Raw genomic sequence first — 72,089 nt, 5'->3', positions numbered from 1 at the left:
GGAAGGCCACTTGATCCAGGGCATAAGAGAGAACACATGAAGCTGTGTACAGCATGGCAGTGTCTGGCATCTTCATTCCTACCAGATCGCCAGCTTGTCTAGATATTAAGCAGGTTATAATCTTCTGAATCCTCCAAATGCTTCTGATGTTTTTAACTCTAGCTAATTTTCTGTTATTTGAGTATGTTCTGTGTTTACATTAATTAAAAATATATTTAGATTTCTGCTTACATGCTGTTTTATAAGCACTTTCCCCCTATTTTTTCCCTTAAGCTAGCATGAAACTGAATTTTAGTAGGAGAAGGTAGTAATTGAAAGTAGGGATAGAGGAACAAATGTAGCGGAAAAATGGGCCCAGATGTATGACAGGTGGCAGGGAAAACCAGACTGATATGGAAAAGAGGATACAGATAATCCACAGAGATAAGTAAGTTTCAGAATAAGATAAAAGTTGTGTTTGAAAACACTTCCAGGAAAAAGCATACTAGTATCTTCCTAATGTGTAATTTCCAAAATGTTTTGTAAGATTATCTCATTTGACATTCAGGGTAATACTGTAAGACAACCATCGCTCTTACTTTGAAAAAAAAAATGAAGAAATCCAAGGTGAGAGACTAAATGATTTGCCAAAATTCACAGAACAAAAATTAAAGGACAGTAATTCAAATCATCTGACTTCAAGGACATATTTCCACTGCTACATCCCAATGATGAAATCAGTTATATTTGTAGTGGGATGGAGAGATGCATGCAGCTTCCTAATGATTTGCAATAGTGACTTAAGTGTTCAGAGCTGCATACCAACTACTCCTTGACCCTGAATACTTAACATGTCAGTTGTTTAAACATTGCTACCTGGTTAACAAACCTTAAGTACCATAAAGAAATGTCCTCCATATATAGGTGTTTTAAATATTCTGTCCTATACTTGAGTAAACGGATGGTGTTTTAATATTTAATATTTAATATTCTCATAGAAGACTCAGTCATGTTTATGATGAAAAGATATGGCAGAGAATAGTTGGATAGTATTGAAACCATAGAAGTCATGAAAGGAGGTGGATTAAAAGTCTCCCCCATTTAATTTGAAAAGTCAAATGGTTGGTAATAGTGTTGCTATACTGTATTTTTCTAGCTTGGCCTTAGAGAACCATATATTCTTGTGATAACTCTTCACATATTTGAAGACTCAAGGTTGCTCATAAGCCTTGAGTTCTTCAAGGAAAAGAAAATACATCTGTAGTTCTTTCAGTCATTCTGTACGTGAAATAATTGTCCTTATATTTATGTGGTCTTTCTTGCTGAAGTTACCCTTTGAGGCTGGCATGTTTCCCAGTGGTAAGGAGGCAGATGTACTCATTTGATGCAACACTCAGTGCAATAACAAACTTTCTTCTTTTGAATGAATTCAACTCTAAGGATGGCTAATTGTGTACGTGAATATATTTTGAAGGAAACTTTATATCCTTAGTATGTCAAGTGTGAAGTCATTCTATCATCATAGGACTCTCTTTCTACTTAAGTCATTTTTCGGGTAATAGTTATTAATTCCCATCTTCTTAATTTCAGCTCATTAGTTTAGCTTTCCAAGATTTTATGAAATTCAAATTTTATAAAAGAATGAGCTTCTCTGAAAATTTTTATGTCCTCTTCAGCTTTTTGTGGTACCTAGAGTATTAACCAACTAAAATGCTTCTTTGGATTTACCGAGTAACTATATGAAGTCACAAACTATCAGCAAGATTAGTGTTTAGGCACTAACTCCACCTGATGGTGCTCTCTTAGACTGACCCCAAATCCCTATTCATTTTTTATGTAAATAGTATGTCAGTACCTGTATTGATTTAACACTAACTACTTTGACAATGTCACATTCATTAAAACATGGCAGTTTTGTCATGGAATAAATCTTCTTATCTACAGAGTATATTTCTCAGTCTCCTTTGCAATTTGTGTAGCTATGTGACTGTGTCCTGGTCCATCAAATGCCAGCAAAATTTATCTGAATCTTTCTCTTCTCTCCTACTTCATGGGAAATGGATACTGATGGAGCAGTTGCTGGAGTTGAAGAAAGCCACGTGTCAATAGTGGCAATGTGTGCAGGGCAACAGTGGATTGTAGATACTTCTAGGATCCTTTGGTGCAACTGCTTAAACAAGAAGATAGCCACAGTGGAAAACATATCAAATATCTTATAGACATACTATTTCTTCATCCTCTAACTTACCCCACACATGAGAATAATTTATACTAAAAGGTACCCCTTTTATGGAAGGATGCTTCACAAAATGTTGCCTGTAAGTCATTCACAGATGAATGTCATAAATACAATTATAGAGTCAAACAAATGCATTATCACATTTGTAGAGAAAGATAATTTCTTTCAGGGCTGAGTTGGATGACACCACAGATTTACCTTTGGAATTTAGATTGGCTTTAGGGAAGAGTTGGTGGCTATCAATAGACAACCATCATGTGATTGATGGGTGGAAAAGCAAGAGTTCATAAAAATGAAAGTCTATCCAATTGACCACAAACCAGGCCACATTAAAGCTACCAGCACGGCCATGTTCATTGCAGCAGTGTTTACCATAGCTAAGATATGGAATCAACCCAGATGCCCCTCAGTGGACAAATGGATCAAGAAAATATGGTATATATACACAATGTAATTCTATGCTTCCATCAGAAAGAATGACATTGCTCCATTCATAAGGAAGTGGAAAGACTTGTGGTGGGGGAGTAGTACTTAGTGAATAAGCCAGACCCAAACAAACATAGGCTGCATGGTTTCTCTCATATGTAATTACTAGAATGTTCCTATAAATCTACAAGTAAAAGACAAATAATTATAAAGAAATAAAATGAAAAGACATAGTACCAACACTAGCTTTTATTACCTTACAGTTTTGATCAGAGACATGATTTAATGTCACCTCATGTAAGAAAATATAGGTTTTTAGAAATAGTTTTTGCTTCCCATGGTCACAGAGTGGTGCCTGATAGAAACTATAGGAAAATCTTGAAGGCTAGGAAGCATAATGTACTCCAGTCCACCCAAGGACCTTGATATACTACACATCTAGTTCTGTCCATCTCAACCCACATCTAAACATAGAACTCAGAGATGAGAGAAGGAAAATGCAAGCAATGACAGAATAATGAGCAGAGCAAAGTAATATCCACTGACAGGTGCCTGGTATGGTAGGGGAATTCATAGTCTCTTATGCCATTCTTCACCATGATTCTAAGCCTATCTCCTCTTCACTGTACTGACTAAGATGAGTATCTCAGATTTCCCTTGTTAGTGACCTAAGAAAGTTATCCCAGTGAATAGCAAGGAAGTAACTTATTGCCTGAAGTGCTCAGTTATTTCAGTGCACTTCCGACAATAAATTCAATTTCTCACTGGAACTAGAGTTCACAATTTTTTCAAGTAGAATAAGCAAACAGGCAATACCATTCCATCATAATGATAGCATGTAATTCATTACCATGCTAAAAGTCTACACATCAACACATCTTTCTGAAAGAGCGAGAATGTAGGGTTGAACAAAGAGCAAAATAAATTTTACCTGAAATATAGGCCGCTCCTGCCCTCCATCCCCACTTGTTCTTATTCCTGAAAGCATCTGTTGTTGAAAGAGCTTGCCAAAAATGTCACTGGCAGATTTTGCTGGACAGGGGCTCCGATCATTTCCAAATGACAGAAAATCAGTCATGGGATTTAGGCTTTAAGTAATCATTAACCATGGTTCCTGCATAGACTGGGTGGAAAATAGAATGTTCTTAATCTGCTTGATCTGAGAGGTCAAGCTGTGCCACATGCTGCCTGCTCCCAAGGATTCAAACCTTGTCACAGTGACTTCAATAAGACAATTTTGTCCTTAAAGATATCGCACTCCTTCAGTGGTGAAAAGTAGAAATACTGGTAAGGATTTTCTCCATGTTAGAACTAAGGCATCTCTCATCCTTTCATATAGATGAAAATCACTGGCAAAGTTTTATGGAGGAGGGCTGGGAAGGTAGTAAAGTGCTTGCCTTGAATGCATGAGGCCCTGAGTTCAATTCCTCAGCACCACATAAGCAGAAAAAGCCAGAAGTGGCACTGTGGCTTAAGCTGAAGAGCTGAGGGACAGCTTCCAGGCCCAGAATTCTGGCACCACAACAGACCAAAAAAAAGTTTTATGGAGGAAAAGGAAATAGCTATATCAGCACCACATGGCATAGGAGTCATAATTTTATTTTTCTTTTAATTGAATGTCTCTCCTTAGGATAGATGCAAATATTGCCATAAACTGAAAGTATTTTCCAGTTATCCCTCAGTATATTCTTCCAACATATATAAAACAAACATTATCCAAAGACCAGTGTTTACTTAAATTCCTATTTCAATGGATACTGTCAGAGTCTTAAGTGCCCAGGTTTCTGTTGGAAGTAAGATATTTATCATTAAAGATGTATTGAATTAGATTTTCTGGTTCACAGCTTGAGCTGAAGGGAACTTTAAACTCATCATAAATAACAACAAGTAACAACTGAAATATCAACAACTGGAATAACAACAATTCTTGTTGGACAGATCAGAGAAATGAAGTCAAAGTGCCCTCTCCCAAATTGGAGAGACAGATAGATGGATACTAGGAAGCATAGATGATCAATGCAGAAACCAGTGAATGGAAATTCCTATAGGAACTACCGCATCATATTATTTGATATATATCCCCAATGAGTTGTAAATTTATGTCTACACAAGAACATGTGTATTGATTTAATCACAATTGCTGAGACTTGGAAACAAACCAAATACCCTTGACTATTTGAATGGCTAACTAACCCTGAGTATATGCAGACAATGGAATATTAATCAGTTCTAAAAAGAAAGGAGATATAAGCCTTGAAAAGAGACTGGACTAGCAATCCAGCCTAGTTGGAAAGACTACCTGTAGCATAACATGAAATTCTGGGAAAACAATTATAGGCCAATAGTTGCCAGGAAGTGGAAGAAGAGATCAGGAATTTTAGGGCAGTCAAAGAATTCTGCATCCTACTATACTGATGGAATCATATTATTATGCTTTTCTTAAAACCCATAAAATGGGTTTTAAGAGTGAACCTAACATACACAACGCAAGTGACAATGACACATCAGAATAGGCCACTACTTTTAACCTCTTTGATGCTGAATCTTCACTGGGATCATGAACATGTTTACAACCAGATTTTTGTGAATCTCTTGTTCTTTTATTATTGTTTTTCTATAAATCTAAAACTGTTTTAAAAATAAAGTTTATTAGCCAGGTTCAGTGCCTGCAATCTTAGTCACTTGGGGGGGTAGAGATTGGAAGGTTACAATTAAAGGCCAGATGAGGCCAAAAAGAATAAAGAAAAAAAAGATTCCATGTTGAACAAATGGCTGTGACACTCACCTGTCATCCCAAGCTAAGGAGGAAGCACACGGGTAGGGTACAGTGGTGAGTGCCTTTCATCTTAGTGATGTGATGAAGCATAAATAGAAGCATCTTAGTATGGGCCTAGTCACACACAAAGTGAAAATTGAAAATAACCAGCCCCCAAAGAGGCTGGAGTTATAGCTCAGGTGGTACAGTCCCTAACTCACAAGCACAAAGACCTGAGTTCAAACTCTAGTGCATAGATCAATTATAAAATAGACCAACTATCACTTTCCATCTATTTGTTTTCATCAGCTTGAGAAAGCAACAAGGAACTCAAAGGGAGAAGATCAAACACCTAGGGGCTTGGCAGAGATGCCTAACCAACAGGAAACAAAAAAAGGGGGAGGAATATTTTCTTGAATTATCTACAAGAACTTCTTGTGTAATTGTTGAAAACAGAAGGGAAAGATAAAAATAGTACTTTTTTTGACTATTCACCACCTAACCTAAATATATGATACTAATCGCTGTGATAAGCTGTATTATTATAACTTAAAACACAATGTCTTTATGAGAAGAAGACAGGGAAAAACTATTAGGATCAAACATTTTTTGTTATTTACTCTACCCTAAGTACAATAGATATAAGGAAGTATTCAGGTGCCTACTCTGAAATGACTTTAAAATGTAATAGAAACCAAGCAACAACCTAAATTCCAAAATCTTACAAAACGTGCCAAGTATTAAGGGAAAAATAACGCAACTCCTGCAAGGCCATAGCGATTCAAGAAACCTTTATGAAGAGCTTTATGTTAGGCCAAGGTAACAGAGCCAAACATTCATTTGGTGACATTAATCCATCAGGACTCTGTAAGGTATCCCCTCTTCAGTATTGTTTGCTAAAACAAAGCTCGGAGAAGCTAGCTCTGTAGATGCAGCCAGCACCAAGGAGAGAGACAGCCAGACTGCCAGCCAAATGAGTACTCTTCTATCCCACAGCATGTTGGCATTGTCCCACTAGCAACACTTCACCATCACTAGTAAAAAGCTCAGGAAATCCCAGCAGACCTCTGGGAATGACTGATGTGTGGCTTTTGTCCAGGACAGCTCAGGATGTAGGACTTATTTCACTCCAACCTAAGAATCATGAATTCTCTTAGACAGTAATGGTCTCCTTATGATTTGAAATCATAATGTTTGCAAGTTAAAACTGATAACAAAGGAGGAGGCAACAACGCTTGATAAAAAATGTACTCATTACCTTACTCATGTAACTGTAACCACTCTGTACAAAGTATCTTTACAATAAAAAAAAGTATAAAAAACTGATAATGAAAAAGGTGTCTGAAACCTTTCTGCAAATGTAAAGGAACAGAAACATTACGTTCATCTGGCATTCTGTTCATTATAGTCAATCCATGAGAAGAAGAATGTGGTGCTCATATCTCTTTTTTTTTGTTTCTTTGTTTTTCTGATCTGTCTAGCTTTATCTTTTTAGATCCTGTTTTTGGCTGGGCACTGGTAGCTCACATCTGTAATCTTAGCTACTTAGGAAGCTGGGATCTGAGGATCACAGTTCAAAGCCAGCCCACACAGGAAAGTCCTCATAAGACTCTTACCTTTAATTAACCACTCAAACAAACAGGCAGACAAAAAAATGGAAGTGGAACTGTGGCTCAAAGTGGTACAACACTAGCCTTAAACAAAAGAGCTCAAGGACAGTGCCCAGGCCCTGAGTTCAAACCCCACAACTAACAAATAAAATAAAATAAAGTAAGATAACATTTACATAAAGGAAGTATAAAGAAACAAAGATCAAGTGGAAAATACAAAAATAGATTTATAAGATTACGAAGAAATAAGGCATTTTTCAAAAGAATGAACTGAAGAAGAAAAGGATCTGAATAAAAATCACACACACACACACACACACACACACACACACACACACACACTGGCATCATGATCATCACATTGCTAGATTTGTGGATTTTTCTCATCAAATATATACTGGATAAAAAGTCAGAAAACTTATAAGGAACCTATAGTGCTTGGTGAGATTTCAGAGATTATCTAAGAAGGACAATAGCAAGGACAAGGGAAAATTAGGTGAGGGAAGGAGAGGAATGTTTGCCCTAAGATTCTCTGACTCAGTTCTCAGACTCCCTTATCTCCCCCCAGCTTTGTCAGCCCAACTTTACAATCCCTGCTTATAAATATGATTTGATTTTTACTGATGGAAGAGGAGGTATGTGCAGAAGTGGTATATTATTTCCTTCCACTAGTTCACAAATGGGAGATTTTTAAAAGTTCTCATAATGTTTGGTTTCTTTATTTGTCGAAATCGAGACATAACTTGCCAGAAAACACTGGTGCTATTGTTAACAACAAAGCTGTAGTCTTTTAACATCTATTTGGACATCCAGCTACTGATTTTTTTCCATTGCTGATGGAAGCAAGTGTGCATACCAAACCAGGCTCTGAAAAATACATTGCAAGCCAAGCATTAGATTTGAATACATAAAGTGCTCTTTACAACTCACACATTTTTGAATACTTGTATGACTATTCAACTATGTGATTGGATTACAGCAAGCAGGTAAGAAGTTTCAGCAACGATTAAGGACTTTTGCTTGTATATACCACACTACACAAACAACTGCTCTTGCAGAATGGGGAGGCCGTGTCTGAGTGTTCAAAATTGAGAAAATCTTGGCAGGAAGTAGAAAGTACATGCCTATAATGGATTGTAGATTAAATATGTTTAAAATTAGCTCATCAAATTATAATTTTTCTTAGTACTTATCCATTTTATGAAATGATCCAAGTGAATTGCATTCTCTTAGTCTAATCAGTCTTTTGGTCCTGGCTAGGGATTGTATAACCTATACTTACCAATAGTTGTATGTTCAGTCTACTCTATAACTATTGTAGCTCATATTCTAATCTCTAAAACCTCCTTTGATCAGAGAAACTTGGTGGTATTCTGGAGATAGACATATGACATTTATTTATAGATGTGCAATTTCTAATATCTTGAAACTTTAAACAACAGTGACTTTGTTTTCATCTTTGTATCTTTCACCGAAAACATTCAATACTAATATATAAATGATAAATGCACAACTAGCTATTAAGCTTGGAGATAGAAGACCTAGGTTTATATTTAGGCTCTACATCTTGACTGACCAACAACCTTATATATTCAGGGTCATTTTAGGAAAATCATTTAATCTACATCCATTTGTTTTTATTTCTGTGAAACTACTTATATAATGTTGGCTCACTAATCTCATAAGGATCCTTTTCTTATGAGTGCCTCTAAATTTCAGATACTTCTCTTGAAAATTTGACAGTTATTGTTGATATCACTGCTGCCAAACTGATGTGTATTGGTTAATGATTACATAATAGGTCTAGAAAGAGATAATTTTGGTTTTTGAAATGTAATATATTCATGAGGTAAAATAAGATTTTATTAAGATATGATGTACACATAAAACACATAATATTACATAATTTGACAGAGTAGGATTAAACAACATAAAATAAATACTATAAAACCATTATCTGTTTTGATGGCATTCTGGAAAACCTTTATATAAGGAGGTAAATTTGGCCTTGCAATGTGGATAGGAATTGAAAAAAATGAAGAAAGCATAGGAAATGTTTTGCCAAGCGAAGTGTTAGGGATTAAAATGAGAAATTTCAAGATTTCACATCATGTGAAACTATGAAAACTCCAACTTGGATGGTTTTTATGTGGTATTAGTCGGAAAGAAGATAGTAAGTAGAATCAAGAATAGAGAGAGGGCTTTAGATACCTGGTTACATACTTTCCAAACAGTCATAATAGAAATCCCAAGCTTTTCTAAAGTGCTGAACATGAATAAGTTGACATTGATGTTGTATGTCAATAAGGAGAAAATGTAGCTGCAGTGTTGGTTGGGAGAGACCCGGAGTGGAATGATACTACAAGGAACACAGAACATGGAAATTAATACAATCAGCACATTTAGACCAAGAGACAGTCTCTTTTTTGTAGAGATGCATTTCAGTAATCCAAAATGTCATGTTAAAGAAAATTGATGGAGTTGTTGGTTATACAATAATGACAGTTGCCCTATTTTGCCTTTTCTCTGCACATTCCCAGGACTCTTTTGTTTTAGAAAAAACACTCCAATTTCCATCTGCAGACTATTGTGTATTTCAGTGTATACAGTGCAGGAAAGCCACATTTGATCCCTGGCTAAATAGTCTTGAATTAGCCATCTTTTACCCTCACCTCTACAGGAATGAAAAGAAACCAGTGAAACATACTTGGGATTTTGACTGAAACTGTGGAGGTGAACTTAGTTAACCAAGAGTACAGGGAGTCATCAGGAAGCTGTGAGAAGAAATGTCACTGTTTGTTGGGACAGACTCTCCTGAGAATAGAGTCGTCACAGAAGTAAATCATCTTCAAGGTGGGGAGAAGACCACTTTGAGTCCCCTGAAAAGTCAAAATTCGTTAGTTTCTGTCACTGTGAACTGACAAAAATAACACAAAAGTGTTGACATACAATTTTATACCCAAACCAGCTAGGTGCCGGTGGCTCAAGCCTATAATACTAGCTACTCAGGAGGCAGAGATCTCAAGATCACGGTTCAAAGCCAGCCCGGGCAGGAAAGTCCGTGAGACTCTTATCTCCAATAAACCACTAGAAGACTGGAAGTGGCACTGTGGCTCAAGCAGTAGAGCACTCCCCTTAAGCTGAAGAGCACAGGGACAGTGCCTAAGCCCAGAGTTCAAGCCCCACAACCTACAACAACAACAAACAACCACAACAAACATCAACAACAACACAATTTTATATCCAAATTCATTCATTTGGTCCTTTGCTAAGGACCAAAATTTAGGTGGCTTCAACCACAGACAAGCACTGTCTGACAGTTTTGGAAATTACAAATCCACCGTGAAGGTGTGGCTAGGATCAATTCCTTTTGAGTTTTTTGTTTGTTTGTTTTGTTAATGGGAGAGCCATTCTTTATCTCTTACATTGTGGTTGTTGGCATTCTTTGGTATTCATTGCCTTCCAGATTCACTAGCCCAAGCTAGATGCATGTCAGTCTCTGTGTCTCAATCTTTTGTTTCAATAATGTCATAATCACAGTGGACTATCTAGAATTAACCTCACATTAGCTTGATCATCTAGAATGCTATTTTTCAAATAAGGAACTTCACAGGTACTAGAGATTAGGCCTCACTATCTCTCTGGAGGACACAATTCAACACATTGCAACCAGACATCTTCCACATGACAGACACAGCTGGAACAATTCTGATGTTTCCAACATTAAGCTTTTCTAACGTCAACAAATTATCCCTTCACTCAACTTAATTAATATCATTCTCAATTTGAGGCTCCTCACTCAAGTGATTGCAAAGATAAAACACATTGAAAAGCCCAAGGTTAGGGCACCAAGTGTGAAACTAGTTCATGCATGAAAAGTATTTGCTTCTACAGGGTTAAAGGAAGAGCTCAGAGGATGTGAAGATGGTATTTTCATTTTGTAAAGCCAGACAGCCACAATGCTATTCACTTGAGTTATACTGCTTTCAGTGTCAAAGATTGCTATGAATTATATGTTGTTGTGTCTGACCACAAAGAGCAAAAATGGCTCCTGCTTCTTAGGTACCCTTGTGTGAACATTCTTGATTTCCCTTACTGTTGTTACAGATGAAAGATACAACATTACAACTGAATGTGATTCTTGACTGTGGAAATCTAAGTTGGTTAGCCTGCAGGAGCTAAAAATGACCACCCCAGAAAAATAGTTTGTCAGTGTTATTATCTAAACAATCTAAGTAGTTATATATGAATCACAGAGTGTTGAGCATAATGGCCTGTCTAGACTCAGTGCTTGCATAATGGTTTATTGTTGTCTTTTTTGCACCAGCTTGTCAACAAAGTTGTTGATGGTCTCCTTAATGGGTACCTCCATGGCTTTTTCTGAAACAGACAAATCTTGGGATTCTTAAAACACAAGACTTGAAAAACACTTACCTTAAACTTTCGAAGTATTTAAAATAATATGGTTTGTATTTGTAAAGAGTAAGTCCTTTAGTGAGAGTAGTTGTATTAAAATTTCTTAGTCATTTCCAGACAAAGGAAATTCACTAGTAAGTGAATGAACACAGATATCCACTGTATTAGAGAATACTTTTGTAGAATGATGGTATAGAGAGATTACAAGCTTTAATGCCTGATTTGACTTTGGTTTGGAACCTGGTTCAGCTATTTGTAGAGTTACAGTTAGGTTTTTTCCAAGTGTCTTAGACTGGTTTACTTACAATTAGGATCTGAGGAAAAAAAAATAACGCATAAAATGCTTCATGATTATTAGGTGCTCCAAGAAAGTATCAAGACAACATGAAACTCAGGACAGATAATGAGAAGAAACTAAGAAGAGCACCATGCCAGGCAAAATCCTATGTACTGTCACCACAGGTAGATCATCTAGATCATCTAGATCTCTGAAATACCTGTTGTGTTTCAGAGAAGTCCTCATGTAAGGAAAGGGAACTGAGTTTTCCTACTTGTAAGAAATGCAAAGGGTTTTGAGTATGCCCCTAAGTCAGTGCAATCAGATCCTGTAAAATTCATCAGCAACTAGTTTTGATATGTGCTCAGACTATGTGTAAAGTTAATGAATGCCAATAGTGTATACATAAATGCCTATACCAATGAAGACATCAAAATTTTAATCTCTACAACTTCTGCAACTCTTACAGTTGCTTCAGCTTCTTTTTCTCCATCCAGTAAAAATTAAGCCTATGTTGTAGCATTGGATCTGGGAAAAGGAACCCAAATAATTTCCCCAAATAGTCTTAACTCTTTCTTTTTTTATATATTCACCAGAAATCATATTTTCTAACACTGGTCATGGAAAAAATAATGTAGATAATGTCTGAAACCAAAAGAAAACTCAGGCAGCTTACTAACTGCAAAACAATACTAAACTTCTGTCATCATAATACCATTTATGTATATAAATGACTTGCTGAGATATCTAGTATTTATATCATATAATTAGTAGGCAATATGCTATTAAACCATTGTTAATTCAATAGCTCAGTCAAAAAAAGATTATTTGCATTTGAAAAATCCTTGCAACCTAATTACTTTATTTTTGGAAAAATTTAAATTACTAAGGCTTTTGTTCATCTTGTGAAAGGTTTATCTCTTTGTAATGTAGGATCTTAGTGAAACTAACTGATTCTGGTTTGTCTTACTATTTTCTTCCAAAAATAGAGCAACTTTTTCAATAATTCAGAAAAGCCAACCACTCATATTTGTCAAAGCTGATGTTTTATAATCTTGTAAAACTTCTGCTGCCTCTGAAAGAGAAAAAGAGAAAAACAATAAAAACTACATGCTGAGACACTGTCATTCCAGACTAGATGCATAAGACTTCATTGTCTCTATAATTCTATAGCCTATGTTTCCTCTCTCCTATCTATTACTTGCCCTTTAATTCAGGGTTTATATTCATTTCTTTTCCCCTAGATTACTCTAATAAACTATTAAATGTTTTAAATTCCCATCATTCTCTTCTCCAGTTTTCACCAATATCTTCAGGTTACTCTTTCTTTCTTTCTTTCTTTCTTTTTTTTGGATGGTCATGGGTCTTGAACTCCAGGCCTGGGCTCTGCCCCTCAGCTCTTCAGCTCAAGGCAAGGGCTCTACCACTTACGCCACAGCACCACTTCTGGTTTTCTGGTGGTTAATTGGAAATAAGAGTCTCACAGACTTTCCTTCCCAGGCTGGTTTTGAACCACAGTCCTCAGATCTCAGCCTCCTGAGTAGCTAGGATGACAAGCATGAGCCACGGGCAGCAGGCTAGGTTAATATTTCTGAAACATGAATTGAAAGACAGTCTTCCCTTGTACTAAAACTTCCAATGACTCCCTTTTCACACTCATGACATTCTATGTTGATAGCTTTTAGTTCATTCTTTTAGAATTCTGTTCTATTTCCCTTTGTTCCAACTAATATACATAACTTACAAGAGTATGATTCTGTCTTTCTCACTCCTTTTTCTTTCCTGAAATTACCTCCGTTCCGATCAATGCCTACCGAAATAGTATCTCTATAATAATACAGCAAAAATGTAATTATTGCTGTACAGTAATTTTTGTTGTTATTTGGATAATTTCCTCTATTTTGTAAAGTTTCTAGAAAGCATTTTATTGATGCAGAATAAATAATAAAATATCTAAGTAAAACCAGTCCTTTAGGAACTGTATCATACCAGTTTCTGAGACCTTATTAATCTTTTCAGACAGACTTTCTCTATTCTTTCTTCTCCTTACCTCCACATGCTTCACGTCTCCTGTCCTTACAGACGCCTTCCTCCACATTGGGTTTCAATGAAGACACATTTTGTGCTTCCCTGGAAGGTGGCCTCCATGGCTTTTCTCCTATTGTAGGGCTTGATTTATTCCAAATGCACAACATTTAACTCTCAAGCTGATTTTTTATTTTTATTTTTTTAGCTAAATGATAATACAGAGAAGATTCTCAGAAGCCTCTTGATTTATATCATTTCCAGAAAATAGCTTTACAAATGTAACCCTTTTCCTCAAGTGAAAGTATAAATCAAGCAAAGGATTACAAGTCTTCCAGAGTGAAATACGCTAATGTTGGACTCAGGTAGCAAAGGACTTACTAGAATCTGCTTACTACTTATTGGCTCTGCAATACTGAACCCATTATTTAAACCTCTGATACTTGATTCTGCATCTGCAAAATAAAGGCAGTACTAATACACATTATTGAGAGATATAGTAAGAAGAAAATGGGTTGATACACTCATAGCTTTTAGACTAGAATCTGACAAATAGTAAATTTCCATAAACACTAGTGGTTAACTTTTTAAAAAACAAATTTACTTTATGCCATGGAACATATATAATAGATTGTCAACTGAAGAAGGAACATTAACTTGTGTTAATTATCCTTATATAAAAAAGAAAAACCTCCGAGTTTTATGGAACATAAGTATATGAATTTCTACTACCCAATTTAAGAAGTTAACAGTTATGCCCACAACATTTCCTTCCTCTAAAATTAGAATACCTTCATTATTTTTGCTGATTAAAACTACAGTAAAATCTCATGGTAAAATAATTTTACAACCCCAAAATGTATAAAGTCACACATAAAAATATGACAAACATAGTAAACGTATAGTGTATCTACAACTGAATGTCTATAGTCATATATATCATACACATATTTATATATATGTAATATATAATGCATCTTGACCACTTGTCCTGTTTATAATTCCCTTCCCTTTTCTCACTTCCCTAACCAATTTCATCAAGTCTCCTCATTCCATTTTCACACAAATGCAGAAGATATTTTGAGTATATTCACCCTCAATGCCCTCTCTGTCCATCCTCCCTTTGCAGAGTACCTATGCCCAGACAAGACATGTTTGAACCTCCTAATATTCATTTATCACATTAATGATGCTTTTAACAATGACAAAAGAAATCCAAAGAATAGGGCATTTGTGTCTTAGCTATAAATGTTAATATAAAAGAGCTGTCTCCTCTCATTAACTGTCATAGTCAAGCAAGGCTTGATTTGCCAAGGAAAATCTCATTGGGTCTAATATTTAGAGAATATTCTCGTTTTTATTTGTACTGAGTCACACAAATACAACTTATGTTAGGATACAAGCTTAACGGGTTAGCAATGTTTTAAAAACAGCTGTCACACTCATTTGAAACACCTGGTGAGATGTGAATTCTTGTGCTTGAATAGTCCTAACATTAGCAGAACAAATATTAGGAAGTTTAATGTTGATGCTATACATATGCACTATGTTGAAGCAAAATAATCACGGGTGATTGGCTATTACATTGAAGTCATACATTTTTCATTAATTTCTCTATGCTTGTGTTTTGAATTTGAGGCTGAGGTATTCATTAAAATGGGAATGCAGGAGTTAGAAATGCCATGGGTGGGCTCTGCTGGTCATTGCACTGGGACCCAGCCCAATTTCCCTGGACTCAGGGATTGTTTTTCATTGTGTTATGAAGAGAATTAAGCTAGATGCTGGTGGCTCACGCCTGTAAACCTAGGTACTCAGGAAATCTGAGGATCGTGGTTCAAAGCAGGAAAGTCCATGAGACTCTCAGCTCCAATTAATCACCAGAAAACCAGAAGTGGTGGTATAGCTCAAAGTGGTAGAGTGTTAGTCTTGAGTAAAAAAGCTCAGGGACAGTGCACAGGCCCTAAATTCAAGACCCAAGATGGAAAAAACAAAACAAAACAACCAAACAACAGCAACAACAAATCTAATCAATTAGTTGTACAAAGGGGCTTCATTATCAACCCTTCCATTCCTGTGGTGATGGTCTTTAGAGGTTCACATCTCTGTGAGAAGTATTGGAGAACGCCCAGATTAAACCACCATGTACAATTCAGCAATGGCTTTTCTCTAAATCCTTTTCTCTAGGTGATGCTACTCAAACTTTTGTGTGCAGCCCAATGGGTGAAAATGTTTTGCTTATTGGATTCTTAATAATAGTGAGATTAAACATCTCTCATTTTTCACATTTTTCCTCCCTTCCTTCCTTCTTTTCTTCCTCCCTTCCTCCCTCTCTTCCTTCCTTTCCTTTTTTCTTTTGCTAGTAGTACTGCTGTTAGAACTCTGGGCTGCAAAGTTTCTCAGCATGCTTGTTCTGCTGACACTCCATACCAGCTTTTTGCTGGTTACTTTGGAGACTGAATCACATAGACATTTTGGGAGGGTGGGCCCAAATTGGCTTTGAACAATAATCACCTGGATTTCAGCCTCCTGGGTAGTTAGAATGAGAAGCATGAGCCATCAGTGCTGGGGTGAATTGTTTCCTTAGGTTACTAATTATTTGTCATTTTCGTGTATGTCATTTCATGATTCTTATGACTGCACCTTTTCTCCTTAATGATAGCACAGAAAAGCTAACACTTCCCAGACCTCTTCCAAGTTCAGTGACTTGTAGGTTGAGAAGACATGATGGTCTGCAGAGAAAGTGAGAACAGTTATACTTTATATATGCTAAACTCTTGGTTCAAAGTCCACAATTCTATATTCTGCTTTTGGAAGCTGTGATTACAACTCCGAAAATGATATTTTTCTGTTGCTAGCTCACTGGCTCACAGTTTGGTTGACCAATAGGGAAAAGGAGAGAAAAGGAGCCATGATTTGACTTTTTCTGTTTGTCCCAGGAAATACCTTCACTTTGTCAACAGCAACTGGTTCCAGTCGCTAGCTCTTTTGCTTGTTCTTTGTTCTAGGAATGAACCTTTCAGAGATATGCACAGCATTATGAGAGATCCGAGTCCCAACTTTGCTTCTACACTCCCATAATCAACATTCCTCCTCCCTATCCCAGATTAACGCTACTTGAGCAGGAGCTCCCCTCTTAAATGGGAGATGTGTCACACTCCCAGTAAAGTGCTAGGCAGGGTGAGTTCCTGCTTTCCCTTGTTTCTTCTCATGTACTTATTTATTTTATCTTTATCTTTGGCTAAAAGATACCCTCAAACTAACTAAACCCATTATATATCAAGTCCTATGAAATACAAGTGTGATTTTGGCTCACCTTCTTGGACCATGTCTGAGTGGAGATTAAACTTTTGTGGGGAAAGAAGACCTTTAGCTGTATCTGTTGAAGTTGAGTAGCTATAGGGCAGCTGATTTTGAATCCAGCTAGCAGTTAGAAATCTTACACTGAAAGCAGTCAGGATGGCTGAGCGCTCCAAGAAATCTTACATTGAAGCCCCCAAAATATGCTAAGATTGAAATTTGGGATGGGTTTCCTCATTTATATAAAATTGAGTAAGAAATAAGCCATTAGCTGGGCGCCCGCTCAGCTGGCTCACGCCTGCAATCCTAGCTACACAGGAGGCTGAGATCTGAGGATTGCGGTTCAAAGCCAGGACAGGCAGGAAAGTCTGTGAAACTCTAATCCCCAATTAACCACCAGAAGTGGCACTGTGGCTCAAGTGGTAGAGTGCTCGCCTTGAGCTGAAGTGTTGATGGACAGCACGTAGGCCCAACCCCCATGACTGAAAAAAAAAAGAAACAAGAAAAGAAAAGAAATAAGCCATTGTTTCTAGCTTTAAATTTTCTGATATACAATATTGTATTGATATTGATATACATATATATACATATTCACAGATATGCATGTATAAGTTAAAAGTAGTTTTAGCCATAAGAACAGCTGAACATCTGACATGTGTGTGTGTGTGTGTGTGTATTAGGAGAAAAGTTCTTTTTACCAGCCTATTGTTTACTAACTATTGTTTGTTTCATGCCAACATATTATTATTTACCAGCTGGCCTCAAACCTCATCTTCCACCATTTAGTTCCAGATTTTATTTCTGCTCCCTGGATTCTTCGCTCTCCCTTTAAGCAAGTGTACTTTCAACTCAGCCTGGGCACTGGCTCACCAGCCATTGCCTTGAACACTGTTCTGAGTCTTCAAGGGCTTGGCTCTTGAAGGCTTCACCATGCAGCCTTCATTCTTTGCTCGCTCCTGATAACCATTTCTGTCCAGTTCTCTTTCTCCATCACTTTGCATCCATTACTGTTTTATTTTATCTCATTTTTTATGGTCAAGACTGCTATTTGACAGTACACATTCATTTATTTATTTTTTTATATTTATTATCTGGCTCCCTCAATTATGACACAAGTACTATGTAGGCAAGTTGTCAGTTTTGTAGGGAATAGGTCCTGGTAAATAGCTGATTTACAAAACCATTGAAGGGATCAATGGACTCTACAGTAATTTGCTATCATGCAATACTAGATTTATTTCATCTAGCATTTTCTTGTGAAAAATTTCAAACACATAGAAAAGTTGAAAGAATTCTACAGTGAGTATCCTTTCCCTAATATTTAATACATAAATATATAAATATACACTTCAAGGTGATAACCAAATATACAAAAGTCTACTAACCTAAATATGTTTGATTCAGGTGACAACTCAAATGATACAATTCTTTAGGCAAATTCATGGTCCAACAAAATAAATACCAGGAATTGGACCCTCAAATCTGTGTGTGTGTGTGTGTGTGTGTGTGTATGTGTAGAATGAGATCAAGAGGAGTGAGCTAGATGAATGAAGAGAGGAAGGAGGGGCAATACAGTTATAAAATTCAATGCATATTCTACAAAATTAAGAAAATTGATAAAGGGGTGGGGATGGGAGGGATGGAGGAAAATTATGAAAGGAGTGACATTAATCAAGATTCATTGGATTCATATACTACCTTGTTGAATGGCAACTCTGTTGTACAACTACTTAAAGATAAAAATTAAATTAAAACAAGAATCTGATATGCTTGCTTAGACATATGTCCATATATCTGGCATAATATTATACATCTGTCCATTTCCTCCTTGCTTTTTCCTTCCCTTCTTCCCCTTCTAGCTGTCTTTCCCTTCCTCCCCCCATCTAACCTTTGCTTTCTCCTTTTATTCCATTTTAGACACATTATTGCTATGTAGGTCAAGCTGGCCTTGAATTCATGATCCTCTTTTGATGGCATATTAAATGCTGAAATTGCAGATGTGTGCCACCACATCTGGCTCTATTTTCTTTTCTTTAAAATTTAACATAAACTAACAGCAGAGAGTCTCATCATGAAATTTTTATAGATCTATTATTTGAACAAGTCCATTCCATCTATTGTGTTACACTCCCTTTATCTAATTTCCCCTTCCTTTTTTCTAACAGTATTTGGAGAAGGGGTTTATTAGGCTACCACATTCACATGTATAAAACTTTGATCTTCTTCAGCCACCCCTTACCCTGTACTCTCTTAATTCATGTGGAAATATGGCTTCCACATTTTCAGTGGCTGATATAAGTACAAATGTGCCTATTATTTTGGTGGGGGTAAAATCAGAGTGAAGATGTTCAGTGCTATAGTATCCCAAACAGAAAAGCCTGGAGTGGATGAGCAGTTGTCCATTATCATTCCATGAAGGGCTCTCCTTTCTTCTGCCAATTGTCACAAAAGGCAATCTAAATACTATTGGAGAGTTTTAGACATTGGGCTAAAGCCATTTTAGATCCTGAGAATAGAAGACCAAGGTTGAAAAAACAAAACACTCCAAAAACCATATCATAGAATTATCAAGTCATCAAAAACTTTCCAGGGTACTTAAGACTTCAAATCCTTTTATATTGTCATCCAGTTGAAGTGGTCATTGTAGCTGAAATGAAATGGTACTTTTGAAAGAGATACTGCCTTTGGGAAAGACCTGGATGCACCTTCATAAGGTGATTAAGTTCAAGGGAAACCTAAGACACTCCAATGATTTCAAGGTGGTTTAAATGTAGTAAAATAGCTATGAAATGCTCTAATACGTGCTCTCCAGTCAGGCTGCCTCCACTGCCTGATATTCAGAGGTTTAAAGTAGAAAAAAATCCTTTGTAAATGCAACAAAACATGAGGTAGAATCAAGAGAAGAGCACATAAAACCAGCTTGAGCATCGTTTTAATGACAATGTGGTAAATGATGGAAGAGCACAGTGCTCAATGACAACAGGATTTTTCTTTTTTTTCTTGGTCTCTAGTTTGACATTCACCTTCTCCTTCCAGTTCCCTCGGCTGTTTCATCATCCTAGTGTGGTAAGGAGTATTGTAAGTATTTTATTTTGTCAGGAGAAGAAGCCTTGCTAGTTTGTCTTTGAGACTTGTGTTATTTTCAAATGCTTCTGTTTCTTAAAGGTGACCAGGTTTATGACATATAAGAATAGAAAGCATTCATCTGTACACAGAACCTATAAACTCGATAGTGTGATAGTTTAACTCTAAGTTCTGAGACGTTCTATATTTGTTTTTATTTTATACTTTCTGCCTATTTGCGTTAGCTTTTTAAATTTAGTATTTTGAACATTTTTTGTGTTCCTATTTTTTTAAGTTGATACAGAATAGAACTTCAGGGACAATATCCTTCTCTTGGGTATGAAGTTACTGTATTCTAAATGTGCATATCTTCAAATTTGTGTGTTAAAATGTAATCCCACACTATGAAACTAAAAGGTGGGGACTGGGAAATTCGGGTCATTTGAGGAAATTGGAGCATTTGAAAAGGGGAAGTCTCCTGATTTGGAAAGTGAACAGGGTGCGGTAGAGCTGTGTACTTTTTCCACCAGATGAGACCGCCATGAGAAGCCATCCTTTACAGAAAAGAACTTCCAGAGAAACCGAAGGACCTGTTGCTATGATCTCAGACTTTCCAGCATCCAGACCTTTGGGAAATATATTTGTATCCCTTATAAATGATCTATTCTGAAATACGTTGCTATAGCAGCAGGACCAGAAAGAAATTTATGCTGAGAAGTGAGGGTGTTGTTCAATAAACATCTAAAAATGTGTAAGTGGTACTGGAAACCTGGGGAGTGGGCAGAGGCCGGAAAAAAAATTATAGAGCAGGTTAGAGAAGAAAGCCTAGGTTACTGTGAATCAACTAAGATGGAAATGATTTAGTATCTGCTGCACATGAGTCCTGACTGCTTATAGTTTTGTCTTGTCTGGTTTATTAGTAGCTTTACATTGCAGATTTTTAAAGATTTTTTTTTTAAAGTAAAACTGTTTATTCCACAGCTCTTTTCACCTATTAGGAGGTGTTTGATTAGACAATAGTTCCCATCTGGGTGGTGGCAGCTCACATCTATAATCCTAGCTACTCAGGAAGATAAGATCCAAGGATCATGGTTTGAATCCAGCATAGGAAGGAAAGTCTTATAAGACTCTTATCTCCAAGTAACCTGCAAAAAGCCAGAAGTGGATCTGCAGATCAGGTGATAGAGCATCAGCCTAGAACAAAAAAGCCAAGTAGGAGTGCAAGACTCTGAGTTCAAGCCTCAGTACTGGTACAGGAAAGAAGGAAGGAAGGAAGGAAGGAAGCAAGGAAGCAAGGAAGGAAGGAAGAGAGGGAGGGAGGGAGGGAGGGAGGGAGGGAGGAAGGGAGGAAGGGAGGGAAGAGGGAGGGAGGGAGGAAGTAACCTTATTTTCAGGTGAAAGGTCAACCTAGTATAAGGTATAATTTCTATGTCTGAAGTCAAACAAACCTGGGATTCAAATCTCACAGCTGCTATAGTGAATGTCCTTGGGAAAGACTCTTAACCACTCTGATTCTCAGTCTTGTGCATTCACCAGATGGTAATAAGCCCTACTGTAGCATTTGTTGAGAGAAACATTCAACATGGTATTGGTACATAGTATTCACTCAGCAAGCATAGCTATGATAGTTGTGTGGGGAAGAAACAAGGGGCCACAGACAGAAGATCTTCAACTGTCAAAATGAAAACTTGCCATTCTAAATAAACTTTTATTCTAAACTGAAGTCTATCCAAATCTAGTAAAACTAAAAGAATATTTAGCTTCAGAAAGCAAAAATAATCACAATTAGTCTAAGTGAAGATGGCTGTTTGTGACCTGGCTGACAATTCTTTGAAGTCTCCATTTTTTTTTGGTACTGGGGTGTGAACTCAGGTTTGGGCGTTGCCCCATAGTGTTTTGTTCAAGGCTGGCATTCCACCAACTGAACCCCAGCTTCACTTCTGGTGTTTTGCTGGTTAATTGGAGATAAGAGTCACACAGACTTTCCTGGCTTGGCTGGCTTTAAATCATGGTTTTCAGATCTCAGCCTCCTGACTAGGTAGGACTACAGGCATGAGCCTGTAGTCCTTTGCACCCAGCAAAGTCTACCTTCTCTTCCATAGCTGTTCCTCCCACAGGACCCTGGTAGACAGGGGTGAAGGTTTCTTTGTACTGCCTAACCACTAGGTATTTCAAGAAGGCCTTCGTAGGAAAGGAACAGCACAGTCCTGTCTCCAGAGTCTCAGCCTTGTTCAAAAGTAAAGTGGATGAGCTATAGCAGACCTGGCAGCCCATTAGGTATGAGCTAGATTTTCTTTTTTATCAGAACATATACATACCAAAATGAGTTCCATACTGGATTGTTAGGAACATCTGTAGAGGAGTAGGAAAAATAATAATGTTGATTAAAAGTGCTTTGTAGCAGTAACTATTTGCAAACTTGTTGGAACTTAAGAAAAATCAGATGAATTTCTCTAGATAAAGAATCACATAATCATTCATCAGCAAGATCTATTCAGGCAGAGTCATTACTTCTATTTGAGAAGTTGAGTTCATTAATAATATTATAGAACATCTACATATGGCCAACATCTCAAAAGTAAATTCTAAACCACTTATACCTGAGTCTTCCTCATAACTTCTTTCATAAATACAAGTTGCCTCTTCCTCCCTAGGACTGTTACACTGTTCTAACCTGTATTTATATGCACATTTCTTGTTAAACTTTGGGACAATCAGTCTCTGTCAAATGTTCATCACTCATGCAATTAGTCATTGTAATTATACTCCATCTAATGACACAAACTAGACAGAAAAGAAAAAATCAATGTATTTTATATTTTTAAAAGAGTTCTTTTTAAGAAACCCCTTCTAAGCTAAGATTTAAAAATGCAGAAGAGTGGTTGGGTACTGAAGAAATTGTTTAGAAATCTATAGGTATCATTTCACGTGCAGCAATGATGAGATCGTTGGTTGAAAAGCTGTTCAAACTGAGGAAAAGCAGCCTGACTTTTTTTCTTTCTTTCTGAGTGACAGTAATCATTCCTAGTGGAAGTTAACAGAAACACTTGTGAACTAATTCCTTGGCCATAAGATTTTTGACTCACAGAATCCTGGTAACATTTTAATATTTCCATTCCTTTGTTTGCTTTTCCCAACAATTTTATTTTTTATTCAAGTAAAGTTAAAGCCAAGTGAGAGTATGAGGCTACAAGCTCAAGTTCCTATACTGTCATAAGTAAATAATCTAGAGATGATTAAATACATATAAAGGAATGTATATAGTTCATATATAAATCCTAAGCCATTTTTGCTAGGGAATTAATCTTAGACTCTGGGGTTTGTGGGAATCCTGGGAAACAGTCCTCAGTATATCCTCAACAATATCTGTAATTACTTGCCACAATAAATTATTATCATTCAACTAGTCTTTTTAGTCATTGCACTGTACTGTAATGTAGTAAATAATTATTTTTAATTAATTTTCCACCTTTTAATGCAGAGATCTGTTCTAATTTGTCATATGAGATGGTTTAATGAAAACACCTTATATACTACCTGGTAAGTCGGAGACACTCAAGAGTTCTTAATTTTCTTATCCTTTCTCTAGGCTAAGAAACATATTGCAATCTTTATAATAAAATATAAAAAAGAAAAATACTGCATCCTACTCACTTTGTTAATTCAAACCTAATGAATTTTCTCAGCCTTAATACTGAAAAGAGGCAAATATACATATACTCAGTCATTTGGAGAAAAAGGAAGCTTTCTTAAGTCTTGAGCCATGAATTTTCCATTAACATTTTAATACATTCATCTATGGAGAAGCCAAAGTTGGCTAGTAATATAATATGAAGCTTACTTATAAATCCTTTGAACAAATATACTGTATACACAATAAATGTATTGCCATCTTTTAAGGGTAAAATAAGAACTTGCTTTTATGAATAATATCCTGTAGTGACATGAGACCTTAAAAATGAATAATTATTTTTATTTCTCCCTTATTAATTTTAAGGAGGACCTCTGGGTTAAAATGGTTAGGTGTAGAACTTCTTTAGAGAGTCTTAGAGATTCTGAGATGTTCTATATTTCTTTTTATTTTATACTTTGTTGCCTGTTTGCATTGGCTTTTTAATTTTAATATTTTGAACTTCTTTGTGTTCTTATACTTTTAAGTTATATGTAAACTACAGAATAGAACTTTGTAACTTCATTATGATCAGCTTGTAGTAAAATGAGAGAGTACAGCTGGTGTTTCTATCATTGCTGGAATCAGTAGAGTTTCAAAGGTTTATTATTTATATCGCTTTGCTTTCACTACCACAAAGTAGCAAAGATACGTATGAAAACCAAAGCTATCATTTCTCTCTTGACCACTGTGTTTTTTACATAAGTGATCACAATGATACTTTATTTTTGCTGTAGACATGGCTTCTTTTGTCTCATAAATACAGAAAATACTACTAGAAAATTTCATAAAAGAATAAAATTTAGTGAAATAATAAAATGTGATAGAGGGAAGGAAAATTCGTATATCTTAAAACATTTACTTGCGAATCTTCATTTGGGTAACACCGCAATTAACATTGCAACTAATCAGACCACACTATGTACCAAATTAATCAATTAAATTAAGAAGTCAGTATAAAGAATTGTTAAAAAAAAATGCTCCTATTTTCCTAGCCACAGAAACTTCTGATTGGTGCCACACTTGTTCTGAAACTGAAGTTAGTCTTTACTTGTTGTTCTATGAGATTTACATTTTATTTAATCTCCCTTCAACAAACCTTCCTCCTATCATCTTCTTCCCTCATGGGCTCAGCTGGCCAAAATTCCCATTATGAGGGACTGATGAAAGGCTGTGAATTCACATACATTCCCCTCAGACCAAAATGCCTGGGTGCTGGCCATTGGAGACAGGGAGCCTGGAGTGTCCTGTTGATAAAGAGATTCTGAAATGAGCAAGTGGAGCCTAAGAGCATCTATCAGAGCTCCAGGTGTCCTTCTCAGACATTCTTCTCTCAGTGGACGGAAACCTTGGCACACTTTTTACTTGCATTATTTGACTTTTCACTTACTTGCTGTCTAGTTCTCTGTTGATTCTCTAAATTCAACAAGATTCTAAGATTTTTCTTGAGCAATGTTTATGCATGATGATTCTCTTATAAAAGCATATAAGCATACTCCTTCATTTATTGAAGAGACACACTTCCACACAAAATTAAACTTTATATACCAAGAAGTATGGTATTGACATAACTCCAGTACTCATTGTCTGGTGAGAGCACTACTTCTTGTCTGGAGGGATTTCTGTAGATCTGGCTTAAGGGAAGATGACTTTGCTTACCATTGAGCGAAAAGAGAACAGGTTGAAAGGAAAGAACAAGTTCATTTTACTTTCTGGGATATTTTATCATTTTGAAGGTTCTCTGGGTTAAAAAATTCAACTTAATTACTATACAGGCTTAATGTGGTGAGCTAACAATACAGTTTAGAATTAGAACTGTGCTAGTAGTTTAGCATCACCATTTTGGTGACCCTTGTTGAATTTTTTAATGTTAAAAGTCAAAGTGGAGGTCAATAATAATTTTTCTTTCCCTTATCTCTGCTTTGAAGACTAAGTGAGATTATAATGTGTGAAATGGCTTTATGAATCATAAAGCTTTGTGCTGAGTTTAGTAGTCATTGTATCTTGCTCATCAAAATGGTCCTGGCCAGCCCTGTTCTACAAAAGACAGTTTTCAATGTGAAACACACAATAAGCTTAATCAAAAGGGAGAGACGTTCATTTTTATGCTTAAATCTTATGGAGAATGGACATCCATATAGAAATGCAATTGGACAAAAAGATATGATCTTATGAGAATTGTCTACATGGAAAAGCCCAGGGAAATGTGTCTATTCAGATTCTTTTTTTATTTCTAGGTAGCATTTTCCCCCTCTATTTATAGATAGGACCGTACATAAATTAAGGATGTATGATTTACTTTCAGATAAGATTGATTAGAGACCTGCATTATGATCAGCTCTCACTTACAAAGTCTAGGGTGATCATAATAATATTGATTCTAAGGCCTTCCTGATTTACCTCTGTCCAAAACACTTTGGGGTAGTGGATTCTCCTTGATGTATATTATGCTCATAAGCAAAATGTGTGTGTAGGTTTTACTCAAGGGCAAACAATGTTTGAATCCAGTTCAAATAGTTTTTAGAAGTTTACAAAAAAAGCTCTCAACAAACTCAAAATTTAAGTTGATTTTATTTTATTTGCAGTATTTATAAGTGCAGAAGATTTATCACATAATGGCCAAGTCAGACAGATTGCTGATAATGCCTTCAACTATGTGTATAATTCACATTGAGCTCTGCAGATGGATGAGAGAATGCTCCTCATAGACTGACTTCACAATGGTTCAACTTGCCAATATGTAGACCAAGTCTTAGTTTTTCTATACAATATTGCATGTGGATTTAAGCTTTTCAAGAGCTCTTTGACATGTGTATTTTCATTACTGATCTAGAATTTGACCTTCTCTTTCAATATCAGGAGCATTCTTCTCTTCATGTCCCAGAAAGGACAGCAAAATATTGCCGGTGGTTATCTGGGCTGTCTGAATCACTGCCAATCAATGCCAACAGAAAAAGAAGCATTGAAGCTGTATAGGCATACATAAGCCCTTCAGCACCTTGGCAGATAGCTCTAATTGTGTACCAATCATCAGAGTCTGACCTGCTCAAAAACAAAACAAAGACAATGTTCTTTGGCTTCAGTGGTGGGAACTTAGCTTCTAGACACAGGGAAGAAAAGTCCCCAATTTTCTGCACCTTGAATGTTTTGTCTATTTTTGCCCAGAGAATCTGATAATAGTCATTATATTATTAGTAAGCATGTACATTGTGCCAGAAACATAGCATACTGTGTGATTTTTTTTCTCCTCCTCTTTGTATTGGCAGACACAGGAGGCTTCTCAAGTATGAGGACACTCAGGAAAAATTATGTAAGTGCTGGTAAATTAGAGGGAAAAGGCAATTATAAGGGGTGTGGGTGGCCATGTTATCCTATATAACATCATAGTTAAAATGGAGCTGAAAAAGTTGTTATAGTCCAAAAATGGAGTCACTTATGTCAAACCTTGGCAAAATGGAGTCATGGAAGGTTATGAAAAGAAGGCTCACATGCCTGATTTACTAACAAGAGATATTTCCAAACTGCAACTTATTGAATTAGTAGCATAAAGATATCTAATAGTGTAAGGACAGCTAGATTCTTATACAAGGACAATTTCTTGTCATACTACCTTGTAAACCCCATGCAATGAAACAACCTTAAGTGACTTCAGGGTTCAATATTTTGTTAGATATTCTTGCAACTTAGTAATTAGAGCTTGCCAGCTTCCAAAAGACACCACTAGCACCAAGGAGCTTACTTTCAAAACAGCTGGCATAGCTTTTCTGTTGTTCAATAAAATTTCCATGTTTTCCTTTTTACTTTGGGCATACTGGAGGGCCAATCTGGTTTACGAATCATCTTGAATTGTAGTTGTGTTTTATAGTATTCCCAAATTAAAGCCCTTTAGCTTACAGAACCATCTCTATGCATTAATTTAACACTGCCACTGTGAAGGTGGAATTTTAACCACACTTTCTCTGACTGCAGTTCAGGAATAATAATTATAGTAACTTTACATTCAGAAGGTTAGGTGAAATGTCAGAAGACACACAGGCACCCAGGGTACTGGAGTGACTTAGGTGTAATGTGTCATATAAAGAGCTGTTGACAATAGTTAACAGGAGTCAACAATGCTTGATAAGAAATGTACTCGTTATCTTGCCCATGTAAATGTATTTCCTCTGTATGGTATTCTCACAATAAAAATAAATAAATAAATAAATAAAAAACAAAAAAGAAAAGAAAAGTCCTAGGGTAGGAAGACTACAGAGAGAAAAGAAAAAGTTGCTATGAGTTATGTGTGGAAAGCTGTCTGGATCTTGGAAACAGGAGTTGTTTTGCACTGGGTTGTTCCCATGACCAGAAATGAGATGAAAGGGTTCAAACCGCAGGGAAACAGAGTGAGGCTTTGATATGGGAAGAATTTTAGGGTATTAAGACTTTTCTCATCATAGAATTCATCTCTTCTCAAAAGAAGAAACTTCATCCGATATCACATTTTCAGTGCATAAAGACATTTCCTTGTAGGGGAAATGGAATATGAGGTTGAACACAAAGTCTTCTGATTTCTGAAATGAGAATAGTTTGGAGCCAAGGGACATGTTATCTTGTTTGTCCTAGACACAAATGTTAGGGTATAGTACAAATATATCTCTTTGTTTTAAAGCAAGAAAAAGCAAATGCCTTAACTTCCATTTGAAATATAAAACTTAAAAGATCACCCTACCCAACTTTGCCCATCACTTCTCCCCCAGCCTGGAGTCTTTTGTTATAGACCAGTGAGCAAACAGACAGGATGGCTGAGGTGCCAAAATACTAACTATATGCAAATGTTCTCTAAGAGTTGCTTGTTATAAACAAATACTTCAGGAAATTAAAGCTAGATGATTTAAAGTAGGAATGAAAGGAAATTTAACATCATCACAGAGATTATGTCTACAAAACTGAATCAAGACAACTCAACATAAGCAATGTGATATAGGCATGTTCTTCAATAATTGAGACTTTCACATAGGAATGAGGATGAATGTGTTTAAGGCAGTGTATTCGCAGAGATGAAAATAAAACAATGAAACCAGTAGAAATTGCTTCAGAAGGGCGAGTGGGATGCATGACAGAGAATAGTAGAGGGAGTGAAGTTGATCGAGATACATTGTGAGCATGTGTGGGAATGTCACAATGAAACACATCTTGTCTCACTAATCTAGGCTAATAAGAAAGGAATTTCACAGGAAGATGCTGTTTGTAGACTCTCCACAAGATTGTTACTTATCTTTTTAAGTTTTGCACAGACTGAGTTGAAGGTCTTAAAATAATCAGATTCTGTGTATTTTTTTTCTCAAACACTTAATATCCTGAGAGAGACTTCTCAGTTCTACAATAAAATATCAAGTCTAAGCTGCCAATTTAACAAGAGCCTTACCTGTGGATAGCCTAATCACATAGGGGCAGTTCTTCTATCTTATTTCTGCTTCAGCCCAGGCAAAGCAAACTGCAGAGATGATGCACTTTTAGTTTGTAGAGTCTGCATTGGAACGGCTTCTATGTTTTTCTTAATGGAAAATGATTACCAATATTTCCTCAGTGACAGACTTCATGCTCAGTGGAGATATGCATGTCCTTAATCTCTTTATTATGTTTTGATCTTGCCTTTTAAGGCTTTTTTTCCCCTGTCTTACCTGCTTTCTATGTGACTTCGGGGGAAAAAAAACTCAAGTGAAAGAGTAACTGGTTGTCTAGTTCCTGGCAAAAAGCAAGTGTGCATGAGTCAGTTGAGGAAACTAGTGGGAGCTGCTATCTTCACAAAGATTTCTTCCTGCTTCATAGACATATGGTACCTTCTGCTTCTAGAGTACTCTTCTCTGCATTCTGCTATAGCTGCTCTTAAGAAATGAATGAATGTTTACTTTATAGCAATGGAGATCTTGCAGCCATATTCTTCCTTAGTGGGTACAGGTGGCCCTAGCTCTCTTCCTCATTCTGTTTCCCTTTGCTTTCTAAGTCATTGCAAATCTTGAGCTGGTGTGACATTTCCATCCTCATCTATATTGCATGGTGCTTTCTTTGTTTAAAAATATGTAATTCATTATCTTTCAGTAGTTGTATAAAGGAGTTATCATTCACCTACCATCCCTCCCAATCTAACCCCCTTAATTTTCTTAGTTTCTTAGGATTCCTTCCTACTTCCTCCCTTCATCTATCTACACCCCTCCATTCCGTGGACTCCTTCCAAATGCCAGCCTATATGTATTCATTTTGGTGGACAGTGAGTTGGTTTTTCTGAGGAATTACAAAATTAGAATTCTCCCCTGTTAATACTATACTTCAGTTAATACATTTGTGTGAGCTTGTATAAAATCATGTGTGTGTTTACTTGTACTTATAAGTCAGTTGTGTCTTATACATACAAGAGAAAACATGCATCTTCTCTTAGTTTCTGCTCGAGTTTCACTTGCTTCTCTGGGCTTATTTCTTAATATCTCCTGTCAATCATGCCCATCTTGTTTAGTGCCACTTCCATTGCCTTTCCTTTTACCCTTATTTCAACTTCAATATTTTTAACTTGCCCTTTGTGAATTCATTTTCTCCACTTCAGGTTCAATGATATATGGTGGTGGACACATTTATTATGGAGCACCTATTGTTTGCAAATGAGCTTGGCAACATTGTGCAGTGTACAGGTGTCAGGATATACAGAATACCATTTAAACTTGCTTTGAGATGGTAACAATATTGTGATGTGAGTTTTTTGACATCACCAGATGATTAGCTCCAGAGAAATAATCAAATATATAAGATATAATATAGATGTTTCAAAAAGTTTAGTTTTTCAGGAATAACATCGTGTACCAAAAGTAGCCACAACACAGATCTGATAGATTAGATGTATCCCTGAGATACATCTATGACAGAAAAAAAAAGTCAAATTACTCACTTAGATCCAAAAAAGTTCCCAGAGAAAGTTTCATTTAAGCTTGAAGAGTAACTGCTATTTGACATGCAAATTGGACACTTGGATGTATATGGTATGATAGTTGTTCATAGAGTTAATTTCTTCACTCCAATGTCTTTTCTCTTTTTACCCCAAATTCTATTGTGTGTTAATATAATTCCCATCTGACATGTTCTTGGAAGGTCTGATGTCTTGTGGGTTGTAGTTCTCAGTTGTTTGTTCTTGTCTCCTCCTTGCATTTCTTTACTACTGTTGTAGTGGGCATGCCTAGAATGCCTCTGCAGCCCACATCATCTGCATTCTCCCTGGAAGGCCTGCAAGGGCCTCTTCCCTTACTTTCTGTTACTCACCACAGTGACAATCAATGTGTAGAAAAGAAGTTGCACAAAGGAAAACAAATCATAGTGATTTTCTCTCACTCAAAAAAAGAAAAACCTACTGCTGGTAATCTTCTCTGAGAGTTCCAGTCTCCATTCTCAACAACTTCCTTGGCAACTCTTCCTTTGATAGCTTTTTTTCTTTATGTACCTGTTTGTAAAAATCTCATCTTTTTTAGTAACAAGAAAAAGGGACCTACAAATGTTGCTTTAGTAACAAGTAAGATGCATGGCTTCAGATTTATAAGATTAGCTTGGAAGTCAATCAGGGGGAAACATATGGAAAGATACATTAAGAACTCCATAATAAAAACAAAGACTGAATTATGAGTTGTATCAGTTTGTAAATAATAAAAATTGAATATGTAAAACCTAATAAGATTTTTCCAAAACAGCTCTAAATATCTTTCACCATATTATATTTGAGAAACTTACAGAAATCTTTATTTACTCAGTATGTTCATAAAGATAATACGTCCATCACTGCAAAACAGGAAAAGAATTGTTTGTGGTATGAGATGCAGAAAAACATTCCAACAGACCAATGCAAGGTGGGAGAGAACACTGTGGAATCAGCCCACCCCCTCTGAAAAGGGCGGCTTTAGAAACTTCTGGCCTGTTTCCAAATTTTTATTGCTATACAAAATTTAAGTTAGTTTCATTCATCCTCAAATCTTTCACTTTTCCTTTTCTACAAAAATGGATGTCAGTTATATGCTTCTTCTTCCTCAATTTTCCAGCTTTATTCTCCTGTCCAATTCTGATTTGTCATACTCACAATTCATTTCTCTTTCTTTCTTTACCTTCTTTGGTTTGGAGACAGGAGTTGAGATCAGATTTTCTGTTTCACTTATTTTCTAGCCAGCTACTCTTCCAAGTGCAGGGTTTGGCTCAGGAAGTCTTGTTGATAAAATGACCAAAGTTTGTAAAGTCACCTCAGAGATGAAGAATTATCACCAAAATAACTTCTTATGTATTCCATAGAGAAATCAAGCAAACTGATTAAACAGCAACTGCATTTTCATGGTGGAATCACCTCCCTGTGAATCAGTGGGAAGTAAATGACAGGAAGAAAGCCTGCGGGGGGGAAGTTATTCTTGATTATACATCACTCTCACTGACCGCTCCAAGCGAAGCCCACAGCTTAGCAGTACCACATTTTGACACAGAACTCAGGAACCATGCAAGCTAGGACCAAAGGAGAAAGGACTCCTTGCAGGCACTAAATTGGGATTCCATTTTTAGCATGGACAAGGAGTTTAAGGACTTATTTATAGGCTGATATTTTAGAGTGGGAAAAAAGTAGAAAATACTGATTTCCAAACAAGGACACCTCATAGTATATTGGTAATGTCTTCTGTCTAAATTATCACTTACTTTCTAATCATTTTAAGTATAAAGTTCTGTATAACTGATCATTTTTATAAGATATAAACACTGAAAAAATGTTCAAAGTAAAATACTACCTTTCACCTATACTTTTATTCCTAAAGAGGACTTTCATCATCTGTTTGACATACTTCACTTTAGCTTTTCATTTCTGGAGATATGCTATGTGTGAGATTGTGTGTGTGTGTGTTTCCTCAAACCCAGGACCTCATACACAATAATGAAGTGCTCTACTGGTCTGTACCCTCAGACACTAGGGTGGATTTTGAAATATACTGTATTTTGGTGGTTGTCATGGTGGTGGTGGTGGTGGTGGTGGTGGTGGTGTGTGTGTGTGTGTGTGTGTGACTGTGTCCGTGTGTCTGTGTTTGTGTATGTGTTACTTTGTAGGCTAAGCAGGTCTTGAACTCAGATACACCTACCTCCAGCTTCTAAGTACTGGGACCATAGGTGTATACCACCATAATGACTGTTTTGTTATTATTTTCCACTAAAAATTTTGACTTAAACTACTAAGTTAAAACTAGACATGTAAGCTGGGCACTGGTGGTTCACATCTGTAATCCTAGTTACTCAGAAAGTAGACACTGGGAGAGTGGTGGCTGTAGACCTGTCCAGGGAAAAATAGTTTTCAAGACTTTATCTAAACCAGTAACAGTATCATGGCATGTCCCTGTCATCCCAGTTACATGGGAAGCAGAAGTTGGGTGGAGAGAGCGGGGAGGGGAGGGGAACAAAGATGTCTGTAAAGGCAACGACTGAATTAGTGAGGATCACAGTTCTATGATAGCTGGCCAAAGGTATCCGAGAGATCCCAAACAAAAGCTGGACATAGTACATGTGCCTGTCATAGTAGCCTGGCAGAGAGCATAATCAGAGGGTTGTGGTCCAGGCCATGTAAGGAAAAAAGTAAGAGTATCTCAAACAAAACAAACCAATAAAACAAACAGAGCAAAGGGGGCTGGAGGTGTAGCTTGGGTGGCTCAAGCATGAAACTTTAGTTCAAATCTCAGTATCATCAAAAGGCAATTCTTAGGAAAAAAAACCTCTTGTGTCCCTATCTTGGTGTTCATTTTACTTAGCATCATCTTATATAGTCATATGTACATAGCTTTTGACCTTTTCTGCTTGTCTGGTAAAATTATCCTAGACGTATACTAGATATTGCAAATAAGGGAAAACATGGGACCTATGTTTCTTTGGGTCTGGATTACTTCACTTAATATAATTTTTGGGGTTGGTTCCATATATATACATATATACGTATATATGTGTGTGTGTGTATATATATATATATATATCGCATTTTCTTGATTCATTCATCTACTGAGGGGCATTTGGGTTGGTTCCATAGCTTAGCTATGGTGAATAATGCTGCGATAAACATAGTTTCTCTTGTAGCTTTAGTATGGCCTTGTATGTGATTGCTTGGGTAAATGCCCAGAAGTGGGATCGCTGGGTCATGGGGAGCTCTATGTGGAGTCTTTGTGCTGTTGTTTTTTAATGTACTGTGTGAGTTTTTGTTCCTTTTGTATGTCCTCCCTCCATAGTATAACCTCTGTTGTCACTGTATTTGATGTCTGTACCTTGCATCTTATATATATACATTTTTCTAATTTGGGGAGGGGAAGGGAAATAACAAAATGCTGAAACAGGATACAAATTGACTCACTGTAATAATGAGATATACAAGACATGTGCTGAAAATGATCTTTACAACTTGAGGGCGGGGAGGGAGGATCTGGGGAGGTGGGGAAGGAAGGGATAGAAGGGGAAAAACAAAGGAGGGGGTAACAATGCTCTACAGGAAATGGACTCATTACCTTACTCATGCAACTGTAATCCCTCTGTACAATATCTTTACAATAAAAATATTTTTAAGCAACCCTTAGAAATTAATGCACTAATAGATTATTTGAGTCAGGTGGAATTAGTTTAAATTCAACTTAATTATCTAAATAAATTGAAGAATTTGATATTTGAAATAAAGTATACATAAGGAATGGCTAATCATGGAACTTAATACATAGTAAGTTCTTTTTGTTCCTTGTGAAGAAAATATTTTATTAAAAAATTTTAAAAGCAAGGTAGTATATTTGCTCTTATTTAGTCAGTTGTTACTTGCATGAAATAAACTTTTCCCAGTTAACTTATCTATATATTTAAATATAATTTCCACAGAACGGAGCCTATTTTAGTATATAAATCTGTCTGCTTAGCATGATCACTCAACAAACTCATAATTATAATGAATATTTGCTATATTAGTATTATAAGAGGCCAATAAGCACTATAACAATTAGTAGTTTCACTGTAGAGTGCTTTTCACATGTCTTATCCCACGTAACACGCATGACAGCTCTTGGAGACAGGGGTAATTACCATTTTATAGGAAAGGAAAATGAGCTGATAACAATTCTTCATTCCAAGCCATCAGGCATAGAAATGTGAAAAAATTGGGACTCAAATTTTCTTACTTAAGGCTGAGGATGTATCTGGGCAGTAGAGTACTTACGTAAGACCCTATTCCCCACACCATTAAAATTTAGTTCAAATTGGAAGGCTCCTCTTTATTCTCTCTTGTGCACACTTTACTGTCCAATGAGATAGTAAAATTTCTAAACATTGATTCATAGCTATTTATGTAACAAGTACACTAAGGTATCTGTGAGCACTTAAAAACAGCTGTTTAGGGCATTATAGAAGTATATAAAATTAACTTTATATTCTGTCCCACATATTCTTAGTATCTGTTCCTTTGACCAGCAACATTGGTGCCTCCTGAGAACTTACTAGAAATGAACGTTGCTGAGCTGTGGTTGAACCCTACAGTGTCAGGAATCTGGGGCTAGTGTCCAGAAATCTCCTAGACTTAGGTTTCATAAAAACAAATCTCCTGAGTTTAATAAATCTCCTAGAACATTATGATGCACATTAAAATTTGAGAAACAAATTCTACCCAGTGAGCTGGCAGAGGATAAATAACTTGCTATTGAAATCTAAGAAACTACCTCTGTGAGCCTTTGTGCTGATATAGCTTCCCATTGAGGTGTACAGTCATCGCCCATTTGGAGATCAAAAGACAATCTTCTCACTTATGTTTTAGCAGTGGCTCTGTGTCTGGCCTGGGTCCAGGTTTACTGATTTCAGATACAACAATAAGATTTCATTTCTCTTAATATACTCTGTATGTTTCTTGTGAATGTTAAACATATTTTAATTTTTCTTTAATACATTCCCTTATTAATTCTCATTTTCCACATGACAACCTAAAACGCCTTACTTTCTACTCTTTACCTCAACTTTAGAAACAAACAACAGAAAAAAGAAACAAAGAAAAAGGGAAAATGCACAGCAGATCATAAAAATAAGAATCATGCTTTTCAAATTCTAAATACAAATATCTACATAAAGCTAGATGATTACTTTTTGTCACCCAACCTATAAAAGCCTACTTAGGGTGGGTAAAGGTGCCAGAAAAAAGAACAGTCAGAAAGTAGACCATTATTCAGAATCTTAATCTGAGCTGTCCTTGAACTTGTTTTCTACCACTGGGCTGACCTGAGATCACACTCATCCTACCCTTATTTGTCACTGCATCTGTTTTCAGGGATCTGAGAAGAGAGGCTGGGATTCTCCTCATTACTCGATAGAGTATTTGACAACAGCAACCTGTTGTCAAACTTAATATGTAAAAAGAGTCTGCTGACAGCTCTTTATATTAAAGCAGAGGGGTTTCAACCTGTATAAAAAGACTGTCAGTCAAAGAAAATATTAATTACTAAGTGAACAAATGAACCAAACTCCAAGAAACTCAGACACTGAGTACCACTCGTTTTGATCCCGGGAAATAAACCAGGTTAAAAAATGTGCAGTATGTGGAAATGTTGATGTGATGTCTTTAAAGTTAAAATAATGCGAGCTAATATTGCATTTTTGCTTTTCTTTCACACTGAGCAGGATCTGACATGGAGCTATATATCTGAATGAAATTATAACATTAGAAAATCAGCACCACATAACATAGCATAGAATTATTGTGGTGTTGCTTGGAAAAAGATTAATTCCTAATCACACTGAAAATTTTAATTAAAAAGAAGGTGGGAACTAGATGAAAAAAATTAGGGATGTCCCATAAGCTAGTGATAAGAGCCAAGCATTAAATTAAAGTGTTTTCTATGAAAATATGAATCTGCTTATACAGATTATCCCACTAAATGGTTCCACCATCTGTAGAATTCATGCCTTTTTGTTAGACTCATTTGTTACAAGTAGCTTATCAACAATAGTATTCTCTATAAAATGAGTGAATCTTCTTAAAAGATGATAGAAAATGACAATTCAACAGTCATATCCTGTTGGAAAAGTTAAAGAAAACCATATTATATTTTCATACAATATATGACATATACCTTTTATAAAATTCACAAGATCTTTTACTCTCTCCTCCTGAAAACCTAAGTGTTTTGGGGATAATAAAGACTTTTGAGATGTTTGTGAATGCTATTCTTTGTTGAAGTAGTGATAATTTTAATAAAGAATGCATAAACATAGCCATAGATTTGTTGGATGGATAATCTGTGCTACAAATGGTGGTCAGTTCCACTCACATTGAGGAAATTTTTTTAAATCACATTGTTACTACATTACATATATTGCAAAGCATGACTTTAAAGACTTAATATTCATAATATGATGACTACATTGTGCATCTGCAGACACACTATTTCTTCAGCTTTTATTTACATGATAATGAATTGTTCAGAGAATATACTACATTTTCATAAATGGAGTGTGCATGTATATCCAGTTTGAAAAGATAATATGAATACACAGGAGACACCCAAAAGATGTTTATTTATGTATTTCTATACACCCAAATAATTCATCTATTCTCCTTTCAAGCTGTCTATCCAACATCTTTTATTATTATGTTGTATTTGGAGATTAGAAGCAAGGCTTCTTTTTAAGAATCCAAAGCTTTCTCTAAAAAGAACTGTGACACACTACACTAAGTTTGGGTGAAGTCCAGGCTAGGGTGTGTTGGGAATTTGGGATAAGGAGCGTGAAGCCATAGAAAACAATAGGGCAAGGGTGGGGGAAGGGACTACTCCAAATAGAAACAAGCCACAAAAAAATGGAAAGTGTGAGTTAGGAAATTATTTTATTATTATTATTTAAACATTTCAAGCCTTGAACATGAAGTCAGTCTTTAGGAGCACTGGGATTTCTCTCACAGGCTTCAGAACAGAGCTTATCAATTGATGACCGCTGCCTTGGACTTCCGAAAGCAAAAGTTTCATCCATTGATGGATAAATGTTGTAGATAGGGCAATAAGAAAAGTATTTGATTAATACACAACAGAGAGAGTCCTAGTCACATTCCATGGGGGTCCTGCATTAGAAGCTACCTCAGAGAGATTGAGAGAACATACTCTTCAAAGTTCACGAGGATCCTCCACTGTAATTAGTAAAATCCCTGTTGTCATGGAAAATTTAAAATTGTGACTGATCTGATTGTCTGCCATGTATGAAGTGGTTAGAAATAAGTTTGTGGGAGACTTAACGGTATTACTAACCATAAGACTTAACGGTATTACTAATCATTTTTGTTCATAAATTGCTCTTATTGCAGCAGCAATCCCAGAATTGAGAAGTCTCAAAATATAATTGTTAAACATAGATGTATGTATGTTTCCTGAAGCATATCCTTTGTTTCAGTTCAGCAAAATTCTTTGGATCAGAAAAATACTAAAAACAATAGTTAAACAGGATGAAGAACATAGAGTGACTTGTTAACAAATATTTGGACTGAGTGCAAATTGAGGCTCAGACTTATAATTCCAGCTACTTAGGAGACGATAGGTAGCCCTGGTTCAAGGTCATCCCTGGGAAAATTGTGAGAACCTATCTGCAGAATAATGTAAAAGCAAAAATCCTGGGTTGTGGCTCAAGTGGTAGAGCATTTGGCAAGACAAACCTTGTATTTAAACATTGGCACAAGAGAAAATGTATAAAGAAGCATTTGTAAAGACACTCTAGGAAATCAAGTTAAGTAAGAATCAAATGAAACTGTTTTCTAAATATTCTGCTTAAAATAATACAAATACCAGTTTCATGCATTTGGTAGTGAATCCAAATTTAGTGTCTGGTTGGGTCCTAGGCACTCTAGCCAATAGCTAGAAAATGAAAATTATGAGGACAATCTACTGTCTGAGAATTATCAGAACAATCTGATGGCTGTTCACCTGTGATGATTTCAGACACACTACCATATCTAGAAGGAATGTATAAGTAGATCATGTCAGCACTCCAGTTCCTGGATACAAAAAGTAAAGACTAACACAAATTAAACAATTGCCATTTACATTTACAGAAATGATAGTTTAAAGAGGTTTCTCTTTGTTGTTGTTGTTTCTAATGTACTATGTGATTTCTTTTTTTTCTTTTGTGTTTCTTTTTCTTATGGTACATCCCCTGTTGTCACTGCATTTGATTTTGGTACCCTGGGTATTGTATATATGTTTATCTGAATTATGGAAGGGAAGGGGAAAAGCAAAATGGTGTGACAAAGGACAAAGGGTGAACCAATGCAACAGTGATACTCACAAGAAAATATGTTGGAAATGATCTGTACAACTTGGGGGTGGGGTGGGGAGAAGGGAAAGTAGGAGAAAAATGAGGGAGGGGGTGATGTTTGACAAGAAATGTACTCATATATATACAATAGTATGTATATGTGTGTGTATATACACATATATATATATATATATATATATATAACTGTAACCCCTCTGTACATCACCTTGACAATAAAATTAAATTAAAAAAGAAATTATCATTTACATTAAAAAAACTGGAAAATGCTGCAGGCACTATTGAGTGAAGAGCAAAATTAACTACAAACAAGAGAGTTCTATGTGGTGAGGAATGAAGAGGCTTTTGGAACACTACTTGGATTCTTTTGTAAATGAAGAACCATAGAATATTCATGCACACACTGTCAGTATATATATTGGACACTAATGTAAACATCTTTAGGACATTAATATATGGAAAAGAAAATACACTTCTGATTTTAAAGAGGACTCTTCAGATGTATAAGGACATAGAAAATTATGTTTTTCCCCCTTCTAAAAGCACTGGATTACAAAACACTAATATTTAAGTAGCAGCTATTTTAATTGCAATCATAAAATAGACTGTGTCACCACCTTCTAAATTTACAGACATATAAAATAGTACTGCTTAATCTTTAACATCCTGAATTCTTTTAAAATTATTTTTCGTCAAATTTGGGACATGAACTCAGGGCCTGGGCACTGTCCCTGAGTTCTTTTGCTCAAGGCTAGTGCATTATCACTTTGAGTCACAGCTCTACTATTTTTCTGGTGGTTAATTGGAGATAAGAGTCTCATGGTAACTTTTCAGCCCTGGCTAGCTTCAAATTTTGATTCTCATATCTCAGCCTCCAGAGTAGCTAGAATTGTAGGCATGAATCACCTGTGCTCTGCCATCCTGAAGTCTTAAACACAAGTTAGCAGACCATCAGCTTTTAAGTCCAGGTGAGAAATTCTCCAATCTTCATAACACAGAGACTCAAACAGGTTATAAGAATGTGAGTTTACTAATAACAACTTAACAATGTAGCTCACTGAGAATATGGTTTTGAAGAATTTTAAACTTAGTAAAACTCTACAGTGAGGTTCACCATCTGAGAAATTGCAAATTCATGTATGCATGAATCCTAAAACTTGAGACTAACGTTTTATCTGTAAATGGAGCATTAAATCTCCCTCTCCAGAATCACTGTTATATAAAACATATTTGCCACCATAGGCAAATAAAGATTGGGAATAAATTACATAGTAATCTATTCTGTAGCCAAACAGAGTTAATAGTCCTTTTGATAAGCTGATTAGAAACAACACAAAATTGTGTGTTCATCTTCCTTAATTGTACTCCAGAATCTCAGCCCCTTGCTCTATAGACAAAGGCTAGACTCATCAATTTTCTAGGACTGTGGAGCTTAGTTTTGAAAGATAATTCAGAAAAGAAAGGTTGGTAAGCTCCTTGGGATTTAGGATTATTTCTTCACTTTCATATAAAAAAAGACTCACTATGGGAATGAGTTGCAGAATCCAAAATTAAAAAAAAAAGTTTCATTTTTATATAGCAACAATAAATGGACCACAAACTTAAGAAAATATCACTAAAATCCTTAGGATGAATTTAACCAATGAAGTGAAAGACTGGTGCATTGAAGACTGGAAACTCAAATAAATATTAAAAAAAATCCTGTGTTGGAAGGAATAAGAGAAGCCCTAGGTCTCCTTGGCACAGGCCGAAATTTTCTTACTGGACACCCAGAAATCTACAAATCAAAGAAAGGTTGGACAACTGAGATTGCATGAAGCTGCAGAGCTTCTGCATGGCAAAGGACATAGCTAGCAAGATCAAATAGAAAGCCCAGGAATTGGGAGAAGATCTCCACTAGCCATACAACAGATAAGGGTCTCATATCTAAAATATACTTGGAATTCAAAAAATTAAGTCCCCCAACAACAAATCTTCAAAGAAACAACTGCCCAGTAAATAAATGGGAGAAAGACTTAAAGAGAAACTTCTCTGAAGAGGAAATAAGAATGACCAATAGACATGAACAAATGCTCAACCTCTCTAGCCATAAAAGAAATGCAAATCAAAACAACATTGAGATACTATCTCACCCCAGTTAGAATGGCTATAATCAAGAACTCTAATTAAACAACAGATGCAAGAGAAGATGTGACCAGAAGGGACCCTACTGTATTGTTGGTGGGAGTGTAAACTTGTTCAATCACTTTGGAAAGTAGTATGGAGTTTCCTCAAAAGACTCCACATAGAGCGCCCCTATGACCCAGCAATTCCACTTTTGAGCATTTACCCAAATGATCACAAACAAGACCATACTAAAGCTACCAGCACAACTATGTTTATTGCAGCATTATTTACCATAGCTAATTTATGGAACCAACCCAGATGCCCTTCAGTAGATGAATGGATCAAGAGATGTGGTATATACATACAATGGAATTCTATGCCTCCATCAGAAAGACTGACATCGCCCCATTTGTTAGGAAATGGACAGACTTGGAAAAAATTATATTAAGTGAAGTAAGCCAGACCCAAAGAAACAGAGGTCCCATGGTTTCCCTTATTTGCAATAACTAGTATATGTTGGGACAAGCAGAAAAGTTCAAAAGCTGTGTACATATGACCAGATAAGATGATGTTAAGCGAAATGAGCCCCAAGATAGGGACACAAGGGGTTTTTTTTCTTTCTTGCTATCGTTTCAAATGTATTTATAATGTATCGTGTGATTTTTCGTTTCTTTGTATGTTCCTCCCCTACGATATAACCCCTGTTTTCACTGTATTTGATGTCGGTGACCTGCATCTTGTATATACACCTCTCTAATTTGGGGAGAGGAGGGGAAAAAAACAAAATTCTTAAATAGGGATACAGGTTGACCCATTGTAACAATGAGATGTACAAGAGACTATGTTGAAAAACGAACTTTACAATTTAGGCAGGGGAGGGGAGTGGAGGAGGGGGAAAGGGAGGCGGAATGGAGGGGAAGGGGAGTGTAGTTGTGGAGGTGGGAGGGAAAGGATGGTAGGGGAAAAACAAAGAAGGAGGTAACAATGATCGATAGGAAATGTACTCGTTACCTTGCTCATGTAACTGTAACACCTTTTTACAGTATTTTTACAATTAAAAAACATATGAAAAAATCTGGTGTCCATAGATGGAAGAGTTAATGTTATTAAAATGTCTGTACTACACCAAACACTATACATTCCAATTCAAACTCCTCCAAATTTCCAGTAGAAGTTGATACAAAAAAATAGAAAAAATAATCCCTGAATTCTTATAAAAACACAGAGTTCTCCAAAAAGCCAAGAGACTATTGAGTAAGGCGAACAAAGCTGGAAGCATCTATTTTTTAAATTATTTTTTTTTCAATCAGGCATCCAAATTGAAAATATATCACAAAGTTTTAGTCACTTTAATAGTAGGACACTGACATAAATATTGCTATATTGACCAACAGTGCAAAACAGAGAGCCTAGAAATAAATCCAGACATACACAATCAACTGATCTTTGGTAAAGATGCCAAGAAAATATAATAGGAAAAGTATAATCTATTCACTAAGCAATTTTTTGAATTTTAATTTTATTGTCAAGGTGATGTACGGGGGGTTACAATTACATATGTAAGGTAGTGAGTACATTTCTTGTCTAACTTGTTATCCTTCCCTCATTTTTCTCCCACTTTCCCTTCTCCCCAACCCCTCCCCCAGGTTGTACAGTTCATTTCCAACATAGTGTCTTACGAGTATTGCTGTTGCATTGGTTTGCCTTTTGTCCTTTGTCTCATCATTTTGTTGTTCCCCTGCCCTTCTCTAATTCAGATAAACATATATACCCAAGGCACCAAAATAAAATACAGTGACAACAGGGAATAAACCATAGGGGGGAGAAAAGAAAAAAAGAGTATATCTGACCAGAGATCCATCTAAAAACATATAAAGAATTCAGTAGCAAAACATCTAATCACTTTATATAAACATAGACATTTTCAAAGAAGACAAAGATATTCAATGTCGTTCATTAAGAGCAATGGAAACCAAAAGCACAACGAAATTTTGCCTCCTTCTAGAAGAAAAGCTACTATTAAAAAGAAAAGTAATAAGGAGAGGATATGAGGAAAGGGAATCCTTGTACACACATTATTGTTGCAAGCATTGTGTGTATATATATTATGTATATATACATATACATAATGAATATATATATATAATATGCATTACTAGGGATTGAAGCAGATTATTAGGCAAGAACTCTACCTTTAGGCTATAACCCTTATCTCTACTTTTTAAAAGATAGTCTCTAACGTTGTCCAAGTTGATATTGAAGCTAAACCTCCTGTTGCTGACTCCTGAGTAGCATGTAATACAAGCATGAACCACCATGTCTGACTAGTATGATCATATTGGAAAACAATATGAGGATTCCTCAAAAATTATAGATAAACTCCTACTATATGATCCTTCATTCCACTGTTGGGTATATATCCAAAATAATGTAATCAGTAAATTGAAGAAAAACCTTAATGTCCATATATATACATATACATATATATATAAACACTCATCCACTAAGATAATATAATTTTTATCATCTACAACAATGCTAATATACTGGGTATCATTGTGTGAGGCAAAATAAGCTAGGTATACAGAAAGACAAGTGACATAAGATTAATCTCAATGTGGAATATTAAAAAGAAAAAAGTTGATTTCATAGAAATTCAGAGTGGTTCCAGAAGCCAAGGAGTATGGAGAGAGAAAGACAGGAATGGGAAGTGACTAATCATTTTGTAGTAAGCTATATAGTTATAAGAATATAGGAATAAGAAGTGCTTACTTGCTATTACACTATAGCATGACTATGGATAATGATCATGTAGTCTGCATTTCAAGAAGCTGAAAGGAAAGATTTTTGAACGTTTGAAGAGGAATTTTGAATATTCCTGCTAACCTGAACATTACACACTGTACATATGGACCAAAACAAACATAGTAGCCCATAAATAAAAACAAATATTATCTGTCTACTAAATTTAAATTAAAAAGAAAAATATTGTGAAAGATGTAAAGAAATTGGGGACCCTGTACACTGCTGATGAAAATGTAAAATAGTGTAGCTCTTTAGAAAACAATGTAGAGTTTCCCTCCAGAAATTAAAAGTAGAATGACTGTGATCCAGCAATTTCACTGCTGGATAAATAACCAAATATTTGCAACCAGAATCAAAAGCAATAGCTTCACTGCCATGTTCATTGCAGCATTATTCACAATAACCAACATACAGAAACAATTCACATGTACCACTTTGATAGATGAAGAATAAGAAAAACATGGAATAGTATTCGTATGTTTATGAATACTATTTTATCTTTTTAGTTTTATTTTTATCTTTAAGCAGTTGTACAAAGAAGCTGTCATTCAACAAAGTAGTATCTGAATACAATGACTCTTGAATAACGTCACCTCCATTTTGTCTTATGAACGAAAGAAGCCTTGCCATTTGTGAGAATATGAATGTCCCTGAAGACATTATGCTAATTGAAATCTGCTCGTCAAGCATGAGAAATACAACACAATTCCACTTATATGAGATATCTAGAATAATCAAACTCGTAAATACAGAAAAGAATGGTGGTCACCCAGGGGTACAGAAAGAAGAGAATTAGGAATTTTTCAATTGGTCTGATTTCAGTTATACAAGACGAATGGCTTCTGGAGCTATGTTAGGCAATATACTGAGCACTTACCATTAAAAGTACCAGTAAAGCATCTAACATCTCTGAAGAGGCTAGATCTCATGCCTAATGCTTTTACCACAAAGAAGCCAAAGAAAAACAAAAATGAGACATAATTTGTTAGAGATGATGGAAATGTCCAAATGTCCATTACTTTGATTGTAGTAATAGCTTCACATGTGTTTGCATATATCCAAATTCATCAAATTGTATACATAAATATATGTAAATATTGTTTGTTAGTTGTATCACAATAAAATGATATAAAAAGTTGGCTTTGTAAATAACAAAACCCACGCAAGCTTATATTATAACATTCTCTCTCCTAGAAAATATTTCAGTAATATTTAAACACTAATAACCATTTTCTGATAACTGCACTCCTAGATTTGGAATTAATATTTTTGTCCTGTATTCTGTAACTAAATTCATATATCCTGGAGGTAATAGCTAAGAATTGTGGGAGATGAGGTAGTTAAGTATTTCTTATGAATTGGCAGCAAAATCTTAGGAAGGTCTTATGTCTATTTTTTTTGGGGGGGGGTCCTGTCGTGGGGCCTGAACTCTGGACCTGGGCGCTGTCCCTCAGCTCTTCAGCTCAAGGCTAGCGCTCTACTACTTGAGCCATAGTGCCACTTCCGGATTTTTTCTTTTTCCCTATGTGGTGCTGAGGAATCAAACCCAGGGCCTCATGCACACAAGGCAAGCACTTTACCACTGAGCCACCTTCCCAGCCTGGTCTTATGTCTTTTACTCATGGAATTATAAATTGACTATTGTAGTATATCTATTATATTCTAAATATACCAGACAATCCAGCTTCTTACAAATCGTGACGTACTTTGACTTATCAACTCATCATGTTTGTTTATAGCTAAACAATAAAAAACCAGTAACACAAAAAACTATCAAACTATTATCAATAACTTTGCAACCTAAAAGCTTGATAAAAAAATTATTTGTGCACTCTGCAGGGTGAATTTTTTGCACACTTTCATCATGTAGTCTTTTCAAAGAAGATCGTTCACTTCGCTGTAATGACAATGAAGTAAACTGAAAATATTTAATTCAAGAGAAGCATAAGCATCAGCACCTCCTCCTGTGCTTCCGATGTTTTGGGGAAGATGGAGCATAAACATTTTAGCCACTAAATAAGGATGGTAAATGAGACACAATCCTCATTATCAAGAAACATACAATGTTTTGAGGGAGTTGGAGATCATTACAAATTGTCATAATTTAGGCATGGTCTGGGATGAGTGCTTTACTGGTATTGAGATAGAACAAGCTCTTATGTGGGAATCAATCTGAAACTTGATTCTTTAATGACAAAGAGATCCACATGAAAAGAACAGAGAGTGGCAGGAACAGGGCAAGCAGATGGAGCTGTAACTGTAAATGGATGGAGGAGGGAGCCCAAGGAGGACCTTGGTGATTTAAGGGTGGTGGTGGCAAATTTTAGTGTGGCTTGATCATAAAATGAAAAAAGAAGAATGTAGGGCAGGACTGAAAGGATGTTATATGGCATGCAAAGGAACTTGGGCTTGTTCCTGGAAGCTGTTAATAGGCACTGTATGATTTACAGATGCATGTGTTATTTATGCTGAAGAGAAACACATACATTAATTGAGTTTTTTCACCATTAATCATACTGAGGAAAGTTGCTGAATTTAAATAAAGGTCACTAAATGTTAGGAAAAGAGTGTCACATTAGAAATAACGAAAAACAAAGCCTACACATCATTTGAATTCTTTATGAACCTTTCACATTTCAACTGGCAAATACTGCTTCTGAGAAGGGAATGTACCTGTAATCAGTGTGAAATTCTCATGAATGTAGCATGAAAAGAACTTCCTCAAACTGTCTCCACCACGCATCAAAGTTATCTCCTCATTGCTTAATTTTGAGTTTGGATTGTTTGATCCTTTTCTAGTTGAAATAGTTGCAGTGCCATATCAGATAATTAATAAGATGGCTAAATATTTACTAAAATGTTCAATCACGGAGCTGAGTCTATAGTAATATAGGACACAGGACACATCAATAAAGAGTTGCAAGATTTAAAAAAAGGCATATGATGGTAGAGGCAAATGCAGTCTACTAAGTCCACAACCCTAGGTGTCATTGGGCTTCCCTGTTGAGCTGATGTGAGTTCTGATTTTGGCTCTGCCATTCTTTAATTCAGCCTTTTGAAAGAGCAAGAAATTTTTACAAGTGTTTTGGCCATACAATATAAGATGCATAGTATTTCCTGTTAGATTTATAGCATAGTGATGAAAATAAAGTATTTATTTAATATAGGAAATTTGTTCTAATGACTAATAGGTTACAAAGTTTATGAAAGCTGATCAGTAATTACAGAAAAGTTATCCCTTAGTCTTGGTTAACATATAAAATAGACTAAAATGTACAGTTAGTAGAATTTTTTTGGAGGATTGAAGATATATTTTAAAACATTTTCTAATAATTCTATCCATTTACTTTTTAGTTTTTGGCAGTGGTAGGGCTTGAACCCAGGGTCTGGGCACTGTCTTTGAGCTCTTCAGCTCCAGGCTAGTGCTCTACCACTTTAAGCCACAGCACCACTTCTTGTTTTCTGGTGGTTAATTGGAGATAAGAGTCTCACTGCCTTTCCTGCTGGGGCTGGCTTTGAATAAGATCTCAGATCTCAGCCTCTTGAGTAGCTAGAATGATAGGTGTGAGCCACAGAGACCCGGTGTGAGCCACAGAGACCCAGTGTGAACTCTATCAAGTTTTTAAAAGTTAATAGAGTCATAGTTCCAGTTCAAGAAGATGGCTAAACTGTATCTTAAACTTTGGACTGTTAAATAGAGTAGAACCTACAAATATTTTCCTGAAACACTCAACAGGAGATAAAAATTGGAGGTTCAGAGACAATAATGTTTCATGTTTCATATCTCATCAGTAATAAATCTAGACTAAAACATGAAATGCTAAATTATAACTCCTCATAATTCCATTTTAGTCACTCTTTGGAATGTAGAACAGGAAGTTTTAAACAAAACATGAATATTCCACTTCTCAGAGTCAAATCTTATACCCATGAATGCTTTCATTTTCCTAAGAACTTCTATAAAGAACTACCAGCTTCCAGAGAACATCAGTTCAATGGTACTAGGCTAAGGTCCTATCTGTGATTTAAAATGCAAACATTTCCATTGTCCTCCCTGATTCCTGCAATGCTCACAGGAACAACATTGACAAACCAGAAGGACTGCACATTGTGCTTCCTGTGTATTGCAAGTGCTTCCTCCTTGTAAAATTGCACTCACAGACATCCCAGATTGTACTTTTTATATTGTAAAAGATGAAGGCTTTATGGGCGGCCTGACAGCATATTCACAGCAAGCTGAATCTATTCTCCCTGACTTGCCTCTCTCCCCACTGGAGGTTTATGAGTCATATTGGGAGCTGATTACTGTTGAAATTTCACTTTAAGATAACTTTAAAAATTTACAGTTCTTCTTTCTCTAATGCAAGATCCAATAGAGAAGACCAGTGAGAAGCCATATTTATTTTTAAAATAAATAGTTTCTTTATCTCTTTCTGGGAAACATTTGCAGACAGTGTCCCCAGCAATGAAGCTTTTTCATGAAAATGTATGCAGTAAGTGGAAAGGAAAGCCCTTTAATGGCACTATGGTTACGATGACTAAAAGATATTTCACATAACATATTGCAGGACATTTTCAATAGAATGCTTTTAAAAATGACTTTCACAATATCTAAGTTTAATTTTTCAGTTATCATCCAACCTTTTAGTTCCAACAGGAAAAATAATGCCTCCTTTTCTCACTTCACCAAAGATTATAGAAGAAAATTTAAAAGACAGAAGTTAGATTATTAGCATACTTGTAAACTGTGCAATACCTAGACAAGTCTACCTATCTAAAACAGAAATATTTCACTCATTAAAGACATGTGTATATATATATATATATATATATATATATGAAGTACATTTTTCAAAACTATATTTAGAATTTCATAGAATTATTATTGTTGCCATTGCCACTGATCCTGAGAACATCATGGCTCATGAATTCTCACCATGAAATAGGAAAGTGAGATTGTGAACTCATCTCATAATTAGCTTTCTTCAAGTGTCTGGTTTGGTGACAATCTTAGGAACATTTTAGATAAGGATTCTGTGATGGATATGGAAGAATATGTACATTACATCTCTTTGGGATAAGTGATCTAATTAAAGGGATTTGATTTGTAAGATTCCAAGTATCTCTGTGAGGGCTATTTGTGAGGAAGAATAAACTATAATATTGGGCATATTAGAGGAGGGAAGCCTGTAAAGAACCTTATCAGAATATAAGATCAGTGCACTTTTAAATCTATTATTGATTTACAAACTGATTAGTTACAAGCACTCTACCACTTAAATCGTAAGTTCTAGACAGTAGAGTTAGGATCTGCAACTGACCATTCATTTCTTCTTCATGAATATTCCCAGACTTGAAGCTCCATGAACATTAGCATGGGCCTAAAATCCATGATTCATTACATATAACTATGTATAATTATAATGCATTGCTAGAGTATTTTATAAATACTTTGCTAGAATTATCAATTTACATTTTAATTTCAAAAGTGAATCGTCACAAAAAATTAACTAGTTTGCATCAAATGAAAATGTATATTAGTAGATATGTTTTCCCTTCTAAATAACATTTATAGTAAAAAGCCACACCATATATTTTTTATTGTGCCACACCATATTTTTGCTACCATCTTTCACTTTCTCTAGGACAGTATTAAATTTTAAGTTAAAAATTCTTAGATATATTTTACTGCATTTACTAATTAGGTTTGACACAGGAAGTAAATGCCTCCTTTGAATTTACAGTAAATGCCTTTCTCTTAAGAATGATACTGTAGCACCATACTTTATGCATAAAAGCTATTCTATAAATAATTACTAGATTGATCTTTGTTTTAGATCCTTTCTCCCCAAAATGATATTTCTAGGATGGCTTCCTGTAATTGGAAAGAAAGTGTGGAAGTCATATCTTTTGTAAACATTATACTTGAGCCATTAAGATTAATGTAGCTGGTATTTTTCAATATGGGTACAGTAAATACTTCTAATATTGTTAAACATTTTAAAGTACTTCCAAATAGAGAGGAAGAAAGTGGCTTCAATACTTTCAGAGAGAAGTTAATTCACAAAGGAAACTTGTGTTTTATGAGGCTTTCCTGAATTACAGAAATTAAAGATGGAAGGACCCATTAGGTCATTCAGTTAGTTCCCTAGGAGTGCAGAATTACTCCCTAAAGAATGTGTACTGGGTTTTTTCTAGAAAGGAAACATTAAAACTCAACTGCAATTGAGATAGTAAATTTGTAATTTATGAACAATAAAGGTTTTTCTCCTCAGATATTAATACTACTGCATACTTTAAAATCTGGCTAACGCATTAATAAAATGATTAGCAAAAGTCAAGAAAGCCATTTAAAAGTGTACTTCCTGGTGAAATAAAAAGCTCCTTAGGCAATTAGCTTAGAAGGAAATGAAAATGAACCCCTAATTCCTCCTCCTTATGCCACCCCGTGGAAAGCTTTTCCTCTTTTTACCCCAAAATACAATTTAGTGCTATATAACTTGTGGGTAATACTTCCTGCCTGGGTAGAATTCTGCAATTAATTTCTTTTGTTCAGGTACAGCTTTCATGGAAGCTTTTTACAAAGATAGCATTCAAAATATTATTTTGATAGATATATAAGGTCACTTTCATAATGGTTGAAATTGTTAACCCTTTGAAGGTCTCAAAACCAATCCTTAATCACAAAAACACAAACTACTGTGGCAACTGAAAACTTAAAAATGGAATTTATTTCACAGATAAATTTCCCCAGATTTTTTGTTTGTTTAAGACAGGACTTGCTATTATGATTCAAGATTTCCAGGACTTTCTAAGTAGCTCAACTGTCTTTTATTTATTTTTTTATTTTTACTTTTTTGGTTGTGGGTCTTGAACTCAGGTCCTGGGCGCTCTCCCTCAGCTCTTCAGCTCAAGGCTAGCCCTCTACCACTTGAGCCACAGTGCCACTTCTGGCTTTTCCTGTTTATGTGGTGTTTAGGAATCGAACCCAGGGCCTCATGCATGCAAGACAAGCATTCTACCACTGAGCCACCTTCCCAGCTCAACTGTCTTTAATTCATGTTTTTCCTGTCTCAGCCTCCCAATGCTGGAATTACAGGCATGTACTTCAGTTGCCTATTAGCTTATACCACTGTGGTATTTATTCAGCTTTTGTCCCTCCATTTCTGTCCCCTCCTCCTTAGCGTCCCAAAGACAGATAAACCAACAACAAACAAGACAAAAGGAAAAGAAAGCAATAAAGAAAAAAAACATTTGTTTCCATTTCCTGTAGTTTCCATTTCCTCCAGGAAAAGGAGTTCATTTTGATAAGTATTATTGTGTATGGTCAGATTCACATAGAGTTGCAGCTTTGTGTTTCTCTCCTAAGAAAATCCTCCTTTAGTCTCACTGTGTGCAAATGCTTACAGATCTGTACAATCTATCACGTCAATCTCTTGTGTTTCCTATAGGTGGCTGGCTTCTTGTTTTTGTTTTGGGTTTTAAACTATGACTGCATTGCATTTGGCAAAGCCAACTAATTTTCCCAACATTGATATTTGACTTCCTGCCTTCAGTTGAGGGCTAATCAGAAATCAATGGGAAAATAAACTAGTTATCTCTCTGTGTGTCTCTACGTCTCTGTCTCTCTCTTTTTTTTCTTGCTAGATTCAGAGCATCCCTTATTTTCCATGGAATATACAAACTTTTCTGGTCTGTTTCATTAGATTAAAATGAAGGAATAGAGAATGTGAAAGAGTCTTTTCAAATTTTCCTATGACTAAGATATACAGAGGTAAATTCTAGTATGTAAGAACAAGAAATAATTTTTTATGCTAAAGCTCAATGGTAAGAAAGGTATTCACAACAATTACATGTGATACTGTAAAAATTACTTAATTACTTAGACATTAATCTCTTCAACTATGCAACTGGAATTTAATAATTGTCGAGAATATTTCTACTTCCCATAATCCATACATTTCTGTTTGGATTGGAAAGTAAATTTTATTTATTTTCTCTATAAATCCAGGGGCAAGATTTATCTTTCAGACAGAAAGAATATGACAAAAATGTGTGAAATGAATCAGTGGTTTTCAAGACACTTGACATTGTATAAGAAAAGACAGTGATCTCCAAAAGATAGGAGCTAGAAGGGTAAATCTTCTGATTGTTCCAGCTTTCTACGTTGGCAGTTTCTAGAATATTCAATACAAAGGAATTCTAGTAGTCTTCCCGTGTTAAGAAGACAGAAAAGAAGGCCAAGAAAGAAAATGTAAGAAGAGTTTACCAGAATATTGGAGAAAGAGTGTTTCACAAAAGAAACAGTGAACTACAGACTACTTAATTATTCCCCAGAGCCTGAGCATTACCTGCATGTAAGGATGGAGTAGAGGAAGCCACTGAGATAACTTGAAGGAGCCATGTCCTCTGGTCACACTGGATCTAAGACAATGATACCTCTATCAAACTGAATGGAGGAACTGCTACTTTTAAAGGGGTATTAAGTAGAATACTCAGTAACATCTCACTCTGAAGAAGAAAAGGACTATTAGCTCTGGGATAAACATCGCTTAAAATCCACCTTCAAAATCATAAATCATTACCAAAATGAGTGAACTATTTCCAAGGAATTTAGCATCCAAGAACAAAGTTCAAGAATATTTATTGCAACACAAAGTATCTCTCACCTAGCTAGGCAAAAATTTCACAGCTTGGCATCTAGTCAAAGATATGTAGAAATGTAAAAGAAAAGTAGAAAAACAGAATTTAAAGTATGAAGAACAATTAATCAATTGAAAGTGTCCTAGGGCTAGATAAATACTGAAATTAGCAGACACAAACAGTTATTCTCACTGTGTTCGATAGATTCAAAAGCTTAAGTGGAGATTCAGAAGAAATAAAGAAACAAATTAACATTTTAAAATGAATCTTACAATGTGTGAGATGAAAAATTACACCATTTGGAATTAACAACAGATTAGGAATTGCAAAAGAAAAAATAAATGAGCCTGGAAATGTGGAACTCTCCAAAATGAAACACAGAGAAAGAGAATAAATTTAAAAAAAAAATAGAGCCTCAGTCCTCTGGAGGGCAACTTCAAGCACTTTAATCTACTCAATCACATACTGAGTCCCCGAAAAATGAGAAAGTAAAGGAAAAGTACTTGAAGTAAGATGGCCCAAAGTTTCCCAAATCTAGAGAAGGCAACAATTCCTTAAATTTAAGAGGTTCAATGGACTGAAAGAAGAAAACAACATTATCATTCCATAATCAAGCCAATCAAAATAGAGATAAGAACACCTTTTGGTGCCCTGCCTTCTGTATATACAATTGTTTAATTTGGGGAGGGGAAGGGGAATAACAAAACACTGAAACAAGGACACAGGATGACCCATTGTAACAATGATACTCACAAGACAGTATATTGGAAATAAACTCTACAACTTGGGGGGCGGGAAGTGAGGGAGTGAGGGAGGTGGGGGAAAGAAGGGATAGTAGGAGAACAACAAGGGAGGGGGTAACAATGCTCGACAAGAAATGTACTCATTGCCTTACTCATGTAACTGTAATCCCTCTGTACAGCATCTTTACAATAAAATAAAATTAGAGAAAGAACACCTTGAACGCAGCCATGTTTTAGAAATACAACAAAGACTTTCTACCTAACAAAATTAAGTGACAAATAGCTATAATTAGCTAGCAAAGGATTTAAAATAGTATCATAAAAATAACCCAAGAGAAGTCAGAAAAAGCTACCAAAAGGAACAAAAGATTCATGAAACAGAAAAAAAAATGAACAAACACATGACACATTCAAAACAAGTATATTAATAACCACATTAAATTTATTTTATTTTTATAGTATTATTAGGCTATAATGACTCACTGCTTTACTCAACAATGGTGATCAGTTTTTAGAATTTTTTTTTATTGTCAAGGTGATGTACAGAGAGATTACAGTTATATAAGAAAGGTAATGAGTACATTTCTTGTCAAACTTGTTATGCCTTCCCTCAATTTTCTCCTACTTTCCCTCTCTCCCCAACCACCCCCCAAGTTGTACAGATCATTTCCAAAATATTGTCTTGTGTATGTGGCTGTTCCCCCCTTATCCTTTGTCTCACCATTTTGTTGTTCCCCTTCTCTTCCCTAATTCAAATAAACGTATATACAATACCTAGGTACTAAAATCAAATGAAGTAACAATAGGGGATATACCATAGGGAGAACATACAAAAGAAACAAAAAAAATCACATAGTACATTAAAAACAACAACAACAAAGAAAAACCTCTTGCATTTTGCTTAGCATCATTTTATATGGCCCTGTGTACATAGCTATTGAGCTATTCTACTAATCTGCTAAGATTGTCCATTGTCCTAGACCTAGATTAATGATAGCAAATAAGGGAAATTATGGGACCTATGTTTCTTTGGGTCTGACTTACTTCACTTAATATGATTTTTTCCATTTCCTAACAAACGGGGCTATTTTAATTGATCTAAGCAATGTAAAAGTAGATACTGTCAGATTGAAAACTCTATACTGACTACAAAAAATGTTTTAATGTAAAGACTGAAAGAACTTAAAATAAAAGGATGGCTGGGCACTACTGATTCACATTTGTAGTCTTAGCTACTCAGGAGGATGAGATTTGGGGGATTAGGATTTGAGGTCAGCCTGGTCAGAAGAGTCAATAAAACTCTATCTCCAGATTAAACAATTCGGGGCTAGAGATGTGACACAAGTAGTAGAGTGTGAACTGAGCAACCAAGCAGGAACACGATCCTGAGTTCAAACTCCAATACCAGAAAAAATAAAAAATAAAGAGTAATAGAACAGATGAAAGCAATGATTTCATAATGAAACGATCAATTCGCTAAAATTCAAATGATACATACTTTTTTTTTTTTTTTGGTGGTGGTAGAGCTTGAACTCTGGGCTTGGGGGCTATTCTTCAGCTCAAGACTAGTGCTCTACTGCTTGAGCCACAGCACCACTTCTGGTTTTCTAGTGGTTTTTACTGGAGATAAGAGTCTCATGGACTTTCCTGCCCCGGCTGGCTATGAACCGCAATCCTCAGATCTTAGCCTCCTGATTAGCTAGGATTATAGGCGTGAGCCACGGGCGCCTAGCTTGATACATACTTTAAAAGAAAGCAATGCATGAAGCAAAGGCTGATCCAACTAAACAAAAATAAATAAATTCACAATTTATAGGAAAAAATTTCCAGCTTTACAATGTGATAGAACAAATTGACAGGAAGCTAACAAGTATACTGCAGTTTAGAAGAACACTATTGATCAATCTATAACCAAATTAATATTTTAAAAGTAGTCTGCCCAATAAAAATAGATTACAAGTAGTTTTTCAAGAGAATTGAGAACATCTAGTAAGAAATTAAATTTTAAATAATTCAGACAGATTTGTTTTAGAAAAGAAGCCAAAATATTTTTATCTTCACTATTATTTTCTTTTTGGTTGCTGAGGATTTAATCTACAATGAATACTAAAGACATAACATTGACCACTGAGCTATAATCTCAGTCTAATTTTGGCCTTTAAGCCTTTATAGCATTTTTCTTAAGGTTACTCTACATGCATCTGTTTTATTTTGTTTACTGTAGAAATAAACACATCTGAAATTCGCTTTGTTTGGGAATTTTAGATGTACAACCTATAAAATATGAAAATGTTATAGAGATATATTTGGTATTTCATATATAGAGGAAACTAAAAGAGAAAGGGGGCTATTTAATGCCATTTTAAAATAAAAGTGAAAACCCAACAAAAAACAGACAAAAGTCATGTGCAGTATTATTGCCCAGTCATATCATACAGTAAGTGGGGAAAATTATTTTCTTTTCCGAATATTAAAGATATTAATAAATTGGAGGTTAAAAAGCACCTTTAAAATGAGATGTAATTCTGATCTGGCAGTTTTCATCAGTGTTTTTGGTTTTCAAAAAGCTGCTTAGAATATCTTTCCACATTCTTCTATGAGATACAGAACACTTTCAAGAGGCCTACTCAGTAGTCCAAGATTTAATGTCATCTTCTTATCTACCACAAAGGTTAAACAGGGATAAAGTTGGCAAAAGCTTAAAAGAAACAAGCTGACTGAGTAGGGGAGTGAACAAATTTAGGATTGGTTTGACTTTAATGTCACAAATTAACTTAAAAGCTAACTTGCACTATTATTCTGAGGCAACTCCTCTGGTAAATCCTGCACTAGCTGGGAACTTCAGCCAGGAGCTGAGGATATCCTGTTTGCTATCCCTCCCTTACCCACCAATGTTTAAAATGCAGGATCACTTTACTCTGTAGATTGTGTGTCAGAATAGTACCTGCTTCAGCACACACACACACACAAGACTTGTGTGTTTCTACACTAACTGCTGTTGTTTTCTGCACATTATCTACACAATTGTGTTTACTAGTGTTATCTCCGTTAATCCTCACACGAGCATTACAATTTAAGTCTTACAGACAGAAACACTGAAGCATATAGGAATGCAAAAATTTGTTGGTTTAGAAACTAGAAAATAGCATAACTAGTTTGTGGAGCTCTACAAAACAAGTCTAACGTTTGTTTGCTCCTTAGCTTTGAATTCCTGTTTGGTTAGTGGTATATTGTTTCTCTCATTTATCTCCTAACTGCCATTGAGTCACTCAGTTCTGGGTTAAATTTTACATTTCTTACTCAGCACTTACTTGATATGGGACATAGTTTCTACATGTGTAAACTAGGAATTGTGAAAGTACTAAAATAAGCCAACATAGCTAACAAACCGGTATGGATGACCATAGAAAATAACAATTACTAAAAAAAAAAAAAGATAACAATTACTAATTTTGCATCACCACACACAGTATTAATTCCTTGATTTTGTATCTTTGCATTAATAAATTAAATTCTAAAAGTAGATACTGCTGATTTATTCAAGGGGACTAGTACAGTAATGAACAAATACCTACAGAGAAGGTATTAATATGTAAGAACTTGGAGCCACAGCCTACGGAATATTTCTGTTATTTGTTAGTGAATCGAGCATAATAATATTAGTGAATCAGACATAACACTTTATAACACCAGCTTTTGGGTTGGGTTAGGGCTTTCTGAAAATTAAACATACAAAGTAAAAGTAATTTTCCTAGTTTACTTCTTACTGTATAATTACAGAATAGCTTGAAGACAGATAATTTGCTTTCTATCAAGCTTGATGTAGATAATTCTTACAATCTGATCATTAAGCCCAAAAAGAACACTTTCATTTAACTCCCTTTCCAAAGATATTGATCATCAAGAAAAGTGTGTGAAATACTATGTAATTATTCTAGACTGCAGTACCTAGGCCTTTTCTTTTATTTGGGTTGGCTTTTCTGCTTTCTTTCCTTTAATAGGTTTGTCATCAATTTATTATGATAATTAATAAAGATACCTCAGAAAGAAAATATGCTCGTCGATGCTTTCTGAACACTAATAAATAACTATACTGTTTAAATTTTCAGAGCTAATTTATCACATGCAAAAATGTACCATAAATTATAGATCCTCATCATTAGTAATGTATAAACTCTCGAGCATCAGATCTATTAAATAGGGAGTACCTTAAAATAGTCCTAGTCATTGTGGCCTCATTGTGTGTTCACTATACGAGAGGGATATCAAATATCTCTGATCAATAATCTTACTTATTTTTGGTACAATTAGCAAATCACTTCTAATCACTATTACACTTTAACAGCTTTACAAGGATAAGAAGCTATTAGTTTTGGTCAACTGAGCCTGGGTTTCAATGGGTTAACCAGGATCATTGTTTCTGAGACTGTTCTAGCCTCAGACCTCTCAGCCCTTGCAGAGGCTGGTTCTGTAATAAGTCTCACATTACATGCGGATTAGATTTGTAGAAATCCTGTAACTCAATAGGTACCTGCCTATTCTCTTCTGGCGTCAGCCTGCCTGCACTGCTTTGCTCTGTAGACATACCTGGCATTCCACCCATGCCGGCCCACTTACTAAGTGAACTGGAGTCAGCCTACCAAAACATTGGGGTATTGTTGGGAAGGAGAAAGCCCTTTGACAGCCAAGAAAAGTGTGAAGTCGGGCTTGGGATACCTTGTCCCTGATGCTGAAGGGAATGTGCAACTCTTTCTAACTCCCTTAGATCCTAGAGCAAGGAGTACAAATATGTCCATGCATTTGCCAGTAAAATGCAATCACACTCCAAAGGTAAGATAGAGTTCTGGTTGCCTTTTCTATCTCTCTTTCTCCTGTTCCTCCTCCATCCTTATCTCCATCACTTGCCCTCCCCTTCTTTTCTTTGCTTTCCCACCCAACAGTGTATCTTACCAAACATGTTTACATTCAAAGGTGGGAAAACAAAACCAAGCACAGAGCACAACACAAAACAGCCTTGGCACCAAACCCTGAAACAGTGGACTGATTTCTGGGAGTTGTGCCAAATGCGATAAGCACTGCTATTTTAACACATATCTCTAGTTCTTGGTGCAAATCATTCATTAAATAATTAGCATGTTACCTTGTTCAGCATCTTTAAAATAAGGTGAGGTTTTCATTCAGGAAGCATATTGGATTGTTTAGCATCTTTTTCTAATTAACCATTAATCCCTCCCAGGAAGAATGAGTCATTCAAGCAAGTGAACTTAAAAAGATAAAGGATTTCTCTTTTGTAAACTGCAATTAACAGCTTTTAACAGCCAACAAGTTGCTTAGGGTTTTCCCAGCAATGGAGTTGATGGTGATGATTTCTACCTCTTGCTCAAACTGGCTGAATTTAGGAAAGGAAGATATGACAAATGAAGGTATCAGATGAGCAGTGAAAAACACTGACATGACAAAAAGATTCTGACCAGCCAGGCAATCCCATGCTTAGCATCTTCTTCCAGGAGATTTTTCCACTTTGACCAGCAGCACAAAGTGTCTTGTCACAGCTCTCCTAGCGATTACACTCTGCCTCATGTTCTAATCATTGGCACTTTTACAACATAAAAATTTGCCTTACGGGTTACTTACAAACAGTTCCATAGGAGCCTTAACTTATTACAATTTCATACTACTCAACTATTTCTATTTTTTAGTAGCTAGCAAAAATCAGATCAAATCATCCTATTATGTGATACAGGAATTGAGGATTTATACTCTGCTGGTAATTCTGGAGAAACAGTCATGTTCTATGTAGCTTGCTCTCCTTTTGTCTCTCTTCTCCCTCTCTCTCTCTCTCTCATTGGTATTTGATAGGTCTAGTCAGACTCATCTTGCTTCTATGTAGGTTCTTTTGCCAATATTTATTATTATGCAGAAAAATCAGAAGGTGTTCTGAAAGTTTTCAAGCTTCACCATTTTATAAAAAAGGATGTGTGAAAGCAAAGGTCAGAAGCAGGTCAACGCCACTCAAAAAGGGAAGCAATCCTGACTTTTCACGCATAAAGAACATTTTGTTATTAGAGTTGCTTTGAAGAGCAATTTCACCCATGAATCATCTTCACAGGATTGTATTTTTTAATTTTCTTTGATTTAATTTAATTTACTATCTCTCGCTATATGTGGATGTATAAAAGGTTATTTCACCCATTCGAGTAATTTTTAAGATGTATACAGACAATCTGGTCCAATTTTCCTACTTGGTTAAAAAAAATTGAACTAAAACTTGTAAAGCTATATAAAGCAAGTAACTTATTCAAGGTCATACAATTGTTCATAGAAAAAAAAAGCCAGGGACAAAACCAGGTATACTACCATCTAGTTTAGGAAATTTTGATCTTTTTGTCACAAGGTAATGCCTGAGAAGTCCTAGTCTCTCTAGCTGTAGGAAGGCAGTACTTTCTTAGAATAATTCTTAGTGGCAGAAATGGACAGAGAATGAGATAGTAAGAGAGAGAGAGAGAAGAGTGAGAGGAGAGAGAGAGAGAGGATAGAGAAGCAGAGAAAGGACAGAGACAGATTGAGAAGAAGAGGATGAAGAGGAGAGGAAAAGAAGAGGAATGACTTTGGCTGAATATAAGGAAAACAAAAAACATAAACAACTCTTTCTAGCATCCCCTATTGGGGAAAATCTGGACAGAGATCAGAGTTCAGAGCATACTATAACCTAGTAAGATATAAAATATTTTTTAAAAATCAAAGTGATTTTAACCGACAAACCTATCTATTTATGTTGTACAGCATTATATATTGCAATGTATCAACATTGTGAAAATATTAAATTAATTATTAAATATGTTACCTTAAATGCATGTCATTGGTTTATGGTGAGAAAAGTTGAAATCTACATTTTCAAGTACTTAAAGCATTGGTAACTACAGTGATAATGATTTTTTTTTTTTACAACAGATCCCTTACATTCATTTTCCTATCTAACGGAAATTTCATATCCTCTTATAACAATCTCCATTAGCTTTTCTACTGGTTTAGAGTCCACACATTAAACTGGGATTATGAATACATTTTTCATTCTGTGCCTGGCTTACTTCCCTTAATCTCCTCCAAGTAATACCGTGTTCTTGAAAATGATACCTTTTTCTTCTTTATTCTTAGATTTTTTTTTGGCAACACCAAAGATTGAGGGGAGGGGAAGCTGCTAGAATGCAGAAATGTCACCAGGAAGTAATGGGCTTTAACTCTGGTGTCTCTCTTACAGTCCTATTAAAGCAATTCAGGTAAGAGCATGATTTCATCAGCTTCCTCCTCATGCTTGCAGTACGGACCCTGAACATTGGAGCTTGATTGCTTGACCTTAGTGAAAGTAAACTTTCTCAACTTTAAGTGAGGATAATCATGACTACCTTAAAAAGTTAGTTACTATTAATCATATTATTAAAGAAGAATGTAGCTTTGGTGTGAAACTCTGGTGTAGTTTTAAAGTATCTATTACTTTGTAACCACATCTTGTATTGTGGAAATTCTCAACTGTTATATGTAATCATCATAATTTGAATGCTGACATAGACTAATATATCTACTTAAAATTCATCATATTTCATCAGGGTTTTATTTTTATGACAAACCTGTTACTAGAAAATGATATTAACCTAATAAGAAGTCATGGTTAACAAAATGTCAGGTGATTCCTCCTGTGAAATCAGAATAAATTGCAGATGTTAATGAAGAGTCTTCTATGGCCTTAAGATTAGGAGAAAAAATAGATAAAATATTGAATATGCTTGACTGAGCAAAATTTCTTCAGCGAGCCAATGGAAATTTCACACAGAGAATTGGCTCAGTGCTCATCAAGGTTATAAGAAAACAGGTGGCAGGTGGGTGACTTAGAGAAAAGGTAAATGTATCATATGATAAGTCAGTCATTTAATATTCCAGAGATTCCACATCATGTATAAATTATTTGCATCAATTCATGGTTTTTCCCACTAATCAGATATAGGCTGATAATATTTAGAAAAAAATCATGTGAGAATGTTGAAAAGGATGGCACTGATCAAGACACATTGCATTCATGAACTGCTTTTTTAAAATGGCAACTACATTGTATAACTACCTAAAGATTATATATGTATAATATATACGAATATATATGTGTATATATATACACACATACACACACACACACACACACACACACACACACATATATATAGGTCAGTCGTGGGGGCTTGAATTCTGGCCTAGGCGCTGTCCCTCAGCTCTTCAGCTCAAGGCTAGTGCTCTACCACTTAAGCCACAGTGCCACTTCTGGCTTTTTCTGTTTATGTGGTGCTGAGGAATAGAACCCATGGCCTCATGAATTCGAGGCAAGCACTCTACCACTGAGCCATTTTCCCAGCTCCAAAGATAATAATTTTTAAAACACAAAAATCATGTGTACTAAAATGCATTCATGATTCTATAGTTCACTTAAACACTGGAAATAGCTTTCATTACAGAAATAGAGGTCTTTACTGTAAGTTTAATTCCTAATGAAACTCTGCTTATGATAATGGCCATATTTTACATTTGTTGTATGCTCCAATAGTAAGATTTCTGCCCCATCCAAGTTTCTCTTATTCTAAAACTTTTTGAAAAGTATACAGATTTACATGTTTGTTATTGAATGTATATCACATTATAGAAAATTTAGTAAAAATATGCACAGTTTTCCTAAAATGTGCACTGCTACAATGTTAATATTTTATGTTTCTGGTTTGCAATCATACAAATATGTTGCTTTACTTAATTTTAATCACAATACTTTTGCATATTACTTCTCTGCTTGGTTAAGAGTATATATAGAGAGATATGTAGATATATTCTTCTCAATCAATCATTGTTATGTCTATTAAATTCTTTACATAAAGCATTTAATGGTTTAAAGCATTTCTATCAAACTTGTAGTGTTAGCCTGTGTTACCTTTGAATAGCTGAGATTTTAGGCTAGCCCTACATTATATATTCAGAGAATCATGCATAAAGAAAAAGACCTAGTGGAATTTGTCACCTAAGACTAGATTCTGACTTGGTCACTTAAGATTTTTGCAGCTGTTTTAAATTCTTTAATGTTCAGTGGGTTATTTTTATAAATGGGGATTCTTATAGAATTGTTTTAAAATGTAAGTAAAATAATTCACCATCTAGTACTTAGTATCATGTCTCAAATCCTCAGTAACAAACTAGCAAGCAGGTGAGCCATTGCCAAAACTAGTGTCCCTCTCTCAAGTACATCATGTCAAGAACTTGAGGAGGTTCAACACAATGCTCACGCTCCACTGCCTCTGTGCATCATTTATTGGGCTGTGGAGAATCACAACCAATACTTCATGCTCTTTTCCAATTCACATTCCCTCAGAAATACTTTGGCAGCTTTCACTATGTAGGATTACATTTTTCCCCTCAAGGTTAAACATGATTGACAAAGAAACCTAAGATCTTCTAAGCACTGAGCCTTATCATTTGCACACATCCAAGTAGATTCAAAATAAGTAATTTTCTTCTTACTTCTTAAGAATACCAAGTTGACATGCATTTTAACTCAGTCCTCCCTGCCACCCCCTCCCCATATCACAGTTACATACTCATAAATGCTGGTATAAAATAATAAATAGTACCATAGGCTTTGGGTTGTTAAGATGAGATAGGATTTGGAAAGTCTTTGTCATTTCATTTTGTCGAGGTGAGATAGAGGTCTGAATTCACAAAATTGAGAGAAGTTATGATACATTCTTATTCCAAATGTTAATTTATGGGTTTCTCAAGATCTACTTTGCTTTAGAGCTCATGGAGTGGCTTTTCTCAGTAGCTAAATGGCTCGATTTCTATGGCAGTGCCACTCCAAGAAAATTGAGTAGTTATCAGAATGAGAATCTTCCTGGTTTATGGTGTCTGAGTAGTTAGTGATAAATGTTATCATGATATAAAGTGCTGTAATTTATACATGCATGCGCACATGCTCGCACCCACACCCCCTCACAATTACAGAGTACAATTTGATGTGAAAACAAAATCTCTCCCTAAGCATCTCTAGTCTTTTTTTTTTTCACAAAAGATTCATTTTTGGCCGGGAACCGGTGGCTCACACCTGAAGTCCTAGCTGCTCAAGAGAGGCTGCGATCTGAGGATCCTGGTTCAAAACCAGGTCGGGCAGGAAAGTCCGTGAGACTTTTATCTCCAATTAACCACCAGAAAATCAGAAGTAGCTCTGTGGCTCAAGTGGCAGAGCATTAGCCTTGAGCTGAAGAGCTGAGGGACAGTGCCCCATGACCAATAACAACAACAACAACAAAGAGATTGATTTCTGTTAGCAGCAAGGATACTGTATTTTCAATTGTAAGTGTAAATATGAAAATAAATGGCAGCACATTTACTAGATTAATATCATTCAGGAAAGGGACTTCATTATCATAAGTACAGGCTGGACTGGGTTAGAAATTTAGTGTTCAGAATAAGAGTTGGCCCATGTCACCATTCCCCTGTGAAATTAGTTGCAAAATTAGGCCCAGAGTTAGTGCTATGAAGTCATGTGAATTTGACTGCCTGACTTCACATGAAAACCAATAGTACTGAATACAAGGAACCCAGGTGGTTCCTGGCAAATAAACACTATTGGTCATACAACGAAGGGAGGGTATCACTAAGAAACACCTGTGGGACAGGTTTGCCTGGAGAGAGGGAGATGAAGGAGAAGGCTTCAACAGTAACTGATTATAAAACTAGGAACATTCAGGATTTGGAATTCTGGAAGACTCTTTGAGTTAACCTAAAGAGGACATATTTCCCCCAAATATTCCTGTAATTAAAAACTATCCAAATCTATATTTTGGGGGATCCTGACTTTTATTTGATTTTAAAATTACTCCAGAGAATGTAGTCCTTAAAATGGAGTCTTATTCCTGGCCACAGCCTCTCTGCTTTTAGGATTACACAGTTACACATTCATTTATATATTTCATCTGCTTCTTTGACTCCTTTATTTCAACTGAAGTTGACCTTGATCCATTTCTGTCTTTGGTCTTCTACTTTATCTTTGCTTTTTAGGCATGTCTATGTTTTCCCATAGACATAATATTTCCCTAACCAACCTGCCTTCTAGATAAGGCCAGTACTATATTTACTAATTTCTTTGTGGAACATTTGCCTCTAGGATTTTCCACATGGCAGAGAGAAACTCTACTCTTATTCCAATTTTAAGAACATAACATTTATTGGAAATGAAACAGGTAATTATTTTCAATTTCTCATCACTTTTTTCCTTTGTTAGCTAAGGTACTGTAAATGGTTTGACAACCATGCATTCATCAGGTTTAGTTTTCTCAGTACAGAAAAAAATACTTCCCTGTATCCTATAAAATGTTTTGTATGAATTGAAATTGTCAAGCCATGGGTGTTTTAGTTATTCTTTGTGATCTTGATGTGTGGATGCATTTAATTAATATTCTTAGTTTAATTTTTTTGTAAAGGTGATGTACAGTTACATAAGTAAAATAATGAGTACATTCCTTGTCAAACAGTGTTACCTTCTCCCTCATTTTCTCCCACTTTCCCTCCCCTCTGACTCCCCTCCTCCCCAAGTTGTAAAGTTCATTTCTAACATAGTGTCTTTTGAGTATCGCTGTTGTATTGGTTCACCCTTTGTCCTTTGTCTCACCAAGAATTAAAAAATTTTATCACTTTATGTCATTCCTTATAGCCTTTTTAGTCTACAGATGTTTCTCCATGCCTGTTATGGCTTGGACTTTCAAGGATAAAAAAGAATTACGAAAAGATTTCAGGACATGAGATGAATTTCAGCCATTGGAAGTCCACAACATAGAGCTTGTCAAATATCAGGTTCCAAACCTATGGCCAATGATATATGGTTTTATTGATAGAAATATCAGTTATTTATCAGTTTTCTATTCTTTATACTTTATTATAAGTTCTCTGTCTCTGTCTCTGTCTCTCTGTATTTTTTCCTTTGCCTAATTTTGAGTGAGTAAATTGTGATCATTTTTTCTTATATGATGTCCTCCAAATTGTACATATTTCAGGCACCAATCTTATTCATTAAGAAAAATGAGTTAGTCAATACTATTCAGTTTAAGATTTAGAGGTTCTGTTCTTTTAAAATATATATAGTGAAATTTCTTATTTGGTTGTGAAAACAGATATTCTAGATATAAAGGAATAAAGGCTTGCTCTGGACTGGAGCATGGCTCAACACAATATTTGTCTAATAAAGAGACCCTGATTTCCATCACCAACCCTCCCCCCCCTCCCCCGCCACATGTGCATGTACACAAACAGAAGGGCACAAGCCTATAATCCTAGCTATTTTGAAGGTGAGGGCAGAGGATCACAGTTTGAAGCCAATCCAGTTATAAAAGTTCTCATGGCTCCATCTCACACAACAGGGCATAACAATGCATGCCTGTGATCCTAGCTATGGGAGAAACACAATGACTTGATGCAGTGGCATGTATCATTCATTTCCAGCAACAATGGGAAGCACAAGTGGTATGATCTCAAGCCAGGCCAGCCAGGCATAAAGCACGACCTTACCTTGAAAATAATCAATACAAAGCAGGGCTAGAGATATGGCTAACGTGGAAGAGCATCTGCCTAGTAAGTGCAAGGCCCTGAGCTCTGAGCTAAGTCTACTATACAGCCAAAACAAAAAAAAAGATCCTTTTCAACATATTTTTAAGCTGGGTTTGATATAATATGGCTGTAATTCCTGCAGGTAGGAGGCTGATGTGGAAAGACTGTGAGTTAAAGCCAGCTTGAATTTCACATCTCTCTGTCTCTGTTTCTCTCCCTTTCTCTCTCTCTCTCTCTCTCTCTCTCTCTCTCTCTCTCTCTCTCTCTCTCTCTCTCTTGTGTATGTGTGTGTATGTGTGTGTGTGTGTGTGTGAGTGTGTGTGCATAGGTGTGTGCGTGGTTCGGCCTCAGTAGTTATAAACTTTCACCAGACTTTTATGAGATAAGGAAAGAGATATTTGTGTAGAGATATTCATTAGCTTCTCAAGTATTTCTAACCAGTTAGTGTGACTACAGTTGGGGGAAAGAGCTTCCTTGTGAGCATGAAAGTTTTCATTCATTCTTGTAGGAGTGGTTTACAGAGTCTGGTGAGACCAAATGGAAGATAAGAGTTTATGAAGTTATAAACCATGTATTGTATGCATACTTCCTGTAATCTTTTACTTAACATTTTATAGCATGTTTAAGACAGCAAAATGTGATGTGCTATCACACTCCTCCTGACAGCTACCTGGACTCTATGGACCAATGCTGCTGGCTTCCTGCCCAATACTGATGCACTTGACAAGAAGGCCAAGAAGCACTTTGAGTGAGGTCAGGTAGCATGAAGTGTGATGTGAGTTGCAGCATGCAGAACACTAAATACTTCAGAGGATTTCAGGTATTACAGCACTGAAGGAAAAGTGACTATTCAGGCAGTTGATATAAGAAAAAACACCTAAAATCATTCTCAATTAAAAATAAGGTTATATAACTCCCTCCTCCTCCCACTTGATATTTATTGGTCTTTGGAATTAATTCAATAAGAATATGTGTATAATGAATCAAATTCTTTCACATAAATATACCTGAAAGATACATATGGAGGAAATATAGAAAATAAATTTCTTCTCCCTTATAATAAAATAACTTAAATGCTTTTGGATTAGTTTAGATGATTTATAGGCACAGTTACAGAGCAAGACCAACAGTGGATTTAAAGCTATTGTTTTTTCTTCAGTTCACAATCTTTTTAATAACCAGGCTTTCAATATATTGATACATGTGATATATCAAGAAAAAAATCATCACGTTGTGAAATGGTAGGGAAAAATGAGTACGAAATAACAAACAAAAGTTAAATTTAAAAAAGTCAAATTAAAAAGTCAAATTCCTGACTATATATCCCTTTAGTTTCACCTGGGATTTTTCCAAAAATCCCAGTGCGACAGTCTCATCAGCCAATGCCATGAAGTAATGAGCAAAGGAGAACAGACAGAAGAAAGGGGAAAGAGGAAAGGCCAATGGACACAGTCCAGTAGTGAGGGGGTATGACTCCTGTCAGTATACTTCGTGTGTGAAAGTTTACATTTTAGATTTACAGGTCTCATTATGTTCTGAGTCACATCCTATCTTCGTATGTTTTCTTCTATTTGTATTTTCAGTAGAACTTTGACTAGTATTTCTATGACTTTTGTGTCTCCTTGCCCTCCAATAAACTTGTTTTGGGTCATTGATTCATTTTGATGAGTCAAGGAAATGTAAGTCAATAATAAAAAATGAAGTGAACTAATTTGATAGAATATACACAAACATAAATGAACGTATACAAATGTAGTTTAAATGATGATTACTTACTTACATCTTAATCCAGATGAATATTTCTGCATCATTTTGAAATATGAGAATGATGAAAAGGGCAACATTAACCAGGATTTATTGTATTCATATGCTGCCTAGGTGAAAGGCAAGTCCTTTGTACAATTAGTTACATATAAAAAATAAAAATAAATTAAAATAACAAAAGAGAATATACTAGGATGTAATAAGCTTTGGAAAATTAGTTCATCATATATATTTATGTGTGTGTGTGTGTGTGTGTGTATGTGTACATATATATGTCCTTGAGCTCTTTTGCTCAAATCCAGTGTCTACCACTATCAGCCACACCTCTACTTCTGGTTTTCTGGTGGTTAATTGGATTTTTCAGCCCGGGCTGGCTTCGAAATGGGATTTTCAGATCTCAGCTTCCTGAATAGCTAGGATGACAGGCATGAGCTACTGGCACCTGGTTTGGATATTTTTTTTAGTACTCTACTGACTTTAAGAATCAACTAATCATAAATGTTTATAGAATACAACTTCTCATCTTAGAGATTTAGGGAGTATCATATCACTACAAATTTCACTGAAGTCATCAATGAGTAATCGCTCCAGTAAAATTTCAACAGCATCTGGCAGAGAGAAAAAAATATATAAGTAAAATATGGAATATTTGAGAGTAACCCATGGTAAATTTGTTCCAAGTAATGCATGCTGTGGAGATCTTTGTGTGGGAATGGGTTTATATCATGGAGGATTTTAACTACATTTGAAAATTTTGTTCTCATTTCCTAAGCAATTTAAAACATGGAAGGTTGTTACGCAGTGGAATGACACTCTTTAAAACATTGTTCAAGCAAAGTAATTTGCCAATGGCATCCAGTCATTGGGATGGAGAATCTAGGCAGATCTATAAGATGCCATTATATTACAACTCAATACATTTTACTCAAACTCTATTGGATTTCTGTCTAATTGAATTTCTGATGAATCAGGGCAGCATTCTTATAAGATAAAAATAGCTTAGATTCATATTAAGTTCACATTTACTTTGCCTCAATTATGTTCTCATATGTTATTTCATTAAACCTTGTAAGAGATTTTGCTAATGAGGATACTGAGTCAAAAAATGCATCTTTTTCAAGAGGCTACACGTCAATAAGCCATGAAAAAATTGAATGCTTAGAAGCAGAAAAAAGAAGGAAATCAAACCAGAATTTCCGGGAAAGGCATTCCAAGGGAAAGATTTTTCATACACTAGAGGAAGAGGGACTACAAGTAGAGAAGCCATTCTAATTGCTTGTATTTGATAAGAGCAGATAGAATTAATATATATATATATATATATGTATGTATATATATATATAGAATTAATATATGTTTGCTCGTGTGCTTTGAAGGAAGTTGAATATCCAAGTCATGTTGAAAAGTTTCATATTACACCATAGGAAGTTAGTATTGTTAATTAAAGTTTTATATTTAAAAACAATAGAGTGGGTTCTTCTAAATCAAAGGTAAAGTCTACTTTACCACTTACTGGGTAGGTGAATCTTTCTCACCAATGCCAATTACAAGTTTGATAAACTAAAACCTACATATTTTCTTGCCTTGCATTCAGTCACACTTCTATGCTTTCAACAAGCATGCTTATTTATAAATCAGAACTAATCCAGGGAAAATGATGACATTAATAAAGGTTGGAGGGAAAGAGCTAATTGGGAATGGCACAAATGTAGGAAATAATACTCAGAAAGTTATAGCACTTTAAAATATGAAAGATGGAGTCAGTGCAGCATCTATATTTTGGTCCTCTTGGCCCTGTAAATCACATTTTTTTAAATGTAAGAGTGCTTATTGGGCAAAGGAAAGTTTGGTGAATCAGGCCTTAAATTACTGCACTCAGTAATTGTTGACACATGTGTACTTTACAGCGCTAATTTATTTCACCATCAACCTAGTGTTTACGAACACACAAAAGCAGATTTATAGTATGTAAGATTAAGAACATTTTTATTTTTTATGTTAGATTATGAGGTTAGATAGATTAAAATGCTTTTGAAAATGGAACAAATCTGCCCAGTATGAAGCACAGGAGTCTGTAAAAATGTCCTATAATGAGAAATTTAGAAATAAAGTAATTTAACTTATAGGACATTATAGCATGTGTTTGAAATGCTAAGATGATTTGAAGAACATAGATCTAAGGTCATGTTAACAGATAAGATCTTGAAGGATCACAGGATTAAGTTATGCTTTTAGTAATGAGGCCATCTAACACTAACTGAGCCCTGTTTCCTTGCCTGGCACAATCCTAAGCTTTTCACATCAATTATCTCATTTAGTCATCCTAACAGCCATCTAAACTGGGCATTGTGAATATTCTCATATAAAAGATGACTGATCCAGGAAACTTCACAGATGTCACCATTAATAAGTGGTGATCCAGAGGAGTTAAAGCCTTGGGTACCTAGAGGACATAGCAACTACAGATTCTTAGTCACTGGTATTTCTTAGACATTAACTTAGTTTACCATTCACAGGTAATAGGTTGAGAAGAGGCAAAACAGAAGTCAGTTCGACTAAATGATAAAGGAGATGAATTACAAATAAGCAAAGATCACTGAGAAAAGTGTAATTGACTACAAGCCCTGTTGTTTTAGTTTTATCCTTTCCCATTCTCATTTTCCTAGCATTGTAAAGGAATAAATGGATAACATAATTTTCTTCTAGTATACCTGTGCGTCTATATAGGATATCAGGAATACAGATTAGGGATGGTGCATGGTCCCCACTCAAGGGCTTACCGTCATATAAAATTGGGAGATAGGACCTGGTAGGAAGGAGGAGGGTGAAAGAATAGGGTGAACCAAGAGTGAATGCAATCAGAATATGACATAGGCATGTATGAATGGAATAATAAAGCCCATTAAATTTGTTTAAAAGGGGGTAGAAGGCTGGGAATATGGTTTAGTGGTAGAGTATTTGCCTACAATGCCTGAGTTTGATTCCTCAGTATCACAAAAACAGAAAAGCTGGAAGTGGCTCTGTGGCTCAAGGGGTAGAGTGTTAGCCATGAGCGAAAGAAGCTCAGGGACAGTGCCTAGGCCTTGAGTTCAAGCCCCAGGACTGGAATAAATGAATGAATGAATGAATGAATGAATAAGTAAATAGAGGGAGAAGTGATTTTAAAAAAGAGTAATGGCGTGATTTTGATCAAAATACGTTATAGATGGGAAAATCACAATGAAACCGTCCCATACAATGAATATATATTAATATTTGTAGGGTCAATTTTACTAATAAGTTTTAAAAAAAAACTTATAGTCTAGATAAAATCCAAGATATAAAACAGCAAAAGACAATGATCAATAACCAAATGTTAAATTATATGACAGAACCAATAAAGGTTCAAAGTTTGGGATTATAAAATCTTTTTCCTAATTTTCAGAAGAATTAAAATATTCAAATAGGTGAGGGTAGAAATTAGAGGAGAAAAGAAATTGTTGATGACAATTAAAAAAAAGAATAATATGGTTTTAAACGCAAGCTAACCACATTTGTAAGATAGCAAAGAGACTTGGCTGAACAGATTGAAGGAAAACTGTAAGAGAGATTTTGAAAACTAAGTAGTGTTGATAAAGTGAAAAAGGAACAATGCTTGGTAAGAAATGTACTCATTATCTTGCCCATGTAATTGTAACCCCTCTGTACAGTATTTTCACAATTAAAAAAAAATAACAAATGTTAAAAAAAAGTGAAAAGGGAGCTGGGTCTTTTCAAAGCAAGTAATTTAATTTCATCTGGAGTGGACATGTGATTTCAGAATAACCTTAGATCTTCTATTCTAAACTTTTCTGCATTTTGGGGCCAGTCTTTTCCTTGGGCATTCAGCAACCGTATTTTTGGAAAAATTCAGGTCTGGGGCCTGCTCACTCTAGTAGTGAGTGCCTATCCCGTTCATTATAGAACATTCAAAAACATTCCTGGCCAAATTACCATCATGACAATAAAAAAATCTCCAGGCATTACCAAATGTCCCCTGGGGGAAAAAATATCACCTCAGTTTTTGTGCTTACATGTGTAATGCATTTCTATTTATAGTAGACATTTTCAAGGTACACATCTTACATAGATTATGTTGAAAATGGGGAATCAATTTATGTTCTTACTGGATTTCAAAGTAGGGTTAATTATTATTTCTAAGAAGCTTGAGATACTAAGCTATCTGAAGTATTTAGATGAGTCCTTACCCTAGGAAAGTTCAGGGGTTGAACAGTTTTCCTCTGGGAAATTCATTATCTATTAAACAATTCAGTGCATCCAGTATTTCCTTATTATTTTAAACAATCTTTATTTTACTTTATCCTAATTTCT

Source organism: Dipodomys spectabilis, unplaced genomic scaffold (genome assembly GCF_019054845.1).
Source record: "Dipodomys spectabilis isolate Male_0828 unplaced genomic scaffold, ASM1905484v1 ptg000138l, whole genome shotgun sequence".
Classification (NCBI taxonomy): Eukaryota; Metazoa; Chordata; class Mammalia; order Rodentia; family Heteromyidae; genus Dipodomys; species Dipodomys spectabilis.
The sequence above is the reverse complement of the archived record's forward strand: the minus strand, read 5'-3'. Positions refer to the sequence as shown.